General features: G+C 38.6%; 1 pseudogene; it reads left to right on the top strand.

Moving 5' to 3' along the window:
• Window positions 1-32,557: 32,557 nt before the first annotated feature.
• On the top strand, window positions 32,558-59,203 carry LOC141409588 (uncharacterized; annotated as a pseudogene).
• The last annotated feature ends 12,886 nt before the right edge of the window (window positions 59,204-72,089 follow it).

The raw sequence follows: 72,089 nt of genomic DNA, 5'->3' as shown, positions 1-72,089 counted from the left end.
TGATGGTTTAAAGTCTGTTTTATCCGAGACTAGTATTGCAACCCCTGCTTTTTTTTGTTCTCCATTTGCTTAGTAGATCTTCCTCCATCCCTTTATTTTGAGCCTATGTATGTCTCTGCATGTGAGATGGGTCTCCTGAATACAGCAGACTGATGGGTCTTGACTCTTTATCCAGTTTGCCAGTCTGTGTCTTTTAATTGGACCATTTAGTCCATTTACATTTAAGTTTAATATTGTTATGTGTGAGCTTGATCCTGCCATTATGATATTAACTGGTTATTTTGCTTGTTAGTTGATGCAGTTTCTTCCTAGCCTCGATGATCTTTACATTTTGGCATGTTTTTGCAATGGCTGGTACTGGTTGTTCCTTTCCATGTTGAGTGCTTCCTTCAGGGTCTCTTGTAAGGCAGGCCTAGTGGTGACAAAATCTCTAAGCATTTGCTTATCTGTAAAGGATTTTATTTCTCCTTCACTTATGAAACTTGCTTTGGCTAGATATGAAATTCTGGGTTTAAAATTCTTTTCTTAAAAATGTTAATATTGGACCCCACTCTCTTCTGGCTTGTAGAGTTTCTGCCAAGAGATCTGCTGTTAGTCTGATGGGCTTCCCTTTGTGGGTAACCCGACCTTTCTCTCTGGCTGCCCTTAAGGTTTTTTCCTTCATTTCTACTTGGGTGAATCTGGCAATTATGTGTCTTGGAGTTGCTCTTCTTAAGGAGTATCTTTGTGGCGTTCTGTGTATTTCCTGGATTTGAATGTTGGCCTGCCCTACTATGTTGGGGAAGTTCTCCTGGATGATATCCTGAAGAGTGTTTTCCAACTTGGTTCCATTTTCCCCCTCACTTTCAGGCACACCAATCAGACGTAGATTTGGTCTTTTTACATAATCCCATACTTCTTGCAGGTTTTGTTCATTTCTTTTTTTGTTTTTTCTTTTGGTTTTTCTTCTCACTTCATTTCATTCATTTGATCCTCAATCGCTGATACTCTTTCTTCCAGTTGATCGAGTCAGTTACTGAAGCTTGTGCATTTGTCACGTATTTCTCATGTCATGGTTTTCATCTCTTTCATTTCATTTATGACCTTCTCTGCATTAATTACTCTAGCCATCAATTCTTCCACTTTTTTTTCAAGATTTTCAGTTTCTTTGCGCTGGGCATGTAAGTCCTGCTTTAGCTCTGAGATGTTTGATGGACTGAAGCCTTCTTCTCTCATCTCGTGAAAGTCATTCTCCGTCAAGCTTTGATCCATTGCCGGCAATGAGCTGCACTCCTTTGCCGGCGAGATGCACTCTTATTTTTTTAATTTCCAGCTTTTCAGCCCTGCTTTTTCCCCATCTTTCTTGTTTTATCTGCCTCTGGTCTTTGATGATGATGGTGATGTACTCATGGGGTTCTGGTGTAGGTGTCCATCCTGTTTGATAGTTTTCCTTCTAACAGTCAGGACCCTCAGCTGTAGGTCTGTTGGAGATTGCTTGAGGTCCACTCCAGGCCCTGTTTGCCTGGGTGTCAGCAGCAGAGGATGCAGAAGATAGAATATTGCTGAACAGCGACTGTACCTATCTGATTCTTGCTTTGGAGGCTTCCTCTCAGGGGTGTACTCCACTCTGTGAGGTGTGGGGTGTCAGACTGCCCCTAGTGGGGGATGTCTCCCAGTTAGGCTACTCAGGGGTCAGGGACCCACTTAAGCAGGCAGTCTGTCCCTTCTCAGATTTCAACCTCCCTGTTGGGAGATCCACTGCTCTCTTCAAAGCTGTCAAACAGAGTCATTTGCATCTGCAGAGGTTTCTGCTGCTTCTGTTGTTGTTTAACTGTGCCCTATCCCCAGAGGTGGAGTCTACAGAGACAGGCAAGTTTCCTTGAGCTGCTGTGAGCTCCACCCAGTTCGAGCTTCCCAGTGGCTTTGTTTACCTACTTAAGCCTCAGCAATGGTGGGCACCCCTCCCCCAGCCTCGCTGCTGCCTTGCAGCCAGATCGCAGACTGCTGTGCTAGCAATGAGGGAGGCACTGTGGGCGTGGGACCCTCCCAGCCAGGTGTGGGATATAATCTCCTGGTGTGCCTGTTTGCTTAAAGTGCAGTATTGGGGTGGGAGTTACCTGATTTTCCACGTGTTGTGTGTCTCAGTTCCCCTGGCTAGGAAAAGGGTCTCCCTTTCCCCTTGCACTTCCCAGGTGAGGCGATACCTCGCCCTGCTTCAGCTCTCGCTGGTCGGGCTGCAGCAGCTGACCAGCACCGATTGTCCAGCACCCCCTAGTGAGATGAACCTCCTTTTTTAATTGCCAAGGGCCAGTGAGACTAGGATCTCCTGTAAGGATAGATTACTCACGGCATAGGTAGAAATGTCTAGAGCAGGTCATATGTAACTAATGTCCACTAGTATTGGGGGATCCTGCCCCCAATATTTCAACATAGGTTCTTCTTGTTTTCCATAAGTGTTGGTTGGCTGAGATATAAAGAGAAATAATGCAAAGGAAGGAATTCTACAGCTTGGCAGCCAGGGATGGCATCACATATCAGCAGGACTGTGATGCCCACCTGAGGCTGAAAATTAGCAAGTTTTTATCAAGGATTTCAAAAGGGAAGGGTGTTTACAAACAGGGAGTAGGTACAAAGATCACGTACCTCAAACGGCAAAAAGCAGAACAAGCTCTTAAACCACAGAAAACAGGGTTCAAGAGCAGAGAACCAGTCTCACCAAAAAATTTAACAGGGTGGTGTTTCCCAACCCTAGTATGACTGAGGGTACTGCAGGAGACCAGGGCTTATCTCAGTCCTTGTCTCAAATACATAGGACAGACATTCTCAGAGCAGACATTTATTGACCTCCCCCCAGGAATGTATTCCTCTCCTAGAGTATTAATATTAGTGTTCCTTGCTAGGAAAAGAATTAACTATATCTTCCCTACTTGCACATCTGTTTATACGCTCTCTACAAGAAGAAAAATATGGTTATTTTTGCCTGACCCTGCAGGCAGTCAAACCTTATGGTTGTCTTCCCTTGTTCCCTAAAACTTGCTGTTATTCTGTTCTTTTTCAAGGTACACTGATTTCATATTGTTCAAACACATATGTTTTACAATCAACTTGTTCAGCTAACGCAGTTATCACAGTGTTTCTGAGGTGTTGTACATTTTCAGGTTACAAAGGTAACCAGATTAAGAGATTAAAGAAAAGACAGGCAAAAGAAATTATAAAAGTATTATTTGGGAACTGATAAATGTCCATAAAATCTTCAGAATTCATGTTCCTCTGCCATGACTCCAGTTGGTTCCTCTGTTCTGGGTCCCTGACTTCCCGCAACACCCTAGTAATTTTTGAACGTCATTTGATGTTTTCATTTGATCCCTACATATCGTTACTTTCTGTGTCAATATTGTAGTGTCATTTACTAAGGTCGCAAAGTAGGAACAAGGAGTAGTAGTCTGAATTTTGTCAGGAGCTATAATTAAACCAGCATGAGAAATAAAATTTTGCAAGTGATCATAACGTTGGAGTAATATTTCTTAAGTAGGGACAGCACAAAGAATATCATCTATATAATTCCATATGAACTTTAAAGCAGTTTTTTCCAATTCTGTGAAGAAACTCATTGGTAGCTTGATGGGGATGGCATTGAATCTATCAAAATTGACAAATGAGATCTCATTAAACTAAAGAGCTTCTGCACAGCAAAAGCAACTACCATCTGAGTGACAAAGGGCTAATATCCAGAACCTACAAAGAACTCAAACTAATTTACAAGAAAAAAACAAACAACCCCATCAAAAAGTGGGCAAAGGATATGAACAGACATTTCTCAAAAGAAGACATTCATACAGCCAACAGACACATGAAAAAATGCTCATCATCACTGACCGTCAGAGAAATGCAAATCAAAACCACAATGAGATACCATCTCACACCAGTTAGAATGGCAATCATTCAAAAGTCAGGAAACAACAGGTGCTGGAGAGGATGTGGAGAAATAGGAACACTTTTACACTGTTGGTGGGATTGTAAACTAGTTCAACCATTATGGAAAACAGTATGGCGATTCCTCAAGGATCTAGAACTAGATGTACCATATGACCCAGCCATCCCATTACTGGGGATATACCCAAAAGATTATAAATCATGCTGCTATAAAGACACATGCACACGTATGTTTATTGAGGCACTATTCACAATAGCAAAGACTTGGAATCAACCCAAATGTCCATCAGTGACAGACTGGATTAAGAAAATGTGGCACATATACACCATGGAATACTATGCAGCCATCAAAAAGGATGAGTTTGTGTCCTTTGTAGGGACATGGATGCAGCTGGGAACCATCATTCTTAGCAAACTATCACAAGAACAGAAAACCAAACACCGCATGTTCTCACTCATAGGTGGGAACTGAATAATGAGATCAGTTGGACTCGGGAAGGGGAACACCACACACCGGGACCTATCATGGGGGTTGGGGGGAGGGAGGGATTGCATTAGGAGTTATACCTGATGTAAATGACGAGTTGATGGGTGCAGCACAGCAACATGACACAAGTATTCATATGTAACAAACCTGCACGTTATGCACATGTACCCTAGAACTTAAAGTATAATAATAAAAAATAAAATAAAATAAAAATAAAAAATAAAAAAAGAATATCATCTATATAATGAATAATGTAACAATGTGAAAATTTTGTATGAGTAGGTTCAATTGCTTGTCCTACATAAGTCTGGCAAATTGTTGGACTGTTTAACATTCCTTGTGTCAATACTTTCCAATGAAAATGCTTAGCAGTCTGCAGGCTGTTTACCTCAGGAACTGTAAATACAAACCGTTCACCGTCTTGCTCAGCTAAAGGGATACTAAAGAAACAGTCTTTTAAATCTATGGCTATTAAAGGTCAACTTTTTGGAATCATAGCAGGAGAAGGCAATCCTGGTTGTAATGTCCCCATAGGTTGAATTAAGGGCTCTAAGATTTGTCAACATTTCCATTTACCTCATTTTTTCTTAATTATAAAGACTTGAGAGTTCCAGGGGGAAGATGTTGGATCCGTGTGTCCTTTTTCTAATTGTCCAGCAACTAAGTTCTCTAAAGCCTCCTGTTTCTCTTTACTTAGTGGCCATTGTTCTATCCAAAATGGCTTATCTGCTAACCATTTTAAAGGTATAAGTTCTGGAGACCTAACAATGGCCACCATCAAAACTGATATCCTAGACCTTGAGAGAAACTTTATCTTTCCACATGAAGCAGTTCCTTCAAATCTTGCACATTTTTTCCTAGTTGCATATCAGGGACATACCCCATTTCATGCATCATATATTGATTTTGAGGGCTATATAATTGTTCTGGAATTAGAACTTGGGCTCCCCATTGTTGTAGAAATCCCTTCCCCATAAATTTATAATTACAGAAGTTATAATTGGTTGAATTATCCCAGATAGTCCATCAGGCCCTTCACAATGCAAAATAGAATTATTTGGATATGCTTCAGGGGCTTTACTAACTCCAACTATGTTAAATTGAGTGGGTTGAATTGGCCACACTAATGGCCAGTGCTGTAGAGAAATGATTGAAATATCTGCTCCTGTCTCTATCAAACCTTTAAATTTATTTGCCTGAATAGTTGTTTCTATTGATGTTTATCAGTCATTTGATTCACCCAATAAGCTGCTTTGCCTTGTTGATTTGAGCTTCCAAATCTTCCTGTTTGTTTAGTTTTACTTTTCCCCATTCCCACATATGGCACAATCAGGAACTGTGCTATACACTCTCCTGACTCTGCTTTCCAGGGGACAGAAGTAGATATAACAAGTTGAATTTCTCCTTTGTAATCTGAAACTATTACTCCTGTATGTACTCTTATTCCTTTTAAATTTAAACTAGATCTACCTCGAAGTAATTCTACCATTCCCACTGGCAAGGGTTCACCATCTCCTGTTGGCACTTTTTGTGAGTGTTACCCAGACAGAAGCCTCATAGCTTTTGTGCAGCATAAATCTACTGCAGCACTACCGGCTGTGGCAGGGGACAGGCATTGTACAGGAGTGAGAGAATGGCCTGAGCTGGAAATAGCCTGTGTTGGAATGGGCCCAGAATGGGTCCCCCATGGCATTTCCTCAAATCAGATTTCATCTTTATCAAACTTAAAGTAACACTAATTAGCCCAATATTTTCCTTTTCTGCATTTTGGACATATTTCAGGCTCAGCAGTTTTCTTTTTTCCCTCAACTGGTGGTCTGATTTCCTGATTTTTTCTACATTCTTTTTTAATATGATCATGCTTCCCACAGTTAAACAAACTCCAAGAAATTGAGTATTTACTTTACCCACTTTCTATCTTGCCATAACTTGCATCAAAAAAGTAGCTTTATGCAGATTACTTCCAATACCGTCACAGGCCTTGATATAATCAACTAAATGTGCTTCTGCTCTAATAAGTCGTAGAGCAGCCTGGCAATAGCAATTGGCATTCACAAAAACTAGTGACCTCAACTTTATATCCTGAGCAGCCATATCTGCAATCACCTTTTTAAGAGACCCCTGTAACTGAGCTATAAAATCTGCATATGGTTCTTTTGGTCCCTGTTTTATGTCACTAAAGGAAGGAAGAGTATTGTTCTTTTCCTGAAGTGATTTTTCCCCAAGCTCTAATGCACACTACTCTAAGCTGTTCTATGGCATCATCCTGCATGACCACTTGTGCATCCAAACCAGCCCAACCGCTGACCCCCAGAAGTTGGTCTGCAATTATGTTAATTTGAGGTTGGGCCTGGGCATTGTGAGAAGCCTGAGCATAAACTTCATCTCCTCACCAAGTTTTAAATTGTAAGAACTGAGCAGGAGTCAGCCAAGTTCGAGTAAGAGCATCCCATTCAGTAGGAATCATGTGACTGGAGACAGCAACATTCTTTAACACATTACAAAAGAAGAACCTGGTACATATTGATTAATATTGTGTTGAAATTCTTTGAGGAAGTCAAAATGAACAGTATCAAAAGTTTCTATACTATTTCCCTGTTGACCCTAATGTTCCCTAACAGGGAACTGCCAAGCCTCTATATCACCCTTTCATATAGCTTGCTGAATTCTTGCCTGAATAGAACTGGAAGCAGTAGCTCGAGGCACTGCTTGAACAGTCCTGGGTGCAACTACTTTTCAGCCAGTGTGCTCTGAAAAAGAGAGATCTGGAGGATCAGGCCACTCTTTTTCTTCAGAATAATGAGTTGGTGCAGAAGTGGACGAATCTCTCTCTCCTTTGCCACGTTAGCTTCAGTTGGCAGACAAACCTGCTCTGTCACCTCTTCTATTACTTCTATATCTTCTATTACTTCTATTACTCTTCTTCCTCCTCATGATCAATGTGAAAATGTTCCAAAGTAGAGGGAACCAGAGCCCACACTTGTCCCATCTTTATCCTGATGCTTCGGAGCTCCCCTTCTTACTATGGTGATTGCTTAAGAGTACCCAGGAGTCCTCTAGTGTAGTTCCACTTTCTCCAACCATCATTCTGGTGATCCTTTGACCCGGGTTTAAGCCTCCCCATATGGATACCACTTGCTGCAACCAGCTTGGTTGTGGAGATCATAACCCAGTGACGTTAATGGCATTAAAGAAACACAAACAGAAATACCGACTGTGAAGTGGGAATCAGGAGGCTGACAAGCTTCAAGCTGAGTCACAGAGTTTTACTTACTTATTTATTGACAGCAAGCCAGTGATAAGCATTGTTTCTATAGATTGTTGATTAACTAAAATGGGAGACAAAGAATGGGCTCTGGTTAGTTACCTCGAGTAGGGCATGTCCTGGAGGTGCAGATTGCTCATGCTATTGTTTGTGGTTCAGGAATTCCTTAAATGATTTTCTGCCCTGGGTTTGCCAGGTATTCCTTGACCTTATTCCAGTAAACCAACAATCTTCATTGAGGGTATCACAGCAATCATGAGCATGTCACAGTGCTGCAGAGATATTGTTTATGGCCAGTTTTGGGGCCAGTCTATGGCCAGATTTGGGGGCCTGCTCTCAAAAAAGTCTTTATAATATATGTAAAATAGCTAATGATTTATAACATATTAATAATATAGATCAAGGAAGAGTGATAAAATACCTGGCCTACACCTGGAAATAAAACAAATTTGGCAAATCTTCCAGAAAATATAAGCAAAAATATGTTCTTCCTTAACTGCAGAAGGGTTATAGTAAAAATACCTTTGTCTGAGGTTTTATTTGTTAAGTGACAAATGATTTAATAGAAATCAAGCACTTATTTATAATTCACTGGAGCAAAGTTAAAAGTTGCAAAAGCAACTCTCATGAAAGCCAGAGATTATAAGTGTAAGATAAAATTAAAAAAAAAAAAGTCACACTGACTATTAAGAAAAGAAACATCTCTTGGTTTCAACTTCAACAATATTAGCTTGAGATTAAACTTGTTAATTCATTGAAATAGTCAACTGAGGAGTAAATTTAGATACAATCGCAGGAAAGAGACCGTTTCTGTGTTCGATGGGGTTGGGCTCCCTGCCTAAATAATTGGTGAAAGAAAGTGTGGGTCAGACATTTTGGTAAAATATTTAAGTCAGTAGAGAAAGTCATGTCCCACAGATACTAGGAACTAACACAGAATGAGGTTTTTATTCAAATCCATGAGAGGAAAGATTTATATCTCAACCTCTATCCTGTGGGATATTCAAGGCCGATGTTAGATTTTTGATCATGCCTACAAAATATAACTACGCCCAAAGAAGAAACTGGTATAAAATGCTAGAATAAACAATTAAGTTCTTAAACACCTGGAAAAATTAACATAAAATGGCCACTGTGAGAATCACTTTAAGCTTAAGAACTGAAGATTGTTTTACCACTTCACAGACAACATTAATAATTAACTGACAGATGGTCCACGTCCTAACAGGTAGCTAAGGAAGACACACTTAAGGAATATTCTCAAGGATATAAAGTTGAATCAAAAAAAGTCTTTATCATGAGTAGGTTTAGGTGTCCTCTGAGATGAAGAAATGGAATCTAAAGGAAAAACAGGTGGGTAGAAGGACAAAAATACATTTTTAAATAGACAATTATACATTATTGAAAAATGAATCACATATTAAAGGAACTCAAATATTTTCATTTGTTTGTTTGTTGCTTATGCAGTAGATTCCACACAAATATAACATGAATAAGTACTTTCCTAAGTAAATCTGTAAGTAAATTTGCCAAGTGCAGGGGAATAATGAAGTTGAAATGTCACATTTCAATTTAAAATTTGATAACTTGTTGACAACAAAGAATTTATTGTCAGTATGACCCTGTCCCATGTGATATTGAGTATATTATTAAATTACTAGAATATTGAGAATTATTCTAAAATGTTATTAGTTGCTTATTTAAAATGAAAATGTAACTGGGAATCCTGTATTATATCTGGTGACCGTAGATGAAACAGAAGTTAGGAAAGTTGAACTCACTGGTGGAAGCTTTTACACACATTTACGAGAAACAGCAGAAGACAAAAATATATAGAAAGAGAAACAGATTATGCAAATAATCTCTACATAAAATATCCACATAAGTTACCATTTACTAAAAACACATTTTTGACTCACAAAGATCATGCCGAGAAACAGATTATGCAAATAATCTCTACATAAAATATCCACATAAGTTACCATTTACTAAAAACACATTTTTGACTCACAAAGATCATGCCGAGAAACAGATTATGCAAATAATCTCTACATAAAATATCCACATAAGTTACCATTTACTAAAAACACATTTTTGACTCACAAAGACCATGCCAATATTAAAGACTTATCAAAAGACAAAGGAAAATAAATATAAAGGCTATTTTATTTTAGCAAAGAGAAATATAAATCTCAAAATAAAAGAGGTACGCAGGAAATTTTTCTTTGTTTCTTTTTTTGTTTTTTTGAACAGGGCTGGACATACGTTTTACTTTGTTTAAAAAAATTTCAACAAATTAGGTCCTTCTGACTAACTACAGAAAGTGTAGAAATATGGTGACTAATGTCAAAAGCAGGAAAATAAAAAATATGAGGAAGTAAAGTAGATGAATACAATTAGAAAAACAGGTGGTCTGTGGGGAGAGAGAGAGAAGCACAAAGGTAGATAGGAGGCAAAGGCAGAGAAAAATAAAATTTAGGGTAAATAAAAAACTGTCTAAGGAAGTATTAATTATGTAGCTAGGAGAGTAACCAAATTAGATGTAAGCTGTTACATAAACCCATGTGTTAAAATATAAAATACTCTAACATTAGATTGATAAAAATTTGTTTTCACCAGGGAATAATCACACTGAAATATTGAACATAAAGGTTTATTAAAAAATTAACAAGTATTTATCAAAAAAGTTAACCTACTGTTATTATGTAAGGTTAAAGACAATTTTAGAAAAAATTCAAAGAATAAAGAAGGAAATTATAGATAACTTAAAAGGTGACAGACAAAATATGAGATAAAATATTTAAAAATTATTAAAAAATTATTAAAAATATTAAAAAATTATAAAAACGTAATATAAGGTGACAGAGAAAATAAGAAATATCAAAATATGAAAAAACTTTTAAAGATAATATAACAGTCAGAAATGTAAAGTCATCAGTAGCATTGTCTCAATAGACACCTGAGGCAAATTTTATGAATATCTATTTATGTAGACAAGTCTCAATTGTAGTGAGAGGTGATATATGTATATATACACACACACACAATGTAATATATATAATATATATTCATCTAGACTGATGAGTATATAGATATTTAGAAGGAATAGAAACAATTTGCAATGCTTGTGTACTTATTTTTCTTCAGTTTTTTAATGTGAACCAAAATAGTGGAGCATGTTTCCAGGATTTCATAACTCTACCAGTAGAGCAAGTATTAATACAGAATAACACTTGTCTGCTCTAATGTCAAGTACATCTCATCTAACTAGCACCATGCTTTGCCTTCTCACATGCTCTCTAGACATCATACTCACCCTTCTCTTCCAGATCCACTTTCCATGACACTGTCTTCTAGCAGGGCTTACTTGAATGCCAGCATAATGCAGGCTTACCAGGATATCCAAGCAAAGAAAGAACAGAAAATGCAAGACATCCAGTTGTAGTAAACTGAATAATTCATTTCTTACACATAAATATTTGCCAGGGTGTTTCATCTGAAGCATTTATAGCTCTGAAAAATAATCACACAGCTGCTTTTCACTACAGAGGCGTATTCCACTAAACTAATGTAGACTTTCAAATACCTCATTTTCTGTCTCAAACTGCTGGGATGTATCTTCAAGGAAAACTTTCCAGTGGTTAAATCTTTTTCCTTAGAACAAATATTGGAGGTTATAAATTAGCAGTTTTAAAAGACAACACTTTGTCGAAATGGTTGCTCATACCTTTTAAGTTTGTGGCATGTACACATTCATTACTGGAGCAGTTCTACCAAGACACTCATTAGAATATGTGATACTCCTTGATAGGGACCTGTGACATACCAGCATCAAGGGATGAGACCACAAATTCATAGATATGCCATCTATCCTCAAATAAGTGCTATTTATGTAGGAAATAAAATGGAATTGGTGTGAAGTTTTAATTCTGACTTTAATAAATGTTTGCCTCAAAAATAATGTGATTTTTATGACTGACTTTTCAAATTAGATTTTCTTCCCAAGTCCAGGCCCCATTAATTTACTCATCCAAATAAGAACATATTTTGGAAAAATACTAAAATTAGCTACAATTATGCTGATTCTATCACTAAAGAATTTGGATTCCCACTCATTGATAAGTTTTCCAGAACAATTTCATCATCTACTACTAAATGGTCTGGATTCTGACTCATTGACAAGCTTTCCAAAGCAATTTTGTAATAGGTTATATTTCAACAACATTCTCATTCATTTTTCATTATCCTTGGGAAATAAACATCAGCTCCACCTTAAGGAGTATTTGTTTAAATTTCTAAGAATTTATCTCACAATCACAGACCCAAGTATCTTTCACAGAATTTTGTTCCATAAATATTTTTCTTAATTAAAAAGTGCCACCTTCTTAAAACGACCACCATTTTTAACCATTTTTAAGTGGTCTGGGTAAAGAGTTTCATACCAACTCTCTAAAACCTAATTTCAAACTGACCACAGACCACTAATCTCTTATGTTTATTGACTTGAAGACATAATTTAAATTAGGGTTAGTATTAATTTCTTTTTATCAAAATATTAGTTTCCTGGAATAATAAAGTTTGATGTTGAGCAAGAAAACTACTTGAGTTTAAGCTATTTCAAAACAGGCTTGCTTTCTGCATTATTATTGTGTTACAGACATTAAGTGACTATAGGTACTGGGTATTAGTGATGGTAAACTTTGTGTTTTTCATTATGAAATAATCTATGTAACAGTTGGGTACAGCAGTACTTTTAAATGGGCTGCTAAATATAGGATTAACTATGTATATTCATATTAAGAATTAGCTTGTGATTTTCACTGTTTCCTGGATATTAAAATATACAGGTGCAGAAAACTATTCAAAATTGAGGAAGGAAGCACAGATTTATTAGGGTGCTACTAAACTTGAACATCAAGTATCATATATCTGTTGATGAGGAAACCAGCCCCACACCAGCCAGCATGTACCCCGAGTTCAGCAGAGACAAGGGAGTTAGAAAGAGACAGAATAAGCATTTAAAGGCAGGTCCAGGGGACCGGAATGTTGGAGGCTTGATCATGGCCCAGAGCTCCTTGGCTCCACCTAATTTAATGGTTTACAAGATCTTGGTTCTTAGGGCAAATGGGAGGGTTTAGGAAGGGATGAGGAAAAGGATTAATCAGTGAAAGAGAACTCATGAGTCATTCAATAAGATGTATAGGAGTGGCAGTTTCTGTGAATTTCCTTGAGCAAAGGTGTGGGTCTATACTACTTAAGATCTTTAGCTTATCATTACTGAAATAGGTGAGAGTCGGTTTCAGGAGGAGTATTTGATTACACTCCACAGCTTCAAAGGAGTGTTACACTCCTGAATCACCCATGGAATGCCACTGAGTGGAATGCTATTGGGGCATAAAGACCCGAAGGCAATAATGAAACTTTTCTCCTCAGAGGCCTCCCATGGCTCCACATGGGTGTCTCACACAGGGGAGACAAACCCATCTGGCACCCCAGAAACTCTCTTTCCCACATGTCCCCTTTGGTCATCTCCATGAATTATGTTTGATTAATAACTGCCATTGCTATCATGGCTCGTTCTTGGTGTCTGGCTTCTCTCCCAAGGCACCGTCTGCATCTGTACACTAAAAACAAATAGCAAAAACAGACACAACCCAAAATAAAATTTGCAATTTTTGATCCACCTATGGTTTTAATCCGCTTTAAAGGATTGATACTAGAAAGGCCATGAGTGATTCCAGCAACAATATTAGCTCCAGGAAATGGGCTGACATGAGCCTGATATGTGCCCAAAATTTGTTGTTTTTTGCTTTTTTTTTTTTCAGTTTAGCAATATCTAATGTTAAATTATCTTCTTGTGATGTCTAATCATCTGCCAGTGGTGTTCAGTGGTATTATAAGTGCTAGGAGTAACACAAAGATCAGAAGTATTCCAACCACATTGCATTTGAATTCTATGCTCCAAGCACATAATCCGATCTCCCATCCAAATTACTGTTTGACAGAGATCATTAATTTGATTTGCCAGCTTTTTATCTATTTGGCTTTGGGAATTCAAAAACTTAAAACTTTTCTTCCAACTATCCACAAAGCCCACAGTTTGATTAGAAGAGTGCAAAGCAACACTAGCAGCAACAGCAGTAGGTGTGACAGCTATAAGGCCCATGATCACAGCTATTAAAGTAAACATGGATCTCTTTGATCTATTAAGTATTCATTTTAGTACTTCATTGATAATATGTATGGAGGGAGAGGTCTTCCAAATCTACTGAGGGAAACAGGTATCCAATTTTTTCTCAGGCCTTAACCAGTAAAATGCTATTATCTTGTTAAAGGTAGAATTAATGTAGGTAAAAAGATGAGAGTTGAGGCATGATATGGTTTGAGAGTCAGGTAGGATATTAATTTTTTCCACTGCCAACAAAAAAAAGATGTTTAGCACAACTCTGAAATGAGACCTTCCTATTAGATGTTATGACTATCAAAGTTTTTTACACTGGGTCTCTGTTTTATATTCTCCTTTCCAAATCTGAATTGGGGGTAGAGCCATCATTAATATCCACAGTTCTGGATGTTCTGGACTTATAATTGGATCAATCATTTTTGGGCATGGAGGAGCCATACCATTCTCCTCCCACTAAGTAGGGTAACTTTTTTCAATTTGTCTACATAATTTTGGTGCATTATCTGGGTAGTCATTTGCAAAAGGAGCCTTCCTACAATTTTTGCTTTGTCCAGTACAAGTTAATGCAAAGTGTCCCCTAGGGGCCCAATCAATGATGGTTCCATAGGAATGATTTTGTAGTACAGCAGTGCTCTTTGCAAGACAATCTCCCCAGGTTAGCACCTCTAGCTTTTCAGACTATTTACTGGCCTGCCTATGGCAGGGATTCTTATTAGGTTTAAATTTATTAATCTGGCGCTGTGTCATAACATAGCCTGCTCAAGTTATTTAATGGTGTCCAAAGATTGAAATGTTTTTCCCCTGATTACATGAATAGAGGCTTTTGATCCATTATGTGCAGGGACAATTACCATACAACTTTAATTATAATTTAAACATCTAGCTGTGGGACCCAGGCAGATGGGAGAAAAGTAATAACCATTGTGGTTTTGATTTGCATTTCTCTGATGGCCAGTGATGATGAGCATTTTTTCATGTGTCTGTTGGCTGCATAAATATCTTCTTTTGAGAAGTGTCTATTAATATCTTTCACCTACTTTTTGATGGGATTGTACTTTTTTTATTGTAAATTTGTTAGAGTTCTTTGTAGATTTGGATATTAGTCCTTTGTCAGATGAGTAGATTGCAAAAATTCTCTCCCATTCTGTAGGTTGCCTGTTCACTCTGATGGTAGTTTCTTTTGCTGTGCAGAAGCTCTTTAGTTTAATTAGATCTCATTTGTCAATTTTGTTTTTTTGTTGCCATTGTTTTTCCTGTTTTAGACATAAAGTCTTTGCCCATGCCAATGTCCTGAATGGTATTGCCTAGCTTTTCTTCTGGGTTTTTTATTGTTTTAGGGCTAACATTTAAGTCTTTAATCCATCTTGAATTAATTTTTATATAAGGTGTAAGGAAGGGATCCAGTTACAGCTTTCTACATATAACTAGCCAGTGTTCCCAGAACCATTTGTTAAATAGGGAATGCTTTCCCTATTTCTTGTTTTTGTCAGGTTTGTCAAAGATCAGGTGGTTGTAGATGTATGGTATTATCTCAGAGGGCTCTGTTCGGTTCCATTGGTCTATACCTCTGTTTTGGTACCAGTACCATACTGTTTTGGTTACTGTAACCTTCTAGTATAGTTTGAAGTAGGGTAGCGTGATGCCTCCAGCTTTGTTCTTTTGACTTAGGATTTTCTTGGCAATGTGGGCTCTTTTTTGGTTCCATATGAACTTTAAAGTACCATCTCACACCAGTTAGAATGGCAATCATTAAAAAGTCAGGAAACGGCCGGGCACGGTGGCTCAAGCCTGTAATCCCAGCACTTTGGGAGGCCAAGACGGGTGAGGTCAGGAGATCGAGACCATCCTGGCTAACACGGTGAAACCCCGTCTCTACTAAAAAATACAAAAAAAAACTAGCCGGGCGAGGTGGCGGGCGCCTGTAGTCCCAGCTACTCGGGAGGCTGAGGCAGGAGAATGGTCTAAACCCGGGAGGCGGAGCTTGCAGTGAGCACCCCAGCCTGGGCGACAGAGCAAGACTCTGTCTCAAAAAAAAAAAAAAAAAAAAAAAAGTCAGGAAACAACAGGTGCTGGAGAGGATGTGGAGAAATAGGAACACTTTTACACTGTTAGTGGGATTGTAAACTAGTTCAACCATTGTAGAAGACAGTGTGGTGATTCCTTAATAATCTAGAACTAGAAATGCCATTTGACCCAGTCATCCCATTACTGGGTATATACTCAAAAATTTATAAATCATGTTGCTATAAAGACACATGCACACGTATGTTCATTGCAGCACTATTCACAATAGTGAAGACTTGGAGTCATCCCAAATGTCCATCAGTGACAGACTGGATTAAGAAAATGTGACACATATACATCATGGAATACTATGCAGCCATAAAAAAGGATGAGTTTGTGTCCCTTGTATGGACATGGATGAACTGGAAACCATCATTCTCAGCAAACTATTGCAAGGACAAAAAACCAAACACCACATGTTCTAACTCAGAGGTGGGAATTGAACAATGAGAATACTTGGACACAGGACAGGGAGGATCACAAACTGGGGGCTGTTGTGGGGTGGGGCAAGGGGGGAGGGATAGCATTGGCAGATATACCTAATGTAAATGATGAGTTAATGGGTGCAGCACACCAACATGGCACATGTGTACATATGTAACAAATTTGCACATTGTGCCCATGTATGTACCCTATAATTTAAAGTATAATAAAAAATAAAAAGTGATAACCAATGGAAACATTCATTAACTTTCTTTCCTCCCCTGGATGAATAGGACCTTGGTTATCTGTTGGTCTGGGCAACCAGACACTATCATTAGCATAAACCTCCACCGGGGTGTCTAACCTTGTAACAGGCCTAATCAGTGGTGGGGAGGAATGTAGCCCCAATAAGTATAATTTTGATCTGCCTCAGCTATAGGGAGACACACCACCAGGGAGATTACTGCCATCATAGCTTTTATTAGATTACTGGTGGTCAGCGGTTTGTTCTGAGACCTCAGATTCTCTTCTGCAATGTAAGCTAGTCTCTTCCTATCTGCCCCAAGGTCAGTGGAGTTGCTTGGTGAGTTTTACTGGTTTCCATCTCAGCCATCTGATGAACTGGGGGCTCAGGGACATTGCGAGGTCTTTTTCTCTTCCTTGGATTCTGGCTCATGGCACAGCTTAAGATGTCCTTTGTGTACCCAGACAGAAAGCTGATTCTCTGCTCTCAAGATACAAGCAAACCCTTGACCCCAACAAGACCCACTGAGGCTTTTGTTTGGGCCAGTTTTTTTTTGCCATTGATAAAGAGCTATGATTGACACATCTGCTCCTGTGTTAACCAGATTTTTTTCCTTCAATAGTGACCATACAAACAGGTCTATTGTCAGATACTTGATTTACCCAATAGATAACCTTGCCTGCTGAATTTGTGTTTCCAAATCCTCTGCTCTTTTTTTCTGAGCTTTCTCCTAAGTTACCATATGGTAAAAGCAACAGTTGAGCTATTCTGTCACCTGGATTAGCACTCCAGGGAACAGTGGAGGAGATAACAATCTGAATTTATCCCTGGCAATTAGTGTCCACTGCTCCAGTATGTACTTGGAAAGGATACAGCTTCAGTACAGCATCAATCTACTGCCCACATTTAGCTGTGGAGGGGGACAATTGCTGTACATTTGCAGAGGTATAGACTGGGCTGGGAACACTCCATTTGGAGTTGGGGACATCCCATCCTGAATTGGGAATGCTCCCTTTTGAATTGGGGCCCAGTCCCTCATGTGTTTTTTGTTACCCTTAGTCCAGCCATTGCCTGAGCAAGAAGACTGGCCTTATATAAGTGTCCCCTAATGCCATCACAGGCTTTAATGTATTCACTTTCACCTAAAGATTTTTCCTCATTTAGATCTGTCTTTCCCTTAATAGGTCTAATTGCTGCCTGTCATTCTGTATTAGCATTTTCATAAGCAAGCTGCTGAAGAATCCTGGCATGAGAATCTGAATTAGTCTTTTGAGCCCCATCTTGCAAACAGGTGATAAAATCTGGATAACTCTCCCTTGGACTTTGTCAAAATGAGTTAACAGAAGGATAAGTAGTCATGCATTTTTTCCCAGGCTCTTAGGCATATAGTTTTCAGTTGATCAACAGGCTCATCCATTAGCATCTGTTGATTTAGAGTACCCCAATGTCTGTCCAATTCAAAGCAATTGATCAGATGTGATATTTACAGGAGTTTGGGCTTCAGCATTTCTGTGTGCCTGATTTGTTGCTTTATCTGCCCACCAGGTTTCAAATTGAAGAAATTCAGAGGGTGACAGGGTGAATTGGGCTAATGCTTCCCAATCCATAGGTATTAAACACCTGTTAAAAGCCACAGATTGTAACAAGGAATGAAGAATTTGGCCCATACTGTCCAATTGCTTGCTTTAAGTATTTTAATATTTGAAAAGGAAATGCCTCCCAGGGTGCTTGAGCAGGTTCTCTGGGATCCTCAGCTGGGGAAATAATTACTGGAAACTGCCAGGCATCCAAATCCCCCATTTCTCTACCTGGTGAATAGATGCCTGGATTGTCCCTGTGACATAATTTGTATTTGGGATGGCTCACAGTATTCCTCTACCATAACTAACAGGCAGACAAGCCTGGATCATTCCGTCACCATAATTGGCTGTTGGGCAAGCCTGAAGCTTACCTTCACCAAAGTTGATGGTGGGATGTGCAACAATGGGAGCAGCAAGCTGCCTCTCACCCTCCCTTTCCAAAAATTTATAAGGCTGAGGCAGGGATGGCCATTCTGGACCTTCCCCTAAAGGCACAGGAGTTGGCACTGTTTCTGTAATAAGTAGAACTGTTTCTTTCGTAAGTTTTTGAAAGTTAGCATATATAGCTTCCCATTTCTCCCCTTTTTTTAAACTAGACTGTGATGATTATCAGACTTCCCGAGTTCAGCAGATACAAAGAGGTAGAAGGAGACAGAAAAAGTGTTTAAAGGGCAGATCCAGGAGATCGGACTGTCAGATACTTGCTCATGGCCCAGAGCTCTTTGATTCCACCTAAGTTGTTGGTTTACAAACTCTTTGTTCTTAGGGCAGGTGGAAGGGGTAGGAAGGGAAGAGAAAAAGGATTAATCAGTGAAGGAGAACTCATGAGTCATGTATAGCAGTGGCAGTTTCTATGAATTTCCTTGAGCAAAGGTGTGTGTCTATACTACTTAAGACTTTATGCTATACTACTTAAAACTTATAGGGACTGAAACTAGTGGGAGTCGGTTTCAGGAAAAGCCAAGATGTTTGAATATACTGCACTGCTTCAAGGGAATGTTATCTCCCTGAGCAACCTGTGTAATGCCACTGAGCGGTTATACTCTGGGGGCATAAATACGTGAAAACAATAAGGAGACTTTTCCTACCCCTTCCACCTGCCCTAAGAACAAAGAGTTTGTAAACCAACAACTTAGGTGGAATCAAAGAGCTCTGGGCCATGAGCAAGTATCCGACAGTCCGATCCCCTGGACCTGCCTTTTAAACACTTTTTCTGTCTCCTTCTACAATCAATTGTGGATTTTGTTGTTTTATTGTCGTTGTTTGTTTGTTTGTTTTTGGTTACTTCATAAACATGCCTATTTGGGATTTTTTTTTTTTAATTGGGAGAAGCTCTCTTCTGTGTAGAACAGCTCTTTCAAAATATCTCAGTGTTTTGTTATACTGTTACACAACAGATTTAACTATATTTTCCAGCAGTGCTGGTGTGTCAGATTCCATTGTTCTAGAAGAGGCAATGTCCCAACCCTAATTTTACTTTTCTAATTCTAGTAGCTATAGGAACTTTTGAAAGTTTTGTTTAAGTAGTCTAATACTTTTTATGTAAAGAGCATTAAATTTTGCTATGTATAAACTTTCACAATCTAAAAATGAATCAACATTTCAGTCCTTGAATCCCAGCACTTTTGGGAAGCTGAGTTAGGTAGATCATGAGGTCAGGAGATTGAGACCATCCAGGCTAAAATGGTAAAACCCCATCTCTACTAAAAACACAAAAAATTAGCTAGGTGTGATGGCAGGCACCTGTAGTCCTAGCTACTCAAGAGGCTGAGACCAGAGAATGGCATGAATCTGGGAGGTAGAGCATACAGTGAGACAAGATCACACCAATGCACTCCAGCCTTGGCAACAGAGTGAGACTACATCTAAAAAAAAAAAAAAAAAAAAATCAGTCACACCCAATGGCTTCCTAAAGTTCTGATGAAGTGTTATAACAAATATTTGTAGATAATAGTCAATATTTGTGCATACTTATTGTAAAGATCTATTTAGGTGGAAATAATTGTGGGTGCACTAAGAGTAATAAAATAAAATTATAGCTTCATTTACTTGTTACCATATATAAATCCTCTCTTCCTTTGTTCTCAATATAGTGTCACTTTTGAATATGTGCATAGTAAAGATTTCACATTGTTATAAAATCAAGTCTGTGAGTGCTACTTGTTTTATTTCTGGCAAAAAATCTCTTTAGCAATTTAAGAACATAGTATAATCCATTGGCTGTATTGGACATAAAAGTGCCACTAACAGTTCTGAAGTTCTGTGTATAAAGTTATAACTTTTCTGACTAGTTTTGCAACAAATACAATCAACCTACCCATAAGATTAACAAGGCATAAACTTGGGCAAAGCACAATAAGAGCCCCTGCGTATTTGGTTGTTTTTTCAAGTCAGTTGTACAAAAGTCTATGGAAAGATTTACTCAGGAATATAAAGAAACCTAGTTCTAAAAGTTACCCTCTAGAGTAGCAGTGTTTGAACTCCTTATCTGTCAATATGATTCAAAATTTGGATTCTCTGCATCTGACGTATCTTAGTGAGTCCTAGTCTTTGTCAGTATTGTCACATGATCATTCATAATTGAGGTGCTGACTCTGGATCATCACCCTTCATTCATACATGGCAGGAGAAGAGTCAGCAGTTCAGTTGGTGTGCTATTTGTCACAATACTTGCTACCTTCTGTTTAAGTAGCACTTTTGTGAAATTATTTAATTCACATTAACCAAATTGGAAACTGTAAATAACAGATAAGATCATCAGCACTCTCTCAACTGTCAAAAGTGATCTTGCTGCAAAAGCAAGGACTCCTACAGGTTTAAGTAGAGTTTTTTTCTCCAGGTCTGCCTTGTAAAACTTGATTTTCAAGAGATGAAAATGAAGTCAATTATAGGGGAAGAACTCTATATTTATAAACTGATGAAATACTTGAAGCCCATTCATTAAGTATGAAGACCAAAGGTTTCACAATAAAGATGCTATCTCAGTATGTTCCTGCTGCTATAACACAATACCTTAGACTAGGTAAGTTACAAAGGCAGATAGGTATTTCTTATAGTTTTAGAGGCTGGGAAGTCCAAGATCAAAGCACTGGCAGTTTCAAAGTCTGGTAAAGGCCTGGTCCTCTGCTTCTAAGATGGCACCTTCTTGCTGTGTTCTCCAGAGAGGACAAATACAGTATCCTCAGATGACAGAAGGATAAAAAAGCATAGTTAGTTAGTTCCATTGAGTTGTTTTATAATGTCACTAATTGCACTCTTAATTTCCTTCAAAAGTCCCCACATTTTAATTCTATCACATTGGAGGGTTTAAATTCCAACATATGAATTCTGGAAGGACTCACACATTCAAAGTTCAGGTATCAAATGTAAAGACCACAGGCAATATTGTACAATTCATAATGCCTAGGAAAATCTGTGTTTTTATGTTCAGAGAGAAAACAGAAAAGCACTGGGATAAATGACCTCATGTTTTCCAGATGGCAGCCCTTCACTGGAGAGGAAAAAATAGCTTAACCTTCAAATAGTAGGCCTGGAGTTAATCAATAATATAGGTTATACTCCTTTAAAAATTTAGGAACAAAATAATGTTTAAAAAAATGTTCTTTTTAATGTAATTAAATTTTGCTCTGACTGGAGAAGGTGTTTGACTAGATTATTCTTGGTTCATACTCTATAGTATGAAATAAAATTGTGGGCAAAAAAACTCACTGGATTACACACAGATTTTTATTGAGTTTAATCTGATGACAGAGAAACATTTACAGAGGAGTAAATATTATATAACTTCTCATTGTATTTAAGTTAGAAGCTGGGCAGTAAATGTGGTCACCAAGAGTCATCTGAATCTTCTTTAGAAAAGTCTGTTGAATTATTAAGGGAAAGACAATGGTTATAATGTAAAAAAATTTAAAATTTATCTCAGATATATTTGATATCTTCATAATGTTCTCAATTTCTTCCCTGGGGAGTTTGTGCCTTAGCTTACAAGTTATATTAGGATCAATTTCACAAGTTAGAAAACTCAATCAACTGTTTCTATAGTCGATAATTTTTAATAATTCAATAACTGCTTTCAGGCAAATTCCTAATCATTTCTCTTGGCTGACAAAATGAATGATTAGCAGTTTGTGTATGGAACATGGTGTGTTGGGAAACCAGGTACATTTTGACTTTGTCACTAGATTGAAGCATGTACGTAGGGTGACTTCCTGAATGATCCTTCTTGAGCTCCGCTTACATGGAAGAAAGGGAAGAATTTCAAAATTAGGTGTGAATTAATTTTATAAAATACTTTGTTCTAAGAACAATTGTCAGAACATATATGTAATTTAAAAGCCTTAAAATGTGATGACTCATAAAAATTAAATTTAGCAAGCACCTCAAAATAAACCATCAAATATGCATTTAACACCAAGATACTTCAGACTTATATAAAATGTTAATGCGGTACTCATGTACTTGCAGTATGATGATAGGTCTTTTTGTTATTCCTAAAACAATGAGCCATCCAAACCTTTACAAAGTTTGGCAAATCAAAATCTCTGAAATGTTTTACCTTAAGCAAAAGCTATACATTTTTGTCAAAAGAGTGAAACATTTAAAAGACTCAAGGATCCATATAAACTTTGGATTTTTAATTCTTTTTACCTACTTGCCTTCAATGGAGAAGAAATATTACCATTCCAAGAAGTTAAAATAAACCACAGAAGCCCTGGATGTCTTCCACCCACAGATTCCCCTGTCCATGGGCATTGGCAACTTATCTGCAGACTCCTGGCCTTGCTTATACTGGATGATTTTTATGTATTTCTCTAAAGGTATTTCTCTTAATTCATTGTTTTAATTCATTTTTTTCAATCTTTACTGATTCCTGAATCATTCTCTCTAAAACAGATGGATGCCAAAGCAGAAAATACACAAATACATTTGTAAAATATTTTACCTGTTTAAAAATGCAATAATATAATCCCAATTCTTCAATAACAGCATATATGCCAGTGAACTAATTTTTAAAATTTAAGTCATTGCAATCATCAATGGAAGAAAAATAGGTCATCTCAATGAAGGAAGCGATTAATTTCCCTCAAATGTCTTGTGCTTTAGATTTGAATTAACCAGGAACCTGGGGAATATTCACCTGTTGATGTAATTCAAGCAGGACTTAGCAGGTGTGTTAACTGGGCAGAGAAATTCATCTGCTAGACCAGAATCAGAACACAAAAGCAAATAAGAGAACCAGAAGAAAGAGGGAGGCAGTGTATGGCCCTGGAAGCAATCTTGGACTGGCAGCCACCTCCACCCTTTTGTTTTTTTATTGCCAGGTAGCTGACATTAACAGCCCTTCTTTAAACTCTGTTTTATTTGTTGTTTTTTGTTTTTTGTTTGTTTGCTTGGTTGGTTCATTGATTTTTTTTGTTTGTTTGTTTCTTTTGTTTTGTTTTGTCTTCTTTTGAAATGGAGTCCTGCAAATGGATGGCAGCCCTTCCAAGGGTTTCAGAGATAAATCTGATGTGGATCCTTTCCATATCTTACTCCACTCTTGATTTGTCTACCTAGCCTCACACCCACATTTCTGATAATTTGCTTCCATAAACATGTAGAAACTCCACAGCACCATCTTCATCCCAGGCATGATCATTCCAGTCCTTCAATCATGCTCTGTCTTCCATACACCCAGTAACCAGCGCTAGCACATTTGCACTCCCTGTCCTGTGGCTGCAACAGGGATCTTCCTCATCATCTCCCTGGAATACTGAAACAGCCCTGTCAAGTTTCTCCATGAATTCATTCTCTGCCTTGCAGCAACCTGTGGTCATCTGCACCAGGCATTCTCCAAGGGGAAGATGTGGACCTGATGTGCAGCATCTCTGCTCTGGTAGAGTCCAATGCCATAGTATTCTGGGCTCTGATAACCTGCCTTTTTCTTTCCAGATTGATTTCCTATAACACCACCAACATTGCACTAGAAATGTTTCATCTGTACCAACCCAGTTGCTAGGGCTTGGCTATTGTATTTTTCTTGCTTAGTATTTGCCTTCACTGTCTCCTCAGCCTGTCATAGAGGCTGATATGCTATTGGAGAGTCAACTAAAATTCCATATTCTCCTTATTTTAAAGTGAAAATTAACTACTCCAGCACCTTACTTGCACAGTATCTTGTACCTGTTTCTTGAAAACATACACATATGAGTTTCTTCTACTTCTATTTTTCCAGAGAAGGTCCATATTTCAACAAATTATCTGTTCCCTCTGTATCTTGGTATGGGTCCTTACATCTCAAATGTTTAAATAAACTTCATTCTCAGAGACAATTATGCTGAACTATCTCTTCCGGTTCTGACCCATGACCTATTTTTGTTTATAACCTAGCAATGAAAATAAGCAGAAAAATTTATAAGTTCACCAAAGGACTCTGAACCTACTTGCTCTGCCTTGTTCTAGAGTCGCCAACACGGGCTGAGTTAGTTTCAAAAATAGGAGAAAATAAGACAGTTTTTTCTCTATCTCCACACACCATCTCTTCTCAATCCTTGTCATGAAATTAAAGTACTTGAAGAGACAATTAATCATTCTGCAGGCAGAAATGCAACTTTCTCTGTGCTAGAAGAAGAAGAATAAAAAGGTTACTCATAAATGAGATTTATTTCTTATGTGGAATAGTAATTTCAAGATAGGAATGTTGTTTATGTACTTCTTTATTAAGAAAGAAAGAGGAAGAAAAACTACTTCTCTCCTCTGGTGTATATTTTGTACACACATAGTGGAATACTGAAAACTCTTTTGACACAACAGAATTAAATGAAGTATGTCTATTGGGCACCTCATGTCAGGGACAGCAAATTTCAGCCTTTTCAATTTTATTTGGGCCCAGAGGAAGAAGTAAAATGATGAATTTAAAAATTTCTCAATAACAACAATGTTATTCACTATGCTGCTTAATATTTATTATTAATAATAATTATTATTATTATTTGTGGTGGGGTCTCACTCTGTCTAAAAGGCTGGAGTGCAGTTGAGTAGTCAACTCAATGCAACCTCCACCTCCAGGGTTCAAGTGATTCTCCTTCCTCAGCCTCCCAAGTAGCTGGGACTACAGGAGCCTGCTACAGGAGCCTGCCACCATACCTGGTTAATTTTTGTATTTTTAGTAGAGATGGTGTTTCACCATGTTAGCCAGGATGGTCTCGATCTCCCAACCTCATGATCTACTCGCCTCACCCTCCCAAAGTGCTGGAATTACAGACATGAGCCACTGCACCCAGGCGATAATTTTAAAAACCAGTGTTATAATCTGCATTACCTCTCAGAGGCAGAACGCCAATCTACTCAGTTGAATTCTCTTACCTTGTTATGTTATTTTTACTCCCTTTCCCAGGTCTGTGACAAATGGCTGCCAATCAGAAACTCCCTCTTGTGGCCATGGCCCCTACCCAAGGCCCCTACTTCAGCACATCCCTGCTGCAGTCCTGGGTAATGGCTTGCTGGCCATCTGCCTCAGTGACTAGAAATTCAGAATGTCAAAATCAACTTGGTTTAATTCACTGTTGTATGGTCAGCCGCAAGGAAACTTTCCAGCAGAGACAGGCTGTAGATCAGGTCTTACAGAGCACAGGCTCTAGATCACATCTCACAGAGTGCTTTCCAAAGCACATTTACTCTGGAATCAGCAAAATCAAACTTCTCAAAATCCCTTGCCTCTTTAAGTAATTCTGTATGTTCCTCAATGCCATGACTATAACCAAGAAACTGCTAACTAGATGTTTTGGAAATATTTTTAAGATGATGTATTTCCAATGTTTGGCAGGGACCAAGAGGTGGCTTTACCTGAGAAACTGTCTTTCGTATTTGAGGATTAAACACTTTGGTCCCAAAAGAAAAGGGTCTGGCTGTTTGCTTATCCCTGGAACAAAGGAGAAAGCTCCCACTGTTGTGGGAATTGAGGGACAGGAGAGACCATGGGGTGGAACAGGAGGATTTTATAGGGTGAACCTTGACTTAGTGGATGGGCAAGAAATCTTATAGAAGCATAACAAAGAGTGCTGTAACTGTGGTTGTAACTTTAACACCAAAAACTGGTGTTGTAACTCAGGCATGTCTCAGGACCTTTGTAATAATACATAGATGTATTGTTACAAATACATAATTGTATTTGTGCCTAATTGTTCCTAGCACACAGGCCCCTGACCATTTGGGTGGCAATGGCCATTATGCCCATGGCCCACAGATCCAGTAGAGGCCAGAGGGCACCTGACGGATATTGGTAGCATTAAGTTGGATTGAATAACAGGAATTTACAAAATTTTTGTAAACTTCCAGACGTTTTTATAAGAAAATAACTGTGAGAGCAGAACAAAGAATAATGGTAAGGGGTGAGAGTTCTAAAGAGGGGGAAATTGATAATAAGAACTTGTTTTCTCATTCCTGTTCCTGGAACCCATTCTTTACAGACCCTGTCTCTGCTGATAGTACTATCAGGACCCCAGCAGGGCCTGGCTTATCATGGGGTTTTGGAGTGAGTCAGCACAGTACAGGGAAAACTTTTTTTCAGCATTCTCTGCTTCATTTGCCCCTTTGATGCTTTTTATAAATGAGGTTTAATAGACAGCATCATCACCATTTAATTCTTCAAGGAGGGGACACTTCCCTGTTTGGCAGGGGTTAATATTTATTTAGAGCCATTAGTTGAATGGTCATGTGTTTGTTCACAAGAGCCTCTATGGCTGCTTCAATGTTTTGAATAAGGAGGGTAAGAGACAAAGGAGAACAAGGCAGAATCCTACTATGGCAAGAACTATTCTTCCTAAGGTCTTAAATTCTTCAAGGGATGAAAGCCAGTCCCTGAAGAGGGAAACTGGAGACTAGTCTTTCCAGGTCTGGACTGTAACGTGAGCCAATTTTGGGATGTTGGCAGTTATATTCTTGATGACCTTTCTGTTGGTATTGATTTCTAGGCAGCAATTAGTTAGATTGAACTTGCCACACATCTCTCCTTCCTGGACTAGGAGGTAGTTAAGGCCAGTCTATTTTGATGAATAGCATTCTTCATTTTTGTGGTTTGTTGAGCCAGCAGATTCAGGGCCTTTGTGGTGTCATAAGTAATGATTTTCAGCACTGCCTGTAACCTTATGATGTGGTAGAGCATGTAAAAATGGGTGCAGTATTCCCTTATTGCATTTTCTGCCCAGTTGACTGGGTCATGATATAGGATATTTTTAGGGCGCCATTATTGTTTTATCAGTTTCTTATGGCTATGTCCTTTGTTTGTTTGTTTGTTTGTTTTGTATTTGTTTTATCATAGGCCAGGTATTCTAAAGATTCTCCCTGTTTTAATGGGATTAGAAATAAGGACAGCCTAACTGTTCCTAGCACACAGGCCCCTGATCATTTGGGTGGCAATGGCCATTATGCCCATGGCCCACAGATCCAGTAGAGGCCAGAGGGCATCTGACAGATATTGGTAGCATTAAGTTGGAATGAATAAAAGGGAATCCAGAGAATGGGCCTGGTTGGGGCAGTTTGGAATTACTTTTACCCCAACATACCATTTTCTCTAATGTTTTATTGTGATATTGTTGTTCTAGGCAAGCTGACTTTCCTACTGGGTCTGTAAACGTTTTCTCCAATGAGCAATACAGAATTTTCAGATATTCTGGCTTGTGAATGCAGGTTCAAGGGAAGAGACAGGAAGAGTGAAGTTATCTTGGAGCGTTAGCTTTCTTTCCTCCCATGGCCACTGTTGCCCCATGTTGGTCACTCCACAAACATAGCATAAGGAGATATGTAGGCTGCTGGCTATGTTTTCAGCCAGTTGAACAAACAGGATTCTGCTTAAGGTAGAGGGCTGAAAGAGTTTCTGGTTGATATTTTTACAGAATGTTTTAAAAACTTGGAGTTTTTGGGTGGAATGGATCTGAGTTTTTTGAAATATATAAATAGACTTTTGGATGTGACTTCTGGCCACTAACTTGTATTCCTAGCAGAGCCCTTAAACCTGTAGTATGTATGGGCAGATCCAGCTTTAAGATTATGAAATGTACAAAATTGCACATGCTTGTCTTACAATTGTTTTTGCTAGTATTTTGGTAAGTATGACTGGCCCTGGTGCTTATAGGTTAGAGGACTGAATTATGCTGTTCTAGCAAGTTGTCTCTGATAAACTGGCAAAGCAAGCAAGGGGTGCACATATATTTTTGTGTGAACAATTATAGTGCTTTTCAGAATTGGAGACTACAGGAAAGGTTGAGCCCATGGATGTTAAAGACTACAGGAAATGTTAAGCCCATGGATGTTAACTGGCACATATTAAAGAATAAGGACATAACTCATTCATGAGAGGGTGAGAACTTGATTCAGTGTAGCAGGTTCCTCCTGTTTTTCTTTTTTTTTTGGATAGAGTCTTGCTCTGCCACCCAGGCTGGAGTACAATGGGACAATCTTGGCTCACTGCAACCTCTGCCTCCTGGATTCAAGTGATTCTCCTGCCTCAGTCTCCCAAGTAGCTGGAATTAGAGGCACCTACCACCAGGCCCAGCTAATTTTTGTATTTTTAGTAGAGACAGGGTTTCAGTACATTGGCTAGACTGGTCTCAAACTCCTGACATCGTGACCAACCTGCTTCGTCCTCCAAAAGTGCTGGGATTACTGGTGTGAGCCACAGAACCAGGCCAGCAGGTTTTCTTCTTTTGACCCACGAATTTTAAAAGAGGTCCCAGGTAGGAATTTAGGGTTATAACATTCATAACACTAGCCATTTCCTGGGTCACAGACTAAGTAGGTTGTCTGGTTGTGAGTACAAGTTCCTAGGTGGATCCCTGTACAGTTTTAATGACAGTGGTATAACAAGATTTTGGTTATGATGCTCCCTGAACAAGCATTGTGAGTGAAGTGGGGGCACTCTTCTATGGTCTTCTTTTCTGACATGAATAGGGGGATTATTATAATTAGGGGGAAAAGAATTGGGCTTAGTTTTCCTTGTGCCTAGAGTAGGAACGAGGTAAAGAGTAACTTGTGTATACCTAGAAGGAACAGGATAGGTCTTTACCTGGGGGAGGAGGTTGAGCAAACTGACTGAACAATAGTAAAACAAAGATTGGATTTAAGATTTTTATCCTTGTTTTATTACTATTTTACTCCAGCTTAGACCGTACATAGACCAGACAGCAGGGCTGTCAACTCCTCAAGTTTTAGCTAAGCAGAGACTGTTCAGCTTTCAGAGTAACCAGAGCAGGATTGTCATCATTTCCAATGGCAGCTTGGTCCTGTCATAGGATGAGCCAGCTCAGATGGTCTGGTTCTTGGTGACTGGTCCACTTGTCTTGGGCTGCCAGTTTTAGCTGACTGTGGTAGATCCATTGCAGAATTTCTGTAACTTTAACAATACTGGGAGTGGACAAGGTTACAGTATGGGGCCCATCCCAATTGGGTCCTAGAGTGGGTGGATTTTATTTCTGACCTACACAGAGTCCCCGGGTCTAAAGTGGTGTGCTGGGTTTGTTTGACTTATGGACAATCTTTCTAATACCCAGCCATGGACCATTTGTATAGCTTTCTTTATTGCCTACATTTGCCTTCTTAAAGTTTATTCCCCTAGTTTGCAAATGTCTCCCCTAATTTGATCTATGATTGTGGGGAGCCAGTGCAAGATTTCATTGGACAAATATCCAGTTTGTTTGTTGGGATGGGGGACGTACCTGACTCAGAGGAGAACCAGAAGCATGACTTGGTTCCATCTCAGACGGGTTTCTTGACAATATTTTTATTATTATTATTATACTTTAAGTTCTAGGGTACATGTGCATAACGTGCAGGTTTGTTACATATGTATACTTGTGCCATATTGCTGTGCTGTACCCATCAACTCGTCAGCACCCATCAACTCGTCATTTACATCAGGTATAACTCCCAATGCAATCCCTCTCCCCTCCCCCCTCCCCATGATAGGCCCCGGTGTGTGATGTTCCCCTTCCCGAGTCCAAGTGATCTCATTGTTCAGTTCCCACCTATGAGTGAGAACATGTGGTGTTTGGTTTTCTGTTCTTGTGATAGTTTGCTACGAATGATGGTTTCCAGCTGCATCCATGTCCCTACAAAGGACGCAAACTCATCCTTTTTGATGGCTGCATAGTATTCCATGGTGTATATGTGCCACAATTTCTTAATCCAGTCTGTCACTGATGGACATTTGGGTTGATTCCAAGTCTTTGCTATTGTGAATAGTGCCGCAATGAACATACGTGTGCATGTGTCTTTATAGCAGTATGATTTATAATCCTTTGGGTATATACCCAGTAATGGGATGGCTGGGTCATATGGTACATCTAGTTCTAGATCCTTGAGGAATCGCCATACTGTTTTCCATAATGATTGAACTAGTTTACAATCCCACCAACAGTGTAAAAGTGTCCCTATTTCTCCACATCCTCTCCAGCACCTGTTGTTTCCTGACTTTTTAATGATCGCCATTCTAACTGGTGTGAGATGGTATCTGATTGTGGTTTTGATTTGCATTTCTCTGATGGCCAGTGATGATGAGCATTTTTTCATGTGTCTGTTGGCTGTATGAATGTCTTCTTTTGAGAAATGTCTGTTCATATCCTTTGCCCACTTTTTGACGGGGTTGTTTGTTTTTTTCTTGTAAATTAGTTTGAGTTCTTTGTAGTTTCTGGATATGAGCCCTTTGTCAGATGAGTAGATTGCAAAAATTTTCTCCCATTCTGTAGGTTGCCTGTTCACTCTGATGGTAGTTTCTTTTGGTGTGTAGAAGCTCTTTAGTTTAATTAGATCCCATTTGTCAATTCTGGCTTTTGCTGCCGTTGCTTTTGGTGTTTTAGACATGAAGTCTTTGCCCATGCCTATGTCCCGAATGGTACTATCTAGGTTTTCCTCTAGGGTTTTTATGGTATTAGGTCTAACATTTAAGTCTCTAATCCATCTTGAATTAATTTTCGTACAAGGAGTAAGGAAAGGATCCAGTTTCAGCTTTCTACTTATGGCTAGCCAATTTTCCCAGCACCATTTATTAAATAGGGAATCCTTTCCCCATTTCTTGTTTCTCTCAGGTTTGTCAAAGATCAGATGGCTGTGGCAATATTTTTTTAGTAGGTGTTTGAGTGTCTGGTTCATGCACTCCACTTTTCCTGAGCTTTGCAGGAGGTAGGCTATGTGTAGTTCCCATTTTATTTTTAACAGCTGTGTTAGTCCCTGAACTATCTCAGTCATACATTCCAGTCCATTTTCTAACACTAGAGTTAGAGGTAGTCTAAATCTAAGGATAATGTCTCAACAGTACTTCAGTTACTTCTTTTGATTTCTCTGTTCAGGTGGGGAAAGACTTAACCCATCCTGAAAAGGTGCAGACAAGTGCCAGAATGTACTGATAGCCCCCTGATCAAGGCAGCTCAGTGAAGTTTACAAGAAGGTTTTCATAGGGTGTGGCTCCCATTTCCTGAATTTCCAGGGGCCAAGTGGGCCCTTGTCATGGGTTGTTCTGGACATAAGTTAGACATTGTTTATAGATGTATCAAGTAATGGCAGTGAGCTGTTGCACATAGAAATGGTGTCCTAATAATATTTTCATTGCCATTTTTTCACTTATGAGTTCCTTGATGGAATTGTTTTACACATTTTGGGGCCACTGTTTCATGGTTGGCTAGCCTCCTATTTGAGAATTTTCACCGTCCCTTTTTTCATATTTTCAAGACGCTTGGGCAAAACAGGACTTCTCATTTGTAGGTAACTTGAAACCTCCAAGAGGGGAGGCTTTGGGAGAAGATGCATGGCTGTGGCTTTCTTCTTAAAATGCAGGTTAGTCATTGTTGCCCATTTTTCCTTCCTGACTGCTTTTTTGTTCCTTTTGGCCTCCAGTGTTCCCGTCTTTTGGTGCCTCCTGTAGTGCATAACAGCTGTCTTCTTTGGAGCCCACATAGTGTCTAAGAGTTGCATATTTTTTTCTTCGTACTTTAATTTTCACCTACAGCAGTGTAAGAGTCCCTTTTCCTTATATATAGGCCCATTAACATGCAACATGGCAAAATTATCTTGGGAATCAGTATAGATAATGACCATTTTGCCTTTTGCCAGCAGAATGCTTTTGCTAGGGCTATTAGCTTTGCTTTTTGGGCTGATGTTCTGATGGGCAGTGGCTGCTCTTCTACACAGCTTGCTTTTGCCCATTGCTGAGATGGTGTTCCCCTTGACTTACTATTAAGCCTGGATATTGGATGCTTTCTTGGCAAATTTGGGCCTTCTTTCTGAATACCTTATAACCAGTTTTCCACAAAGATGGTGGAGGAAGTCTTGGGTTCCTTGGTAACAGTCTCCTGGGGTTGAGGCTGCCAGGAGAAGTTCGTTTATGTATTGTAGCAAGGCACAATTGTCATTTGTCAGTGTGTAGGCCTTGATGTCTGATGCCAGTGTGTCTCCAAAGATTGTGGGAGAGTTTTTGATGCAGATGCAGATGTGGGAGATTGTGGGAGAGTTTGCAGATCCAGACGCAGATGTGGAAGGTGCCAAACAGGGCAGAGAGGCAAAAGTCAACTGAAACTAGATAGGGATCAATGTGTGCAATGCAAAAAGAGGGGACACTGGAAAAATAAGTGTCCACAGGGCAGTAAAAGAAATAACAGAGGACATAAAACTATAAAACAGCCAGCCAAGCACCACTACTCCATAAGGGAGCCAGGCGTCAACTTGATTAGGCTGGCATAGACTGAAAAATCTGAAGACTATGCAAGACTAGGCTCCATCTCCCAAGGCCCCCAGGAGCCCACGGTCACAGTAGAAGTAGAGGACCAACTGATGGACTTTATGGTGAACATGAGTTCTAAACACTCAGTAGTGACACAGCCCATAAGGCCACTATCTAAACATGATACAACTATTATTGGGGCTACAAGGGACCCAGAAAAGAGAACATTTTTCCAGTCAAGGAGGTGTGTCATAGGGGGAAGAGAAGTCCAACATGAATTCTTGTTCCTCCCAAATTGCCCAGTTCCCCTAATTGGAAGAGACCTGCTCCAGAAACTGCAAGCACAGATAGCTTTTGGGCCACATGAGGACATAATTTTAAGCCTAACTCACCCAAAGGCCATGGTGTTAACCCTCATCATCCCACAGGCTGTGGAATAGAGTATACACATGATAGTCACCAGAACTGTCCATATGCCAGAGCTGGAGAACCTGTTAGGCTACTTAGAAAAATTCCTAGAGTAGGGGCTAAGAATAACCCACCAAGGTTGGTTGTAAGTCAGGCACTGGTAATAGCAAAGTGAAAACCAGCATCAAGTCCTGTTGAGGTTTGCCAATACCCACTTCCATGAGAAGCCACACAGGGCATTCACAAACATTTAAAGTGACTCCTCCAACACAGAATCTTAGTCTGCGTCTGCATCTGCATCTGATTGTGATGATAGCTTCCCTTTCCATGAAGCTGCTGCTAGTACATTGGCCTTTCTTTCTGAGACTCCAGTCAGCCTCCCTTTGTTCCTCCTGGTCACAGTTAACATACACTTTTGTGGCCACTTCCAAAAGCTTGGTGGCATTAATGCCTGAAAAGCCCTCTGTTTTGCAGAAAATCTGTAGTTTTTGCCTGATGTATCCCTGGACTTTTCCTACAAATATTGCGTTTGCCATCTGCTGGCTCTTGGTATCCTCAGGGTCAAATGGTGTGTAAAGTCAGAATGCCTCACAGAGTTTCTAATAAAACTGGCTAGAGCTCTCATCAGTTTCTTGAAGCACTTCTGAGATTTTTCCTATATTGTTTGCCTGTTTTCCACCTTCCTTTACCCTTTGCAGGAGTGCTTCTCAGTACTTCTGCAAGTGTGAAACTGGGTCAAGTCATGTGGGTCCCAGTGAGGGTCTGCTTCTGGGAAATGGACAGAGCGTATGCCTGGAAATTAAGTGTGCCTTCTGGCACATTGGTTTCTAGCCACTGGAGGGTTGACTGAGTCATCCTTTGGTGCTCTTTGGTGTTAAACAGCATCAGGAGAAGCTGTCTACAATCTGGCCAAGTTGGATTATGTGTCTGGAAAATAGACTGCATCAGATCCAAGAGAGCCTGGGGCTTCTCTGTGTAGGAAGGAAAATGTTATTGCCAAGTTATGGTACAGTGATCAAAATAGGTCAATAGAAGAATGTCCATTGGCCCCCTTAAATATGGTTATGTTCATCATAGTAGAGGGGTCTCCAAGTCTCCCTGAGAGACATCTGCAGAACCAGGTCATGGCCAGACCAAAGGCAGCTCACTTGATTATTCTGACACTCCTTCTTCATCTCCTGGGGCAGGGGCTCTGATTTCTCACTTTGGGATGAAACCCAGAGTGTGTCACATCTGAATTTGACTCCTCAGGGGCTGTTGGCCTTGGTAAACAGGGGCAAATTCGGGTATAGGGTAGAGAGATTTCTCTCTCCTCTGGTGGTTTCTGTAAAGCCACTGCTTTTTGCCCTTCTTACGGCTTTCCCTTTTCCTCTATAGCTGCTGGTGAAGCTGATTCCTCTTTTACTTTAGGCTTGGCTCAAGTCACACAGGTTTTGCAATCAGATGTCAGGCAGGACTGTAACCATGCTGGTCAACTTTGAACGATATTTAGCTATGAGTCAATATAAGAAAATTGGTCTGGATGCCCTGGCTGTCCTCTGTCCGCAGTCACCACTTGATGCACATGGCCAATTGTTCCCCTATATATTGTTCGTTCAGCTGGCCACCTGACAATAAAAGAGGGCCACTCTATTTCACAAAGTCCTTTACCTGTGAGGAGTCAATTTGATCCTAAAATTCCCAGTATAACCTTTTTAAACTTTTTAAACTTTCATTCTAATGGGGTGGGTTTTGACAACTTCCCTCCCACTTGCTCCTAGTTATGGTGCTGTGCACTTACACTTTTACTTTTGCTTCAGACTGTTTAGACCACTTACCTTGTGGGAGTCTTTCAAATGCTGCTTAGCTTTAATGGAGGGTTTGTATAAACCCTGAACCCACAACGCAACAATCACTAAATGGTGGGATGCCTCACTAAACCATGTGTGGTAGTTTCGGAGGACGTTTGCCAGTAGTCCTGGTCTGTCCCACACTTCCCTTGGGATATACGGTCTATGCTAAGAGACCTGCAAACCCCCACACATCACTCCATTCTTCCACACACATTCACACACTTTCCTACTCTCAGTTCCTCTTCCTAGGTTGGGGTGTAGGTTTCATTTGAATTAGCAAGCAAATCTTGCAGCCTGGGTCAGATAACTAGATACATCCTGAGAGATGATCAGGCTCTCGTTCCATTTTCATGGGACGGGTCCTTTCGTGGGCCCCAAACCTCCCATGGTCCAGCAGAACGCTGTCCCTGGAATTGCCCTGTAGCCCCTTAGGTTCCATTGTGCTATGGGGTGGGGGGGGTTGCACAGTGTCATGGGACAGCTGGTCTCTCTTCTAGGTTGAAGTTCTCCCAGTGGTGCACCAGGGGACATGGATCTTTCCCCACCCGGGGCTCCAGTCCAATAGGCAAAAGAGACAGCTAACCTGTCTTCTCCAGTGCTGGGTGAGCTCCCAGAAAAGGTTGCAGGAATTAGGGAACAGGGGAGACCAATGGGTGGAAAAGGAGGATTATATTGTGTGCACACTGATTTAGTGGATTAACATTTAAACATTGAGCCCTGAACAAAGACAGGGTTTTACTTTTGAGTAGCTTGGTTATTCCCCCTAGAAGTGTTTTATTGTATTTGTTTGTGGGTAGGTCATCCTCTCCTGGTACTTTAGGAGAGAACAGGATTTCTTTGAAGCCCTTTTAGTCTGTGTCTATTGGAGATTCTTGATTGGAAGCTTCTACAGTCCATCATCTAAGATAAATGGAAGACTGAGAAAAACCCAGTAAATTTACCATACTACCACCCTTCAAGTTGTGAAGTCCCTAGAGAAACTAGTCTTCTACTTTCTACATTTAGGAGTCTGTCTTTGTTTTCTGACGTTATGTCTGTGGAGTTTTGGTTGTTAAGAGGAAACATTGATGTGTGGCATTGTAACTGGAAATTCTAAAAGGTGAAAGTTATAGAAAGGCTTTTAAAGTACTATGCAAAGTAAATCTTGTAATGCAAAACATGGGAAGATATTACTACAGATAATCATATGATGTGATTTGCCTACAAAAAAGCGATTGTATAAAATAAAGTCTCCACCAAAATTAAATAATCTCAAAGAAGTCTTTATAATATATTTGAAATAGCCAGTGACTTATAGCATATAAATACTATAGATCAATGAAGAAAAGATGGAATATCTGCCATATACTTGGGAAAATAATATATTTGGCGATGCTTCCAGAAATACAAGCAAAAAAAAATGTCTTGCCTCAATTGCAGAATGGATATAGTAATAACACCTTACTCAGAGGCTTTATTTGTTAAGTAACAAGTGATTAATAGAAATCAAGCACTTATTTCTAGCTCTCTGGAGCAAAGTGAAAATTTGCTAAAGTAACTCTTATGAAAGCCAGAGATTATAAGTGTAAGACAAAACTATTTTCTTAAAAAAATCAAATTCACTATAAGAAAGAAATCACTTTGAGGTTTGGACTCCAATATTAGTTTGAGATCAGCCTTGGTAGTTTGTTTAAATAGTCAATTGAGGAGTAAAGTTGGATATATTCCCAAGAAAGAGACCATTTCTTTGTTCAGTGAGGCTGGATTCCCTGTCTAAACAATTGGTGAAAGTAAGTGTTGTTCAGATACTTAGCGAGAACATTTGAGTGAATACTAAAAGACATGCACACAGATACTAGGATGTAACACTAAATGAGGTTTTTATTCAAAGTCATGAGAGTAAAGATTCATATCTGAACCTCTCTCGTGTGATATTATAACTGAGGAGAGGATTTTCATATGACCTACAAGATATAACCACCTCAAAATCAGAAACTGGTATAAAATACTAGATTGAACAATTAAGTTCCAAATAACTTGGAAAGATTAACATAAAACTGCTCCCCCAATCCAAGAATAACTTTATGTTCAAGAACTTAAGATTGCTTTACAACTTCAAAGACAACATCACTAATTCAATGTTCCATACCCTAAGAGATAGTCAAGGAGGACACTTAGAGGTCCCATTCAAAAGTAAAATGTTAAATTAAAAGAGACTTCATAATAAGTAGGGTTAGGTGTTGGTTGAGATGAAGAAAAGGAAACTAAAGGCAAAAACAGGTGAGTTGCAGGACACATAAATTTTTTAAATAAACAATTATTCATCATTGAAAAATGAAGCATATACTAAAGGAAATCAAATAATTTTCTGTTTGTTTCTTATACGGTAGATTCAGCATAAATATAGAAAAAACAAGTAATTACCTAAGTAGATCTGAAGGTAAGGTTGCCAGATGTAGGGGGAAAATACGGGAATTTAAATTCACATTTTAATTTAAAATTTGACAATTTATTGACAAAAAATAATTACTTTTCAGTATGAATCTGTCCACACAATATTGAGAATATTACTAAATTATGAGAATGTTGAGAATTATATGAAAATGCTGTTTTTTGTTTATTTAAAATGAAAAGGTAACTTGCAATCGTTCATTTTATCTGGTGACCATATATGAAAAAGAAGTTATGAGAGTTGACATCAGAGTAGAAAGGTTTCATGTACATTTATGAAAAATACCATAAGACAAAAATGTAGAGAGAAAGGGCAACAGTAGAATACAAAAGTAATCTCTACACAGAATATTATTCTGCATACATTACTGTTACTTAAAAACACATTGTTGAACTCACGAAGATTATTCAAGTATCAGAAGACCAAGGAAAGAAGAATAAAAGTTTCTTTCTTTTTTTAGCAAGAAGAAAAATAAATCTCCAAAGGACAGAGGCATTACAAGAAGTTGTTTTTTTATTATTTAATGGGGTTAATAAATGTTTTACTTTGTTAGAATAAAGTCAACTACAGAAAGTGTAGAAATATGATTAATGTCAAAAGCAGGAAAATAAATAAATATGACAAAGCTAAATCAACACAATAAGGAAAACAGGTGGCAGGTGGGGAGGGGGGAGAAGAACTAAGACAGATAGAGAGTAGGCAAAGGCAGGGACAAAGAAAATCTAGGGTAGAACAATTGTCTAATCAGATATTAGTTAAGTAGATAAGACATGTTATCTACATAACTACATATCTACATGTTACATATCTACATGTTAGATGTACACTGTTTAAATTTCTGTGTTAAAATATCAAATACTCTAATATTAGATTGAGAAAAAATTGCTTTTACCTGAAATAATCACACTGAAATAATGAAAATAAAGGATTAGAGAAAATTAAATATCAAAAAAGTAAGGCCACTGATATATGAGGCAAAGGAGACCTTTAAGAAAAATACAAGCAATAAAGAGGGATAGTAACATATAACTTATATGGTGTTACAGAAAATAAGAAATATGAAAATATGGAAAAACCTTTAAACATAATATAACACAAATTTAAATGCCTCAGTAGCATTGTCTCAATATACACCTGAGGCAAATTTTATGAATATCTATTTATGTAGACAAATCCCAGTTTTAGTGATAGGCGTTTAATGTATTACTGACCCAGACTGATGAGTATACAGACATTTAAAAGTTAATAGAAATACTTTGCAATGTTTCTGTACTTACTTTTCTTCAGTTTTTCAATGTGAAACCAAGTAGTAGAGCACACTTTCAGGATTGACAGCTTTGCTAGTAGAGCAAGTATTATTGAAGAATAACCCTCATCTCCTTTCATGTCAAGTCCATCTAATCTAACTAGCACTTTGCTTTGCCTTCTCACATGCTCACTAGCCATCATGCTCATCCTTCTCTTCCAGGTCCATTTTGTCATGATGCTGTCTTCTAACTGGGCTTGCTTGGATGACAGCAAAATGCAGGCTGGATATCAAAGCAAAGAAATGAAGGATTTCAAAGCAAACAAAAACATGAACTGCAAGATACTCAGTTTCAGTACAAGGAGTAACTCAATTACAAACACATAAATGCTTTCCTGAATGTTTCAGCCGGTGCATTTACAGCACTGACAAATTATCAGACAGCTGCTCTGCATTACAGATGCGTATCCCATCAAATTAATGTAGATGTTCAAACACCTCATTTTCTGTCTCAATCTGCTGGATGTAGCTCCTGGAATACTTTCCAGGGAGTACATCTTTTTCTTTAGAACAAATATTGAAGATTTATATATCTCCAATAAAAGAATAAAAGTTTCTTTCTTTTTTTAGCAAGAAGAAAAATATATCTCCAAATGAAATAGGCTTTGCAAGAAGTTGTTTTTCTATTATTTAATGGGGATAACAAATGTTTTACTTTGTTAGAATAAAGTCAACTACAGAAAGTGTAGAAAAATGATTAATGTTAAAAGCAGGAAAATAAATAAAGATGAGAAATAGGGCAAAAAAGCCTAGTTAGTTCCATTGAGTTCTTTTATCAGGTCGCTAATTGCACTCTTAATTGCCTCTCAAATTCCTTACATTTTAATTCCATCACATTGAGGGGGTTTAAATTCCAACATATAAATTCTGGAGGGTCACATATATTCAAGCCACAGGCATCAAATGGAAAGATTTTATACACACACACACACACACACACACACACGTGTGTGTGTGTGTATATATATATATAGAGAGAGAGAGAGAGAGAATTTGGTATACATTTTTCAAACTTTATATCATAACCGGAGACCCAAATATCTTTCAAAGAATTTTGTTCTCTCTCTCTATATATACATATATATATATACACACACACACACACAAGAATTGTTACATAATTAATTTTATATATTTTATATATATAAGAATTGTTATATAATTAATTTTATATATGTGTGTGTATAGATATTTAAGAATTGTTGCCAAAATGACCACAACTTTAAACCGTTTTTCAGTGGTCTGGGTAAACCGTTTCATATTAATTATGTAAAACCTAATTTCAAGTTGGCCACAGATCTCTAAACCTCCTACTTTTATAGACTTGAAGATGTAAGTAATTTAAATTAGGGTTGGTATTTCATTTTTTTGTTATCTAAACCTTAATTTCTTGGAATAATAAAGTTTGATATTCCACAAGAAAACTGCTTGAGTTTAAGCCATTTTCAAAAGAAACTTGCCTTCTGCATTATTGTGTTCCAGACATTAAGTGACTATAGGTACTGGGTGTTTGTGATGGTAAAGTAAACTCTGTTCAGTTCTTTATGAAATTGTCTATCTAACTGTTGGATACATTGGTGCTTTTTAAATGGGTTGCTTAATATAGGATCCACTATGTATATTCACATTAAAAATTAACTTGTGATTTGACTGTGTCCTGAATTTTAGAACACCATATGTGCAGAAATGTATTCAAAATTAAGAAAAGAAGTACACTTTTATCTGGATGCTATTAAATTTGTACATGAAGTATCAAATATCAGTTGATTGTTTTTCTTTTTTTTACTTCATAAAAATACCTGTTTGGGATTTTTTTTTAATTAGGAGAAACTGTCTTCTGTACAGAATAACTATTCCAAAATAGCTACATGTTTTGTTTTCCTGTTGCATGACAGATTTAACTATTATTTCCAGCAATGGTGGTGCCTTCAGAGTCCAGCATTCCAGAAGAGGTAGTGCCTCAAGCATAGTATTACCTTTCTACTTCTGGTAGCTATTATCAGAAACTTTTGAAAGTTTTGTTTATATAGCCTAATATTTTTATGTAAAAAAAATTAAATTTTGCTATGTGTAAGTTTTTGTAACCTAACAGTGAATCCATATTTTTCAATCAGTGTCAAGGGCTTCCTATAGTTCTATTCAAGTGTTAAACAATATATATATATAGATAGATAATAGTCATTACTTGTGTATGCTTATTTTAAATATCTATTTTGGTGAAAATAGTTGTGGGTGTATTAAGATAAATGAAATAAAAGTATAGCTTCATTCACTTGCCTTTTTACAATATATAAATCCTATCTTTCTTTATCCACAGGATGGTGTTGCTTTTGAATAAAGTGCATACTAAAGATTTCACATTGGTATGGAAATCAAGTCTGTAAGTGCTACTTGTTTTATTTCTGGCAAAAATCTCTTCAGCAATTTAAGAAAATATTATAATCTACTGAGCTGTATTGGGCATAAAAGTGCCACTAGCATTTCTGTACTTTTCTGTATGAAGTAAGAGTTTTCTGACTAGTTTTTAAACAAATAAAATCCACGTATCTATGAGATTAACAAGTCTTAAACTTGTGCAAATTACAAATAATCAGAGCCCGTGTATAGTTGGTTATTTTTCAAATCAAAGGTACAAAAATTGAAAGATATACTCAGAAATATATATAAACCCGGTTCTAACAGATACGCTCTAGAGTTGCAGAGATAACTATGTTATTCAGAATTTTATTACATAATCTGTTTGAACTCCTTAACTGTCAACAAAATTCTGAATTTGGATTCTTCATATCTGACATTTCTTAGTGAGGCCTTGCCTTTGTCACTCTTGACACATGGTCATTCCTAATTGAGGTGCTAACTCTGCATCATCACTCTTTATTCATGCATGACAGAAAAACAGTCAACAGTTCAATCAGTGTGCACTTTGCCACACTTCTTACTGCCTACTGCTTAAGTAGCATTTTGTGCGATTATTTAAGTCACCTGAATAGACAGAAGAAACTGTTAATAATACATAGATGACATCACAAGCAGTCTCTAAATTATCCACAGTGATTCTGCCACAAAACCTGGGACACTGCACAGGTTTGAGTAGAGATATTATTTTCCAGTTCTACATTGTAAAAGTTTACTTTTAAAAATAAAAATGAAGTCAATTGTAAAGGAGGAGCCCTGTGTTTTAAAACTAATGAAATACTTGAATCCCATTCATGAAGTATAAAGACCAAAGTTTCCACAATATCTCAGTATGTTCCTGCTGCTGTAACACAATACCTTGGACTGGGTAACTTATAAAACCAGAAAGAAATTTCTTACAGTTTTAGAGACTGGGAAGTTCAACATCAAAGCACTGATAGGTTCAATGTCTGGTGAAGGCCTGGTCTCTGCTTCCAAGATGGCACCTTGTTGCTGTATTCTCCAGAAGGGACAAATAGAGCGTCCTGTAATGGTGGAAGGGCAAAAAAGCCTAGTTAGTTCAGTTGAGTTCTTTTATAAGGTCACTAATTGCACTCTTAATTGCCTCCCAAATTCCCCAACTTTTAATTCTATCACACTGGGGGTTTTAAATTCCAACATATAAATTCTGGAGGGTTACATATATTCAAGCTACAGGCATCAAATGGAAAGACTAGAGGCAATATTGTACTATTTATAATGCCTAGAAAATCTGTATTTTAATGTTCAGGGAGAAAACAGACATGTGCTGGGCAAAATGACCTCTTGTTTTACCGATGGCAGCCAAACTCTTCAGAGGAAAGAACACAGCTTACCCTTCCCAAATGTAGGCGTACGTTTCACCAGTAAGAAAGGTTATACTCATCTAAAACTTTAAGACAAAAATAAGAAAGTTTTTTTGAAAAACAATAGCTCCTTTTAGTGTAAGGAATGAGACATTTTATGACTGGAAATGTGGTTTTGCTTGACTTGAATGACAGAGAAATGTTTACAAAGGAGTAAATGTTATGTAACTTCTCATCATATTTGAGTTAGAAGCTGGACAGCAAACCTGGTTACCAAGAGTCATCTAGTCCTTCATGAGAAAAGCCTGTTAAATTACCAAACAGAAGACAAAAATAAAAATGTAAAAATTTTGAAAATATGTGTTAGATTTATTTGATATCTTCTCAACTTATTTCCTTGGGAGTTTCTGGCATAGCTTATAAATTATATTAGGATCAATTTCACAAGTTAAAAAACTCAATGCATTCTTTTTATAGTCAGTAATTCTGACTGATTGAACAAATTCTTACAGGCAACCTCAAATTTCTAACCATTTCTTTTGGCTGACAAATGAGCAATGAACTGTTCACATATAAAACACAGTGTGTGAGGAAACCAAGTCCATTTTACCTATGTCACTAGATTGAAGTATATCTATAGGGAGTCTTCCTGAACCATCTTTTCTGAGTTCTGATTACATGGGGGAAAAGGAGGAATTTTGAAAATAGGTATGCATTAATTTTATGAAATACTTTAAGAACCATTTTTGAAACATATGTGTAATTTAAAAGCCTAAAAAATGGTGATTTATAAACACAAAATTTAGCAAGCCCATCAAAATAAACCATCAGGTATGCATTTAGCACCATGACACTTCAGACTTCTATAAAATATTAAAGTCAGTACTAACGTACTTGTTATATGATAGTTTTATTCTTTCTTGTTCATAAAACAATGAACTACCTTACTTTTACAAATTTTGACAAATCAAAATCTCTTAAATATTTTATCTTAAAAAATTAATAAATTTTTTTCAAAAGAGTAATGCCTTTAAAAAACTCAAGGTTACATTTGAACTTTGGATTTTTTATGCTTTTCGCCTTTTTGTCTTCAATGGAGAAGAAAGATTATTACTCAGATGTGGATTTCTGTTCCAAGAAGCTAAAATAAACCACAGAAGCCTATGTGTTCCCCACCCACATCATGTAAGTCAGTGAACTAATTTTTTATAATGGAAGTCATTGCTATCATTAATGGAAAACAAATGAGTCAGCTCAATGAAAGAAGCAATTAATTTCCTGCAAGTGTCCTGTGCTTTACACTTGTATTAACCAGGAATCCAGGGATCATCCATATGTTATAGTAATTCAAGCAAGACTTAGCAAGTGTGTTAAGTGGACAGAGTAATCCATCTGATGGGACAAGAATCAGAACACAGAAGGGAAGAATGAACCTGAGGAAAAACGGAGGCAACATATGCCCTTGGAAGCAATCTTGAACTGGCAGCCATCTCTGCCCTTGGGTTCCTCTAGTGCCAGCTAGACATTGACAGTCTCTTTTTAACTCTGATTTCAAAGCAACATTCTGAATCAAAGCACAGTTTACCTCTACCTTTTTTATAGCCTTACTTAAGGATTAGATGAGAATGAGAATGCACAAAAATTACCTTCAAAAACAATCATTTACTACTAAACTCCTAAGCTGCACATTCTATGCAGCCTTTCTCACTGCTTGTAAGACAAGAAGAGCACAGGGATGCCTTTTAGGGCACCTGCCACTCCTCTGACTTTGGACACTACTTGACTACCTTCCCTGACATCAATGTACTTACTAAAGGTGTACAATGCAGCAACTTGTACAGAGAATTAAGTCATACTTATTACCTTTTCTTGATCCAATTTTTCTAGTTGCCTTTCTAAAATGTGGGTCACTCTGCCTTTTTTCTTCTCTCTGCCTTCGTTCTTTTGCTTGCTATTTCCATATTTTTTCTTCTTCCTTTGTTTTTCAATTTGTTTCTGATCTACACCTAATGGGAGAGAAAATAAAGAGTTGCTGTCCATATAAGATTTTTCAAATGAATGCGGGACCAGTCTGCAGGAGTTCTTGTGAGGACCCCGGGAGATTCTGCTTGGCTTTTGGTTGGCATGTGACCTGCTTCAAGTCGCTGTTCCATGTTCATTGACTTCAAGCCCCCAGTCCCACTCCTTGCCACTGCATCCCACTTCACTTGGCTGAGATGAATACAAGTCACCCTCATCATGACCGACTCCAACTGACATATCATCCCTCCATGTTGCAGGTTCTTGTCCTTTACACAGATCTCCTTTCACTTTTCAGAAGCAAAGCCTACATTTCTGCCTCTGCCTTTGATTATAATCCCTCTCCTGTCTTTAGGACCCTGACTGAGCCACTGATCCCTATTTCTGTACAAAGCAGTTTTATAACTTTTACTTCCATAAAGATGCTCAAGTCTGTTCTACCCTGAAAAAAAAAAAAAAAAAAAAAAAAAAACCAGAACAGAAATCACACCCTGGTACTGCCCCAGCCATTCCAGCCATCTTACTTTTCATTCCCCACTTCCTCCAAATGGACAGCAACCCTTCCTGGGGTTTTCATGATTATTCGCATGTGGATCCTTTCCATATATTTTCCTCTACTCCTGATCTCTCTACATATCCTCACATCAACAGTTCTGACAGTTTCCTGCCACACATATGTGAAAACACCACAGTACCAGCTTCATCCCAGGCATGATCATCCCAGGTTTTTGATCATGCTCTTTCTATCCTCCATCCCCAGCAACTGGTGTGGGTATGTTCACATTCCCTGTCCTTCAGCTGCAACAGGGGCCTTCCTCACCACCTCCCTGGAATACTTACATAGCCCAGTCAAGACTCTCCTTGAAGTCAGTCTCTGCCTTCTGGTAATTTGTGGTCATCTGTAACAGACATTTCCTGAGGGGAAGGTGTGTATCTGCTGTGCACTGTCTCTGCCCCAGTAGTCTGAGCTCTGATAATCTGCCTCTTTCTTTGCATACTGATTTCCTAAAACACTACCAACTATGTATTAGAAATATTTCATCTGTGTCAACCCACTCACTGGGGCCTGGCCATGGTTGTGTCTTCCTTGCTTGGCATTTGCCTGTACTGTCTCCTCAGCCTGAGTTATTCGCACATTGTCATAAAGTCTGATTTGCTATTTGAGACCCAACTAAAATGCCATCTCCTCCTTATTTCTGAAGTGACAAGTAACCAAACCACAACAGTATCTTGCTTGCACAATATCTTGCTCCTGCTTCTTGAAAACCCACAAATACTTGTTTTGTCCACTTTCATTTTTTCCACAGAAGACTCAAGTTTTAATAACTTGTCTGTTCCCTCTGCATTTTGGCAGAGATCCCTACATGTCAAATGTTTCAATTATCCTGACCTTTCTCTTCCAGTTCTGACCCATAAACTATTTTTTTTAAAGCTAGCAATGCTAATAAGAAAAAAGTATATACATTCACTGGAGGATTATGAACCCTTTTTTCTCTGCCTTCTTTTAAAGTCATCAACAGGGACTGAGTTAGTTTCACAAATAAGAGAGAAGCAACACAGTATTTTGTCTCTGTCCCCTCCCCATCTCTTCTCAATCCTTCCCATGAAATTATAATACCAAAAGAGACACTTGATCATTTCAGCAGGCAGAAATGCTACTTCTTCCTGCTAGAAGAAGAAAGAAAAGTTACTCTATAATGAAATTCCTTTCTTATATGGAATAGTAATCTCAAAATAGCAATGTTGTTTAAGCACTTCTATATTGAGAAATAAAGAAGACAAACAGACTACTTATCTGCTCTGGTATATATTTTGCACCTGCATGGTGGAATACAAAACTTATTTGGATACAAAGGCAAAGAAATAAAGTATGTTTATTTGGCACCTCATCTGAGAGATGGCAAATTTCAGCCATTTTATTCCATTTGTGCCCAGATGAAATGATTAATATAAAAATTTCTCAATAACAACATTACTCACTATGCTGCTTAATAATTTTAAACCCAGTACTATAATGTACATTCTATCTCAGATGCAGAACACCTCATTACTCAGTTGATTTTCTTTATTATATCACCCTATTTTATTCCCTTGTTAAGGTCTGTGACAAATGGCTGCCTCTCAGAAACTTCCTCTTGTGGCCATGTCCCCTACTCGTCAGCTGCAGCTCATTTCTTCTGCTGTCCTGGGTAATGGCTTGCTGACCATCTGCCTCAGTGACTAGAAATTCAGGAAGACAAGGGTTTGATTGGTTCACTGTTCTATTTTCACCCCCAAGGAAAGTGCCTAGCAGAGACAGGCTCTAGATCACATCTCACAGAGTGCTTTCCAAAGCAGATTTACTCTGGAATCAGCAAAGTCAAACTTCTCAAAATCCCTTGTCTCTCTAATTAATTCTGTATGTTCCTGAGTGCCGTGACTATAAAAAGACCTTCAACGATACATGAAATAATTCATGGAATACACAGACTGGTATAAGCAAGAAACTGCTAACAATATGTTTACGAAATGTTTTGAAGATGATGTATTTTCACTGTTTTGTGGGGACTAAGAAATGGCTTAATTTGAGAAAATTTCTTTCATATTTGAGGATTAAACATTTTGATCCCAAACGAAAAACATCTGGCTGTTTGCTCTGTCCCAGAAGAAAGCAGAAACCTCCCACAGCTCTCTTCCCATCTTCTTCCAACTCCAGCAAGGAAAGTGGATAATCTGAAAGAAGACTGGAATGGGAAAGTGGGACAGACAAGCGAAGTCTGATGACAATTTGTTCTCTTCTGCTAAGTTAATTCACTTTCAGAGCTTTTCCACAATTTGAAATGCAAGTTTTTACCTAATTTCTTAAGACACAAAAGAACCATATAGATGGAAAAAGAAATAATATTTATGTGTTTCTATCACATTAAAGTTATATAATGGGAGTTAGCAGTGTTTCATCATGCCTTCTCAAGATGATAAGGCCCGCACAAAATAGTTTTTGCGGAAGAGTTTTTGGGAAAATTCCACCTAGTATGCTAGACACTGAACAGTTAATGAAATCAACAGGCCTTCCAGCTAAAAACTCTCAATAAATTCGGTATTGATGGAACGTATCTCAAAATAATAAGAGCTATTTATAACAAACCCCCGGTCAATATCATACTGAATGGGCAAAAACTGGAAGCATTCCCTTTGAAAGCTGACACAAGTCTTTGCTATTGTGAATAGTGCTGCAATAAACATACGTGTGCATGTGTCTTTATAGCAGCATAAGTTATAATCCTTTGGGTATATATCCAGGAATGGGATGGCTGGGTCATATGGTACATCTAGTTCTAGATCCTTGAGGAATCACCATACTGTTTTCCATAATGGTTGAACTAGTTTACAATCCCACCAACAGTGTAAAAGTGTTCCTATTTCTCCACATCCACTCCAGCACCTGTTGTTTCCTGACTTTTGAATGATGGCCATTCTAACTGGTGTGAGATGGTATCTCATTGTGGTTTTGATTTGCATTTCTCTGATGGCCAGTGATGATGAGCATTTTTTCATGTGTCTGTTGGCTGTATGAATGTCTTCTTTTGAGAAATGTCTGTTCATATTCTTTGCCCACTTTTTGATGGGGTTGTTTGTTTTTTTCTTGTAAATTAGTTTGAGTTCTTTGTAGGTTCTGGATATGAGCCCTTTGTCAGATGAGTAGATTGCAAAAATTTTCTCCCATTCTGTAGGTTGCCTGTTCACTCTGATGGTAGTTTCTTTTGCTGTGCAGAAGCTCTTTAGTTTAATCAGATCCCATTTGTCAATTTTGGCTTTTGCTGCCGTTGCTTTTGGTGTTTTAGACATGAAGTCTTTGCCCATGCCTATGTCCTGAATGGTACTACCTAGGTTTTCCTCTAGGGTTTTTATGGTATTAGGTCTAACATTTAAGTCTCTAATCCATCTTGAATTAATTTTCATATAAGGAGTAAGGAAAGGATCCAGTTTCACCTTTCTACTTATGGGTAGCCAATTTTCCCAGCACCATTTATTAAATAGGGAATCCTTTCCCCATTTCTTGTTTCTCTCAGGTTTGTCAAAGATCAGATGGCTGTACATGTGTGGTATTATTTCTGAGGACTCTGTTCTGTTCCATTGGTCTATAACTCTGTTTTGGTACCAGTACCATGCTGTTTTGGTTATGGTAGCCTTGTAGTATAGTTTGAAGTCAGGTAGTGTGATGCCTCCAGCTTTGTTCTTTTGACTTAGGATTGTCTTGGAGATGCGGGCTCTTTTTTGGTTCCATATGAACTTTAAAGCAGTTTTTTCCAATTCTGTGAAGAAACTCATTGGTAGCTTGATGGGGATGGCATTGAATCTATAAATTACCTTGGGCGCTATGGCCATTTTCACGATATTGATTCTTCCTATCCATGAGCATGGTATGTTCTTCCATTTGTTTGTGTCCTCTTTTATTTCACTGTGCAGTGGTTTGTAGTTCTCCAACCCAAATGTCCATCAGTGAGAGATTGGATTAAGAAAATGTGGCACATATACACCATGGAATACTATGCAGCCATAAAAAAGGATGAGTTTGTGTCCTTTGTAGGGACATGGAGGCAGCTGGAAACCATCATTCTTAGCAAACTATCACAAGAACAGAAAACCAAACACCGCATGTTCTCACTCATAGGTGGGAACTGAACAATGAGATCACTTGGACTCAGGAAGGGGAACATCACACACCGGGGCCTATCATGGGGAGGGGGGAGGGGGAGGGATTGCATTGGGAGTTATACCTGATGTAAATGACGAGTTGATGGGTGCAACACACCAACATGGCACAAGTATACATATGTAACAAACCTGCACGTTATGCACATGTACCCTACAACTTAATGTATAATAATAATAAATAAATTAAAAAAAAAAAAAAGAAAGCTGACACAAGACAGGCATGCCCTGTCTCACCACTCCTATTCAACATAGTATTGGAAGTTCTGGTTAATGCAACCAGACAAGAGAAAGAAATAAAGGGTCTTCAATTAGGAAAAGAAGAAGTCAAATTTTCCCTATTTGCAGATGACATGTTTGTATATTTAGAAAACCCCATTGTCTCACCTCAAAATCTCCTTAAGCTGATAAGCAACTTCAGCAAAGTCTCAGGATACAAAATCAATGTGCAAAAATCACAAGCATTCTTATAAACCAACAACAGACAGAGAGCAAAATCATGAATGAACTCCCATTCACAATTGCTTCAAAGAGAGTAAAATACCTAGGAATCCAACTTAGAAGAGATGTGAAGGACCTCTTCAAGGAGAATCACAAACCACTGCTCAGTGAAATAAAAGAGGACACAAACAAATAGAAGAACATACCATGCTCATGGATAGGAAGAATCAATATTGTAAAAATGGCCATACTGCTCATGGTAATTTATAGATTCAATGCCATCCCCATTAAGTTATCAATAACTTTCTTCACAGAATTGGAAAAAAAAAACTGCTTTAAAGTTCATATGGAACCAAAAAAGAGACCAGATTGCCAAGAGAATCCTAAGCCAAAAGAACAAAGCTGAAGGCATCACGCTTTCGACTTCAAACTATACTACAAGGCTACAGTAACCAAAACATCATGATACTGGTACCAAAACAGAGATATAGACCAATGAAACAGAACAGAGCCTTCAAGAATAACATCACATATCTACAGCCATCTGATCTTTGACAAACCTGACAAAAACAAGAAATTGAAAAAGGATTCCCTATTTAATTGTTGGTGCTGGGAAAACTGGCCAGCCATAAGTAGAAAGCTGAAACTGGATCCTTTCCTTACTCCTTATATGAAAATTAATTCAAGATGGATTAGAGACATAAATGTTAGACCTAAAACCATAAAAACCCTAGAAGAAAGCCTAGGGAATACCATTCAGGACATAGGCATGAGTAAGGACTTCATGTCTAAAACACCAAAAACAATGGTAACAAAAGCCAAAATTGACAAATGGGATCTCATTAAACTAAAGAGCTTCTGCACAGCAAAAGAAACTACCATCAGAGTGAACAGGCAACCTACAGAACGGGAGAAAATTTTTGCAATCTACTCATCTGACAAAGGGCTAATATCCATCATCTACAAAGAACTCTAACAAATTTACAAGAAAAAACAAACATTCCCATCAAGAAGTGGAAAAAGGATATGAACAGACACTTCTCAAAAGAAGACATTCATACAGCCAACAGACACATGAAAAAATGCTCATCATCACTCGTCATCAGAGAAATGCAAATCAAAACCACAATGAGATACCATCTCACATCAATTAGAACGGCAATTATTAAAAAGTCATGAAACAACAGGTTCTGGGGAGGATGTGGAGAAATAGGAACACTTTTACACTGTTGGTGGGACTGTAAACTAGTTCAACTATTGTAGAAAACAGTGTGGCGATTCCTCAAGGATATAGAACTAGAAACAGCATTTGACCCGGCCTCCTATTACTGGGTATATACCCAAAGGATTATAAATCATGCTGTTATAAAGACACATGCACTCATATGTTTATTGCGGCACTATTCACAATAGCAAAGACTTGGAATCAACCCAAATGTCCATCACTGACAGACTGGATTAAGAAAATGTGGCACATATACACCATGGAATACTATGCAGCCATAAAAAAGGATGAGTTTGTGTCTTTTGTAGGGATATGGATGCAGCTGGAAACCATCATTCTCAGCAAACTATCACAAGAACAGAAAACCAAACACTGCATGTTCTCACTCATAGGTGGGAATTGAACAATGAGATCACTTGGACACAGGAAGGGAATATCACACACTGGGGACTATTGTGGGGAAGGGGGACGGGGCAGGGATAGCATTAGGAGATATACCTAATGTAAATGACAAGTTAATGGGTGCAGCACACCAATGTGGCACACGTATACATATGTAACAAATCTGCTTGTTGTGCACACGTACCCTAGAATAATAATAATAATAATAATAATAATAATAATAATAATAATAAAAGAAAACACTTTTAAGCACTTCACCTGGGAAGCCTAAATGAGAAGTCCTTCATTGTAATGTGTCCTTTCCTCAGCAGGGTCTTTACATGTTATCACAGAAATTACTTCAGAAATGTCATTAACAACAAAATGACACTGTAACTCCCAAACCAATGCTTTGACTAATTTATACCTACAAAAAGACCTTCAGTGATACATGAAATAATTCACAGAGTACACAAACTGCTATTCAGTAGGTGAACCTGCTGCAGTCAAAATACAGAACTCACTTGAGTGCTGATATGAGATGGGCACAGCACCTACAGCAGCACCCACATGAGGCATATCTCCGAAGAGAACTAATTCGTTTAAAGACTCCTGGGCACATTTCCTGCATCTGCATGAAGCATAAATGGTTTTCCCATGAGTCTTCCTTAACAATAATAGCAAGACCAAAAAGAGTGGTGCCGTGTGGGGGCAATGGGCTGGAGCATGGGAACTTCAGTCAAAATAACTAGGTGCACTTTTTCTCAAGAGAATGTTGTGAAATTCCAAACATAACCGCTTGCCAATGTATTTGCCTGTCAGAGTGTTCTTATATTTAAAATAATTAACTTTGCTTACAAAATTGTATTTCCCAACAGGAAAATTAACTCAGTGACAGTGAAGAATTCAAATGGCTTGTTGATAATCATTTGAATTCTATTAAATTTCAATGATTTAACACAAATATCTTAACAAATATTCACAAAATTTACTAAGCCCTTCATTTAACTTTTCAAAATACTATAATTCCTGATTTGAAGATGACTTTCATAAGACTAACCAATTGGTTACATACAAATATAAAGATTTCTTAAGCTGGAAAGAATTTTAGAGATGGTAGGCTCTACATGCTTATTTTACACTTACAAAGTGACTACAAAGTGAGACAGTCTAAGGCAGGGCCATAGTCAGGGCACCAGTTTCTGGACTCTTAATATTCTTTTATCTCCACCCTTTCACTAAAAGTGAGGTTTTCTAAATTTGAGGAAATCAACAGAATCAGCAAATTTAAAGAAAAATAACATCCTTGTATGCCATATAAAGGAAGAAATACATTTTTAAATCACTTATTTTAAATCTGACAAGTTAATAATGTATTTACGAGCTTAGCTCAAACTCTGAAATTATTAGTCATGATGAAAATTTTAAAAAGTAAAAACACCCAATTATATAAAGCTTCATGATATGAAAATTAGGTGACATAGCTGTACCTGTAGTTTTGTCAAAGAATAAAAATGTTCCAATATGTAACTACTGTTTTTTTGCCTCTTTGGTTTGTTTATTTTTTATACCAAAGATATGTTTCACCAAAACTAAGCTTTCTAGATCCTTAACTTATAAAAACTGGTATTCACATTGGAACTTACATTTAAAAGATTACTTATTATCCTTAAAAGTTAGCTTGTCCACATCTGAAAATTCACTTTTGTCTTGAAGTTCAGTCTGTCTCTGGGAAAGACTACATTGGAAGAATAAAATTCATGAATATGAAGTTTTAATAATGGAAAACCCAAGAGCATCAGCTGACAAAAAGCCTTGTTACTCAATAAAATGTTCCGAAAAATTCCTTTTCTCTTTGTGTTGTAAAGAATAGCTCCGCCTCACCATAACCACGAGGAATTGTTCTCAGCAAGTAGTACCTGCTTACTCAGTTACTCCTTGTAACTATGTTCTGCTGTGAAGTACGTACTGCAGTTGTTAAAAAAAATAATGTTGGAGTCCGAATGCTATTCCTAGGAGTTTAGTTTTTCAATAATGATAAAACATTTCCAAAAATAATTCCACATATTATCAGCATGAACCAGCTCAGGGGGCAATAGTACAAACTTGAGTGAGCAAAGTGCTCTACTCAGCATGTTTATATGTTATCCTTCCTTTTGGCTTATCACAACTACAAAAAAAAAAAAAAAAAAAAAAAAAAAAAAAAGCTGGCCATGTGTGGTGGATCATGCCTGTAATCCTAGCACTTTAGGAGGCTGACACTGGCAGATAATGAGGTCAGGAGCTTGAGACCATCCTCGCCAACACGGCGAAAACCTGTCTCTACTACAAATACAAAAATTAGCCTAGCATGGTGGTGCATGTGGTGCATATCTGTAGTTCCAGCTATTCAGGAGTCTAAGGCAGGAGAATTGCTTGAACCCAGGAGGCAGAGGCTGCAGTACGGTGAGACTACTCTCCAGCCTGGGCGACAGAGTGAGACTCTGTCTCAAAGAAAGAAAAAGCTTTGGGAACATAACTGGTGTTGTGGGAAATAGGGGACCATAGAGGCTGACATGGGGAAACAGGAGAATTTATTTAGATGCACCAGATCAGCAAACTTATATCCAGAAAGGCTGAGTATTGAAGAATGACTGAGCAGGGTTTTTGTAAGCAAACTTACAGAAGCAGAACTAAAGCAGCTAATTATACAATGAAAGCTTATGCAACTTACAGCATAATTGTTGACTTAGCATAACTTCTTGACTTGCATAGCTGGGTTTTGCAGCTGTGTTGAAAGAAAAACTGGAACCTACAAATTTTAATAAATACAATCATTGATAAACATAGTCAAAATGAATGCTTCAGAGAAGGAGAGACAGTAAAGCAATTTGCTTTTCTTTCAACTTTCCTCCAGTCAGGGGTATCTGCAACCTCCTCCTTTGGCCTCAACTTTTTGGACAGTGTTGTTTTATAACTGTCCTTGGACTGAGCTAGCTAAGCAGATAAAAGCTTGTTTTTCTTTCCTTTTTAACCCTTGTCTTGCCACATTTTTTCTCTTTTTTGATACCTTTAAAGGAGAAATTTAATAGAAGTCATTAGGATTATTTTATGCTTTATGGGAAAGCATGTTTCTTCTTTGGGCGAAGGTCCATATTTAGTTAGAGCTATTAACTGAGTAGCAGTGTGGCTGGTTATATTGTTTCAGACTATGTATTATGTGTAGAGGGTGGGCACCATTTTATGGGTGCTTTATTTTTATCATGGTTTAGTGGGGAAATAACAGTAAAGCAATGAATAGCATATTTATATTTAGCATGGTTATAAGAGATTCATACCAAGGGAAGGAGGTTGAGCATAGCGACAGAATAGCAATAAAATTATTAGTATTACAGTGCAAGTTATTAGACTTAAGATTTTTAACTATATTTACTTGCTTGGTGAATTTTAAAGTTTTTGCTGTGCATAGACTAGCTATTTTCTGGAGTGTGACTAGAGTAGGGCTTGTCGTCTTCTTATTAATCTTTAGTCTTGCATAGACTGGTCAGTTTTTGGAGTGACAACAGCAGGGCCGTTGTTCTCAGTGACAACTCAGTCTTGTTCCATGATTAGCTGAGTTCATGGTTTGGGTCCTGCTGGCTCATTTACTTGTTTTGTACTGCCAGTTTCAACCCACCATAAAGAATCTAAAGCATGATTCCTGCAATTTTAACAGCAGTGGGTGTGGATAACATTACAGTATGGGGTCCACCGCACACGGGTTCTAGAGAAGTTGGGTTTCATTTTTTAACTCAAATAGAGTCTTTAGGTTTAAAGAAGCATGTCTATTCTCTCAGGCATAAAGGCATTTTTTATGTACATTAAAAAATGTACATACTTTTTAATGTATATTCATACTCATACCTAAGTATGAATATTTTGTATTGCTATTTTTAAAGACTGCATTTGCTTTTTGATGGATAATTTCTTTAGTTTACAGAAATTACTTTTAATTTGACTTTTGATTGAGTGTGGCTGATTGAACAAAATTTTATAGGGTGAATACCTAGTTTATTTAGTGGGGGTGCACCTGACCTGGATGAGCACCATGGGCAGGATTTGATTCTATCATAATTGAGTTTTTTGATAATTTTTCAATTAACTGCTTGAGTGTTTGGTTTATGTGTTTTATTTTCTTTTTTAAAATTTGTGGTTTGTAGGCTGTGTGTAACTTTTATTTTGTTTTACACAACTTTGCTAGATTTTAAATTATTTCAACTATAATTGCTGAACTATTGTTTGACTTAAAGTTAGAGGCAGTTTAAACCTGAGGAGAATGTTTTTTAAACAGTATTTTAATCACTTGTGTTTGCTTTTTCTGTCCTGGTGGGAAAGCCTTAACTTGTTTTAAAAAGGTGTAAATAAGTGCTAGTATATAACAATAAACCCTGTCATGAGACAGTTTGGTGAAGTTTACAAGTAAGTTTTTACAAGGCATAGCTTTTATTTTTTGGATTCCTGGGGGCCGGATAGGACTTGCCTTGGGTTGTTTTAAGCATAAGTTACGCATTGTTCACAAACTATTTGAGTGACAGCAGTGAGTCCTGGTACTTAGAAGTAGCATTTCAGAAATTTTTAGTGCCGTTTTTCTTATATGAGTTTTTTTTATAAATTAGCTTTACAAATTTAGGGGCTATGATTTCTGGAATGGCTAATTTTCTATTATAGAATTTTTACCATTTTTTCATAGTGTATTTTCTAGTTTTTGGGTAAGCCAGGCCCTCTTATTTGGAGTGTAACTTAGGATCTTCTGAGTGGAGGTTCTAGGATGAGAAGCATATTTAAGGTTTTTTAAAAACGCAGCAAAATTATTTTTTCCTGTTTTGCCTTCTTATTAGCTTTCCTGTTTCTTTTGGCTTTTGATGTCTCTGCCTTTTGGTACAACCAATAACACATTATTGCTGCTTTTTCTGGAGTCTATAGAGCTGTTAAGGGCTATAGATTTTTTCTTTGTACTTTATTTATTTGCCTCCAGCTGTTAAGAGATTTTCTTTTTATATACAGTTCTATGAACATGTAGAGTGGTAAAAGTGTATTTAGAGTCTGTATAAATATTGACCTTTTTGTCTTTTGGTAGCAAAAGGGCTCTTGTTAGGGCTATTAATTTTGCCTTTTGTGCTCACACTCCAGTAGACAGAGATTGAGCTTCTACTAGAGATTTTAATGTTACCACTGCATTTCTGGCTTGTTGGATTCTTTCTAGCACAAAATACTTCCATTTACGAAGTATTTGATATCTGGGTTTTTGAGGGGTTGATTGGTAAGATCTCCCTGTTCAGAAAAATACCTCTCCCACTGTTTAGATACAGCTGTGGAGGGGAGCTTCAGGTTTGACTGGAAGTAGGGTGGTCGGATTTAAGGTGTTTACTGTTTTCTAAGTAATGTAATGGTTTTTGTATCCAAGCCCTTGGTACTGCATTATTCTCAAATTTGAGAAACAGTGGTTCTTTCTTTGGGTCATCAGAGTTTTGACTGAATGTGGCACCTGGACACTTAACTGTCGTCTCAAAGTCAGTTTGTTAGCCTCTTCCATTAGCAAGGCAGTAGTGGCTAATGCCTTAAGGCAAGGAGGCCATCCTAGTGCCACAGAGTCTGTTTAGATACATATGCCACTGGACAATGCTGTAATTTTATAATTTAAGGACCCTATAGCCATTTCTTTTCATTTATGGATATATAGAAAGAAAGGCTTAGTTACATTTGGCAGTTCGAACCCTAGGACTTGAGTGAAGGCTTTATTGATTCGTTTAAATGCTTTTTGCTGTTTAGGTTTCCAGAGGAGGCTTTAATTCTTACCCATTATGTAATTTTATATAATGGCTTAGGCATCAGTTAAAAATTTGGATTTAGATATGGTGGAATTTTGTTGTTTCTAAGAATATTTCTTGTTTGACAACTAGTGGTTGTGGTTGGCAGTGTACAAACGGCTTGCTTCTGCTTATGGCCAAGCTGGCACTCTACATGACTTACTATGAAACCTACATATTTGAGCAGTTTATGAAAAAAAAGGGTCATTTGTAACCTGCTTTTCACAGGAGATGAGGAGGTCTGGGTTTTTGATCAAACAGTCATCCTGGGTTGGGGCTGCTAAAGGAAGGTCATCCACGTACTGCATCAAGGCATATTTATGGTTTGGCAAGTTGTAGGGTTTTTTTTTTGTTTGTTTGTTTGTTTTTTGAGACGGAGTCTGGCTCTGTCACCCAGGCTGGAGTGCAATGTCGGGATCTCGGCTCACTGCAAGCTCCGCCTCCCGGGTTCACGCCATTCTCCTTCCTCCGCCACCCGAGTGGCTGGGACTACAGGCGCCCGCCAACTCGCCTGGCTCGTTTTTTTGTTTTTGTTTTTGTTTTTTTTTTTAGTAGAGACGGGGTTTCACCGTGTTAGCCAGGATGGTCTCGTTGTAGGTTTTAAGGTTAGTGCTTACCTAAAGATTGTGGGACAGGAGGCCAACTCCGCCTCCAAGTAAGGGAGGGGGGCGGGGGCAGGGGGAGGCAGTCAGAGCGCGGCTGCAGCAGCAGCTACAGAGGCGCCCTTGCAGCTACCAGCCCAGAGAGACCGTCCAGCCTGCGGCACAGGCGACGGCGGCGCTGAGCGGGCGCTACCAGCCGAGCGAGCCGGGGCCGCGGCTCCTCCTCGTCCGGCGCCAGCGGCCAGCGGCCAGCGGCCGGCGCCCCGCGCACGCACTGGGCCAGCCGAGATCCGCCTTCCGCTCGCTAGCCTGCCTCTTGAGGGAAGCGCCGAGCCAGGCGGCCGAGTGCGGCCGCGGCTGGGAGTGCGTTGGCCCGGACGGAAAGCGCCTGCAGGGGGCGCGCGAGCGCGCCAGCGCGCGGTGCCAGCTGCCCGGGGGCCACGTGCGGGAGCCAGAGCGGGAGCCGGCGCGGAGGTGGCCTGCGGCCGGGGCTGGTCCCCGCCCCTCTCTCTTCTTCGGCGGGCGGAGTGAGCTGCGGAGAGGGGAGTATGGTCGGGGAAGTGGAAACCAAGGAGAAGCGGTAGCCCTAGAAGGTCATGAGCAGCCTGCCTAACTTCGGGGACATATTCAACTACCTCGAGCGGTTGCTGGACGAAGAAATTAGCAGAGTACGGAAAGACGTGTACAATGGCAAATTAAATGGCAGTACAGAGATAAGGAGTGCAGAATTGCCTGATGCTGTGGGACCTATTGTTCATTTACAAGACAAACTTTATGTGCCTGTAAAAGAATACCCAGATTTTTATTTTGTTGGGAGAATCCTTGGACCTAGAGGACTTATGGCCAAACAACTTGAAGCACAAACCGGATGTAAAATCATGGTCGGAGGCAAAGGCTCAATGAGGGATTAAAAAAAGGAGGAGCAAAATAGAGGCAAGCCCAATTGGGAGTATCTAAATGAAGATTTACATGTACTAATCACTGTGGAAGATGCTCAGAACAGAACAGAAATCAAATTGAAGACAGAGTTGAAGAAGTGAAGAAATTATTGGTACCTGCAGCAGAAGGAGAAGACAGCCTGAAGATGATGCAGCTGTGATGGACCTTGTGATTCTGAATGGCACCTACAGAGATGCCAACATTAAATCACGAGCCATTGCGTTTTCTCTTGCAGCAACAGCCCAGGCTGCTCCAAGGATCATTACTGAGCCTGAGTCGGTTCTCCCTCCAGCTGCCCTGCCTACTCCTACTCCAGCTAGCCCTACCATAATGCCTTTGATCAGACAAATACAGACCGCTGTCATGCCAAACGGAACTCCTCACCCAACTGCTGCGATAGTTCCTCCAGGGCCTGAAGCTGGTTTAATCTATACACCCTATGAGTACCCCTACACATTGGCACCAGCTACATCAATCCTTGAGTGTCCTGTTGAACCTAGTGGTGTATTAGGTGCGGTGGCTATCCAACGCGCAATATACGTGTCCATCCTTACCACAGGATTGTGACCACAGACCGAGCTGCCACCGGCAACTAACTTATGACCTTCTAACCTCTGAACTGTTAGCCTAATGATGACCTGACCATGCCTGCCTGGGATCAGTTAACTGGTAATTGCCTTTGCTTGCCTGTCATCAGTGCAGCGAGCTGAGGCACTTGTTCATTCGTCTTACCATCTAACCAAACAAAAGACAAAGAAATTGTCCTCCAACTCAGCTTTTTTTTTTTTTTTTTTTTTTTTTCCTGGTTGGATGAAAGTGATTCTAGAACCTGCACTGAATAGTAGTAAAGCAATAAGGCCCAATTTATCCCACAGCACTGATCATCTTTTAATATCCCATCCTAAGCGAACGGTAAGAAGGCCTCTCTTAAGAAGGGGAGACAGGTGGCCCTTAACTACTCAATGACAGAGGTAGTTACTGTAAGAGACTTCTAGGAATCTTTTTCTTCTCATAGTGAAGTCAAAGCTCTCTGAATGTACTGTGTGATGCTGCATCATGCATGAACCTTCGGTCAGAGATATCATTGGTGAAGTGATTTCAAAAGTATTCAAAATTTGATGTGCTGTTTAGTCACTACAGTGCCCTCAGCAGAAGTTGCAGCCTTTTTTATATTGCCTGCCAAAATTTGAAATATTAGAAGAAAGTGTGCCATGAGAGAAAAACGTAAGGAGTTTTGAAAAGTAATGCAAATAACAAAACTGCAACACTGTTTTGAAAAAGATAAACACCTGAGTTAAAATTACTGAATCTTCATTTTACACCTTCTAAAAAAGTGTGAGAACAAGGTACATGCATTATGTCTCACGTTGCTGGGCAAACTGTTCAAGTATTTTTTTTTAAACCTCCCTGTATGGAAAACAATCATTAAGGATGTAGAAACCATGCTTGCCTATTTGCTGTATATATGTAATGAAATTGTAGATACAGTGTAGTGCATTGAAACAAACGTACAAAAAGTAGATACGTTTACTATGCAAGGGTGCTGGTGCAGAAAAAAAATATATATTTTTGGAAATGTAGCATTTTATACTTTCAAGTATTATTTAAAAAAGAACAAGGAAACCCTTTATTTCATTAAATGATTTTTTTTCTGGTGGCTGTCAAGAAACAAAAGACCAGAAGAGCCTTTTTGTCTTTTTTATTATTATTATTTTTTAAGTATTGGAATAAGTCTAAAGAAAAGAAAGTGCCTTATTTTCCTTCATGGTCATTTAGTCAAGTGTCTCATAAAGATCAACTCCTCCCTCAGAATACAAGTTAATGCATGTTACTCAATCATCTAGTATGTGAAAAAAGATATGAGGGAGACAAATGAGTTGATGGTTTGAATTATGTGATTTTTGCCACACACATTACCTTGATGCAAATTTGCCAAATCTGATACTGTGAAAAGATTTGATAACTTTTCTAATGCCTGACTAGTAAGTTTTAAAACATCATTCTTTAAAAAATAATTTAATACTTTTGGTTATTCCAATATTCAATGTTAAGCCAAAGGATTCTGAGATAAAAATGATGTGTCATCCGAACTTCAGTTTACAGACAAAATTAGAGCTTTGTTTTATTTGGATAAGGGGAATGCATTCATTTGGTTTTGATTTTTATTTTATTTTTAAATAATTTGAGATAATAGGATACCTAGCAAATGTTTTCAGAAAAGTGAATCTTTGTGATTTTCATTCTGGAAAACAATGTTTTAAATCACCCAGATTTAATCACATGTCTTTATATCATACCAGATAACTGGTGTAGTGTATCCTTTTACTGTTTCAGTAACTTCTGCCTCCCTCACCCGTTAACTTTAAAAGAATGTGAAAAACTAACATCATAGTGTATATAAATACTCAACCCCATTTCAGCTTAAACTTCTAATTTCTCAAGAAGCTGAAACAGCTAGTTATATAGTTGAAGCAATTTGTATACAAAGCCTATATCTAAACACTTGAGTGAATAATCATTAACTGCTCAGTACCAGATGTGGCAAATCTCAAGTGACAGTGGACTCCCCCCCAGCTTAGCAACTCATCCCCTCTTCCACACCTTCCCAGCATCACAGTCAGAGGTCAGCAGGAAGTTGAGTCATTACCTTCTTGGTGACCTCCCGTACCATCTTATCTCACTTGGAAACCGTTGTCAGTTTATTTATACTTTGCAATAGACATTCATTGTTTTGTATCCAGCTAGCTTTGGTTTAATATGCCATTGCTTTGTCTTTCTGTTGCAGACACAGTTTTGATTTATTTACAGTATATGCTGTGCCATTTTGATTTTTATATTGTTTGGTTGCTTTAATAAGTTTGCAACACTCAAACACTTGAGGTGATAATTTTTAAAAACAATACCAGTATTTGATCCAGTTTCATCTCAACTATGTTATACCTGGACATTTTAGATGTTTGTAAAAGGTCTTTTATGTGGAAGAAAGTAAATATATGAAATAATAAATGTGTGACATTTATGGATAATGTTGGCTCTGAACAACCTTTTGAAAACTTGGTTGACAAAATTTTGGATCAACTGAAAAAAGCATGACTTTTGAAATCTCTGAATGCCTTGGTTCTCAGTATTATCATTCTTTCTTGAATTTATTTCTTATTAAAATATGTAGTTTTTAAGGCTTTTTTTCTGACAGTACTATGTAATTTTTTAGCCTGGGTAGATGGGAGTGTCGCTTGTATGTTATCGTACAGCTGACATGTATTTTTGTCTATTCTTTATTATCTTAGTTTCATGCTATGTATGTACCATAACCAACCTATTGCCTGTGAGAAACATGTAAGATAATGTATTTACAGCCATTGTTACAAGTTTATAATATATTTTTCTATCTTGTTTTATATGTATGTTATATAACATTCAAAAAATTTTTTTCTTGATTTCGAAAAGGATACAAAATGCAAAATCCACAATTTCGATAACTGAAAATTGCCAGTTGTTTTGCATACTTTATTATATTGTACTATATATAGTACAGACTATATATAGTCTTTTGAGGGGCTTTTAGTTAGCTAATGAATGAATACATTAGACACTTTTGAGTTTTAGTTGGGGTTTTACATAGCTTGCATTTTAATTATTTGGTTCTTTGCTGTTTCTATTAACCCACAGCATTATTTTACTAAATGTTATAATACCAATCTAAAAAAAAAAAAAAAGATTGTGGGAGAGTCTTTGAACTTGTGGGAGCCTCATCTAGGTGAGTTGCATAGCTTTTTTGTTTTGTTGAAATGCAAATATAAGTTGACTAACTTGGGCTAAGCAGATATAAAAGAAGACACTGTTTAAGTTACAACTGTAAATCAGGTAGCACTTGCTGGAATGAGATTTATTAAAGTATAAGCATTTTGTACCACTTGTATCGCTGGTGCCTCCCAGTACTTCGCAGGTGCTGATGCTGGCTTGCATTATCTGGGTCCCAGTTGGGTCCTGCTTCTGGGAACTGGCCCTGAGTATACACCTGAGCATTTTCTGTGTTTCCTGGTGAATTGGCTTCTCGACAGTGAAGAGCTCCCTGTGTTATCCTGTGGCACTCCTCTGTGTTAAACAACATTAGGAGAAGTTGCCTGTAATTTTACCGGTTTGGACTGTGTGTTATAAAGATGGACTGCATTAGACCTATGAAAGCTTGGGGCTTTTCTGTGTAGGAGGGAGTGTGGTAGTTTAAATTTAGTAGGTTAGTGGTTTAAAAGAGCTGATAGATGAAGGTGTGTTGTCCCCTTCCCCACTTGGATGTGGCACTGGTCATTTTAATAGATGAGTCCTCACATTTCCCTGAAAGGCATTTGCATAGCTTGCGCATGACCAGATTTGAGATGGCCTGGTTGACTATCCTGACTCCCTGGCCTCTCAAGGCTCTGATTCTTCCCACACTTGGGGTGTGCTAGCAATGGAACCTGACTCTTGGGGGACTGTTGGCCTCAGCAAAGTGGGGTAGGCTATGACATATGGAGGAGAATTTTTTTTCCTTTTGCAGTTTTTGTAAAACTAGTTTTACTTGCTGTCCTTGGGACTTTCTCTTAACTCAGTGTTTGCTGGTGAAGTTGCTTTTATTTTCACTTTTGTCTCAGCCTGTGCTACAAGTGTTTTGCAGTAAGCTGCTAAACAGGGCTGGATTCATGCTGTTCTTGTTTGTATTATATTTAATTATGAGTTAATTTAAGAAAATTGGTCTGTGTGCCCTGACTCTCCTCAGACCCCTGTCATTACCTCAAACACATGACCAATTGTTTCCCTGTGTATAGTGTTTTTGGTCACCTATTTAACACCAAAAGAGGTCCAGTTTACTTTACAGAGAGGTTTTCACCTTTTAGGGGTTAGCTTAATTTTATAGTCCCCTGGAAAGTTTTTCTTAAAATTGTGTTTAGCATATATTTGAATGGTGTATGCTTTGATGACTCTTTCCATTTCCTTCCAGTTATGATGCAGTCTTGCTGACATTTTACTTTTGTTTGGGACCAGCTATACCTTCTCCTATTGTGGGGGCTTTTAGATATTACTTAGCTTTGGAGAGTCTCTTAATCCCACCACAACTGCTGCAGTTGTGGGGTAGTTTCTATTAGCCATGTGCAGATTGCCACTTGTCTTGTTTGGCTGCACACTTGGCTTGGAGCAGTCTTTGCTAAGAGACTTGTGGTTCCTCACTTTGTTGCTGATTAACCTAGTTAGGCCTCTCCATTCACACACTTTCACACACCACCCCAATCCTAGTTCCCATGTTCCCAGTTGGGGAGGTGAGCCACTTTCACTACCTTCAGTTTTCTTCTGAGCTGACTTAGCCAGCCACTCTCACATGCTGTGTTGGTTGGGGTGTAAATTTCTTCTAAATTAGTGAGCCACTCTCACTGCCTGTACCCCCTCTGGGTTGGATTACCGGTTACACCCTAGGAGGTTATTTGGCTCCCCTTTGGTCCTTATGGAATCGGTCCTGCCTTCAATCCCAATATCTTACTGTGATTTCTGAAGCTGGCTGTTCTGGAGTCATCCTGTAACCCCTTATGTACCATTGCAACGCTGGGTAGGGGTGCCAGGTCACAAAAGGGCTGATCTCCCCTCCAGACTAAAGTTCTCTCAATGGTGCTTCTGGGCTCACAGGACTCCTGAGACCCAGGGCTTAAGACCCTAGAGGCAAAGGAGACAGTAAACTTGTCATCTCCACTCCTGGCTGTTTCACCAATAATGTTGCAGGAAGCAGAGGACCAGAGAGACTGATAGGGGAAAAGAGAAGGATTTATTTAGGTACCCTGGCTCAGCACACTTACATCCAAAAAGGTTGAGCATTGAACAAAGACTGAGTGGAGTATTTATAAGCAAAATTACAAAAGCAGAACTAAAGCAGCTAATTATACTATGGCAGGTTACATAATTTATAGTGTAACTGTTGACTTAGCATAACTTGTAGCCTTGCATAACTTGTGACCTTGCTGCTGAATTGAAAGAAAAACAGAAACCTTCAAGTCTTACTAAATACAGGCATTGGGAAACATTGTTATAATTAATGGTTCAGAGAAGGAGAGAGTACAGGTATTCATTTTTCTTTTCAACTTTGCTTCAGTGTTGGATGTTTGGAAACCTATCCTTTGGCCTCGACTTTTCAGGCAGTGTTATCTTGTAACCGTCCTTGGAATGAGCTGGTTAAGCAGAGGAAAACATGTTTTTCTTTCCTGTTTAACCCTTGTCTTGCCACACTGGCACTTGTGGAAGAGAACTATATTAAACATGCAGACACTGAAGCTCCAGCCCAGAAATATGGAGTCAGTTTGGTCTACTTTGGGGACCAGGTATTGGTAGAAGTCTGCTAGTGACTCAAATCACAGCCTGTGTAACCCACTGGTGTGGTTACTTACAACACCCATTCATCACTGTTACAACAATCATGCTCCAGAGCCCACTACCACATTTGAATTTGCTGCAATCATATGGACGTGAGACCCTTATCCACACAAATCACTGTGGCTTACAGCTGTAATCTCAGCATTTTGAGAGCCAGAGGTGGGCAGATTAACTGAGGTCTGGAGTTTGAGACCGCCTGGCCAACATAGTGAAGTCCATTTCTACTAAATATACAAAAAATTTGCCAGGTGTGGTGACCCATGGCTGTAGTCCAGGCTACTCGGGAGGCTGAGGGAGGAGAAACACTTGAACTTGGGAGGCAGAGGTTGCAGTGAGTGGAGATCATGCCACTACACTCCAGTCTGGGAGACAGAGTAAGACTGCCCTCACTCACCCAAACAAAACAAAACAAAACAAAAAAAACCTGTTTGTATTTCAATACCAAAATATTTTAAAAGATGTGTATGATTGTTCCACCTTTATAAATCATCTCCATTTTTTTGCTTTAACAGATTTTTGTACATTTATTGTTTATCTTAATAAACTGAATCTATTCACAGAACTATAAAGATGCTTATTAATACCATATTGCATGGTCTATATGTCAAGTTTAGCAAATATGAATTATCCATTTATTTGCTAAAAGCCATCCTTTTTTCTCCTCATAATTTAGATGAACTTCTGCTGTGGAGGAAAGGAGAGTCTGTGCTTTGTCTCAGTGGGTAACTGATGGGGCATTCTGTGAGAACAAGGACTGGGAGAAGCACCATGTGATCTGCCAAGGCCTAAGGTTCAGAAGGAACCAAGGCAAGAATATTACCAATTGCATGAAGATACCAAGAGGTTTCTAAAGAGCTCTGTTAGTTTGAAAATAAATTGTTATCATTGAAAATAGCAAATTGTGATGCATAAGATCCACAAAACTAATGATTCAACCACTTAAGTTAATTGTAGTGGCAATAATAAAATAAAATGCATGAAAGCAACAGGCAGCAAAGGAAAGGGAACTGTTAGTATCTAAACATATCTGTGTGTTGAGGAAACATTAGGCCTTGCCAGTCTTTCCTGCTGACGCTCCCAGGAACCCTGTATCATTGGTAGGGGCAGGAGAGGGTAGCTACCAAACTGCAGAGCAGCACACAATGCTTTTTCCAGATAGCTAACCTTCCAGATACATTTCACTTTTAAGGCTTCTTTTTTTGCTTTTGGAAAGGGTGTGGAGAAGTGTTGTCTGGAGGAACTCTCCCTGTGTAGCTTCAAGGCTGCACTGCCTGTGAGTGCTTCCAAGATGTCATTTCTTTGTTTTTCAAATGTTTTCACCTGAGGCTTCTCAGAGACAACCGTGTCTTCTGCAAATATATATCTTCCTGGAGAACTGGAAGTAATGTTTTTGAAAGCTTTCAGCAAGTGCAGAGATGGTGAACCCTTTGCTGGTAGTGAGCTTTTGGCAGTGATGTTAATGACTATCAGATGGCAATTTCTGAAAGCCTTATCCAGGTGTCTGGCATCTTGCTTAAGCTCTTTGACCCTTGCTTAGTATTAACTACAAACTCAAGGTCAGAAATGGAAGGACTACCCTCCACACCTCCATTTGATAATTTGGGATCCTTGGTGTAACCATATGTGCTAGAATTCTTTTGTGCTTGAAAGGATTATTTAAGAAATCCTGATGTATAGCACCATTGCAGAGCACCATATTGCCACTTATTAATCCACAGACAGAAGATTGATCAAAGACCGTTTGGATTGCAGTACACTTTATTCTCTAGGGCTGCAGAGTATAAAAAGCCAATTTCAGAAGTGAGTGAACAAGGAAAAGAAGAAAATTCATACACTTGAGAGTATTATTTTTTGAAAATTGAAGAGAACAATAATAAGGACAAACTTGCACCTTAAACAGTTTCTGAAGTCATGGTAGTAACAATCAAAAACATTCATTGAAAGTTTATTGTACCAGCAACAGCTTCATATGTATTTTGTAACATGGTATAATTTCAGAATCCATCATGAACAATTTTCATACCCCAAAAGCTCTGAAAACCAAAAATGTATTCATAATTTATTTAGTTTCAAAGCCTAGCCAGACTTGAACTCATTTGGTTAAAAAGTTTGACCTGAAAAGTTGTGAACCCATTTATTATCTGTATTTATACCAGGATGACTATTCATACAGTTGACTGCAAAATAATTAATGCATTTCACTGCAGCAGGTGCCTCAGAACTCGCATGCTGTAGATTGTGTGTGCTATGAAATCCACAATATACGGCCTGAGTTTCAGGCAAGGAAGTAAGAACCTGCATTCACAACATATCTGTGGTCAAGGAACTCTCACAGCTCCCATTTTATAGATGGGGAACTAAAGCTTACTGAGCCTGGGTCACACAATTAGCAGGTCCAAGAGCTACTGTTCTTTCTTAAGGCAAAGCCAGGGCATGTGTCCCACTCTCCTGCAATGCCTTCCTATGATGCGATGAGAAAGAAGCTTGCCCTCAGCAATGCATGCATGTGCAAAAAGTTCTGTCCCGTTCAACTATTTGTATTAACATAAGACTATGGTTTCAGCCATGAGAAGTTTCACAAACATAACTGAAAAAAAAAGAAGAACAGAAATAAGTAGAAATGAGTAAAGAGATAACAATAAAGCATTGCTGGTAGAAGAGAGCAACAAACTGATGAAGAAAGAGTGCAAATGGGAACAAGCAAGGCTCAGAACAAGTGTGAAAAAGCAGTTGAACTGGTAACACATACACACTTTCTTTGAGCTTGAAAAAAACTGAAAAATACACATCTCAGCTTCAATATCCTTCTTATGAAGTAGGAAGGGGCAAAGATGTATCCACAGTGAAGACACTGTAATAAAATCATACCAATCACCATTTACTGAGTGTTTTTTATGTCCCAGGCACTGGACTGAAACCCACCTCATTTCATCTTTTTCATCATGGCTCAATAGGTGTTATTTTCCCCATTACAAATGAGGAAACTGAGGTCCACAGAAATTAAGGTAACTTGTCCAAGATCAAACAACTAACTTCAAAACTGGGGTCAAAAAGAAGAACAGTTCTCTGATTCTGAGGGCAACGTTCTCTTTACTAAATCACCCTGCTCCTCCTGTGCATGCATAAGGAATCTGTGAAACTACTTAACTGGTGTTAGCATTGGGGTAACAAATAGAAAAGAAAATCCCAAGATCAACATGGAGACTTCTATGTCACCATCACATTTAGTCCATTTACATTTAAGGTTAATATTGTTATGTGTGAACTTGATCCTGCCATTATGATATTAACTGGTTATTTTCTCATTAGTTGATGCAGTTTCTTCCTAGCCTCGATGGTCTTTACATTTTGGCATGTTTTTGCAATGGCTGGTACCGGTTGTTCCTTTCCATGTTTAGTGCTTCCTTCAGGGTCTCTTGTAAGGCAGGCCTAGTGGTGACAAAATCTCTAAGCATTTGCTTATCTGTAAAGGATTTTATTTCTCCTTCACTTATGAAACTTAGTTTGGCTGGATATGAAATTCTGGGTTTAAAATTCTTTTAAGAATGTTGAATATTGGCCCCCACTCTCTTCTGGCTTGGAGAGTTTCTGCTGAGAGATCTACTGTTAGTCTGATGGGCTTCCCTTTGTGTGAAACCCTACCTTTCTCTCTGGCTGCCCTTAACAGTTTTTCCTTCATTTGAACTTTGGTAAACCTGACAATTAAGTGTCTTGGAGTTGCTCTTCTCAAGAAGTATCTTTGTGGTGTTCTCTGTATTTCCTGAATTTGAATGTTGGCCTGCCTTACTAGCTTGGGGAAGTTCTCCTGGATGATATCCTGAAGAGTGTTTTCCAACTTGGTTCCATTTCCCCCCTCACTTTCAGGCACCCCAATCATATGTAGATTTGGTCTTTTCACATAATCCCATACTTCTTAAAGGCTTTGTTCATTTCTTTTTCCTCTTTTTTCTTTAGACTTCTCTTCTTGCTTCATTTCATTCATTTGATCCTCAATCACTGATACTCTTTCTTCCAGTTGATCGAGTTGGTTACTGACGCTTGTGAATTTGTCACGTATTTCTCGTGTCATAGTTTTTATCTCTGTCAGTTCGTTTATGGCCTTCTCTGCATTGATTATTCTAGTTATTCATTCTTCCATTCTTTTTTCAAGACTTTTAGTTTCTTTGTACTGGGTATGTAATTCCTCCTTTAGCTCTGAGAAGTTTGAGGGACTGAAGCCTTCTCTCAACTCGTCAAAGTCATTCTCCGTCCAGCTTTGATCCATTGCTGGTGATGAGCTGTGTTCCCTTGGAGGGGGAGAGGTGCTCTTATTTTTTAAATTTCCAGCTTTTCTGCCCTGCTTTCCCCCCATCTTTGTGGTTCTATCTGCCTTTGCTCTTTGATGATGGTGACATACTGATGGGGTTTTGGTGTGGGTGTCCTTCCTGTTTGTTAGTTTTCCTTCTAACAGTCAGGACCCTCAGCTGTAGGTCTGTTGAAGATTGCTTGAGGTCCACTCCAGACGCTCTTTGCCTGGGTATCAGAAGCAGAGGCTGCAGAAGATAGAATATTGCTGAACAGCGAGTGTACCTGTCTGATTCTTGCTTTGGAATCTTCGTCTCAGAGGTGTACCCCGTGATGTGAGGTGTGGGGTGTCGGCCTGCATCTAGTGGGGGATGTCTCCTAGTTAGGCTACTCAGGGGTCAGGGACCCCCTTGAGCAGGCAGTCTGTCCATTCTCAGATCTCAACCTCCATGTTGGGAGTTCCACTGCTCTGTTCAAAGCTGTCAGACAAGGTCGTTTGCGTCTGCAGAGGTTTCTGCTGCCTTTTTTTTTTTTTTTTTTTTTTTTTCAGTTTTGCTCTATCCCCAGAGGTAGAGTCTACAGAGTTAGGCAGGCCTCCTTGAGCTGCTGTGAGCTGCACCCAGTTCAAGCTTCCCAGTGGCTTTGTTTATCTACTTAAGCCTCAGCAATGGCGGGTGCCCCTTCCCCAGCCTGGCTGCTGCCTTGCAGTTAGATCACAGACTGCTGCGCTAGCAATGAGGGAGGCTCCGTGGGCATGGGGCCCTCCTGGCCAGGTGTGGGATATAATTTCCTCACGTGCCATTTGCTAACACCCTTGGTAAAGCACAATATTGGGGTGGGAGTTACTCGATTTTCCAGGTGTTGTGTGCCTCAATTTCCTTCAGCTAAGAAAAGGAATTCCCTTCCCCCTTGCAGTTCCCAGGTGAGGCAATGCCTCGCCCTGCTTCAGCTCTCACTGGTTGGGCTGCAGCAGCTGACCAGCACAGATTATCCGGCACTCCCTAGTGAGATGAACGTGGTACCTCTGTTGAAAATGCAGGAATCAACCCTCTTCTGTATCGCTGGCACTGGGAGTTGGAGACTGGAGCTGATCCTATTTGGCCATCTTGCTCTGCCCCCTCTGAGTAGTTAACTTTTTTATGGAACCTGCATAATCTAGTATCTGGGCCTTCAGCCATGCTGAATGCTCAATCTGAAATGATTCAAAATAGGAAAAGAAATTATTGTAAAACAAATCACAGCCTGCTTCCAAAGGAAAAGTTTTTTGTTTTTGTTTTTTTAATCCTGTTTGTACTCTTTTAGTTGAGAAGATTTATGCCAGTAAATGACAGGGTCGTTAGTTTAAAAATTACAAACAGAAGAAAAACAAGTTATATTTCACAGATTTCACCATCTTTTTCATTCATATCAAAAAATTCTGGGGCATGTGGGCAGAATACACAGTGATTGATTGTAATCCTCAAGATAAGAATCAAAAGGTAAGAGTGGATAAAACCGGATACTCCAAAACTTTTACATTTAGGTGTGTTTGTTTTCTTCTCCATGTTATTACTATTATGAATATAATATCATATTATTACTAGAGAATTTTTTCAAATTACAAAGAATACCTTTATTGTATTTGGGGGTATAATGTTGGATGTTGAAATCAATCTGATTTACACAGATGTGACTTGGGTCAAGTTTACATATTAACGAAGTGTACTGGTATGGAAGTGTAACTGGCAAGAAGCAATACTCACTTCATCTTGCAGTTGTTTTGCAGAGCTGGCCTGTGATTTTCGAACTCCTCACACTCGGCTACCATAGCATTTCCTGCTTTCTGCAGTTCTTTCTGAAATACCACAATTTCACAAGCCAGCTAAACTAGACCTAAGAAGATCAAAAGAAATCCTAGTTATTATCAAGCTTAAGTTTTCTTATTCTTTTAACAAAAACATTTAAAGTGGTTTTACATTGTTTCTTTTCTTGGTACTCATGCAATAAATATAATGTTAAATCTAACAAGCTCAGAGTAATTCTGACACTCAAATTTCAGGACATAGTAATTTAGTGCATTTTAGTGCAAACGTTATTACTCTTGGAGTCATATGTCAAGTAAAAGAACTCTTTCAAATCCTCAAATTAACCTAAAAGGCGGTTTCCCTCCTCTACCACTCAAGAAGGAGCTTTCTATCTGGTCTACCTGTTAATGACGTCCCCAAGATCCAAAATAATCTGTACATCTGTCAACAGCAATTGGGATGAAGGTAGAAAGCAGATGGCTCCCACAGCCAAAGTCATCTAGGAGTTCTTTAATAAAGGGTGACTTATGCAGCATGCCCAAAAATGATTGTGAAATTCCATGAGGTAGTAACAGGGCCACTCTATTAGCTCTTCTTGTGCCTGGAGAATCCGAGAAGGGAGAAATTCTCAGCACTGGAGAGGGAGAGGCATCACAGAGCACTGGCAAGAGGTCATCAAAGGCACTATGACCTCTCTTGGCTGTGAAGTACAATGGTCAGTCTTGGGCCAGTATATGTGGTGACTGGTATTGTCACTAGTCAAACCCAATCAGCAAGCAGAGGTTAAGGGATGCCTTGATACCACCTAGAGGTATCAACCATCAATTTTTATAAATCTTTGAAATACAAAGCATAGTTATATATTACTGCCTTGATATAAATTACTAAAACATGCAAATCAGGAAAAAAGATATGTGGTTTAGGAGATGCAAGTTTTCATTTCTA

Source organism: Macaca fascicularis, chromosome Y (genome assembly GCF_037993035.2).
Source record: "Macaca fascicularis isolate 582-1 chromosome Y, T2T-MFA8v1.1".
In the NCBI taxonomy this organism is placed as follows: Eukaryota; Metazoa; Chordata; class Mammalia; order Primates; family Cercopithecidae; genus Macaca; species Macaca fascicularis.
Note: the sequence above shows the minus strand (reverse complement) of the source record. Positions and strands in the feature narration are given on the sequence as shown.